The sequence below is a fragment of the Megascapheus bottae genome, chromosome 16 (genome assembly GCF_031878675.1).
Source record: "Megascapheus bottae isolate mThoBot1 chromosome 16, mThoBot2.hap1, whole genome shotgun sequence".
NCBI lineage: Eukaryota > Metazoa > Chordata > Mammalia > Rodentia > Geomyidae > Megascapheus > Megascapheus bottae.
This window is the reverse complement of record NC_143524.1, coordinates 42178875-42245073: the sequence shown is the minus strand read 5'-3', so window position 1 is coordinate 42245073 and position 66199 is coordinate 42178875. Positions and strand designations below refer to the sequence as shown.

The following is a 66199-nucleotide window of genomic DNA, read 5'->3' as shown; positions in this document are numbered from 1 at the left end:
TCCCTTGGGTATCTCATATTGTTACAGTATCTCACTTTGTTATCTGATATATTGAATTTATTTGTATTTGGTTATCTGAAACTTGATAGGGAAGGGGGGAAAACCAATACGGAGAGTGGGTGGTGGGTGGGGGGAGGGTAATGGGTACCAAGACATGTAAAAGGGTATCAATGTATGTGAATTAATGCACCTTCTATCTGGCAAATATCATGCAACCCTTTTATTAATTACAATAAAAATATATTAAAAAAAAGAAATTTAAGCTTCATTTAAGATATTCCTTCATTTTCAGGTAATCTTCAGCTTTCTCGCATAAATTTTGCTATGTTGCTTGCACTTTGATTCTCTTAAACCAATTATTTAACTTACTTTGTGTATACTTTCTTGACAAGTCATTTTAGGAGTGCAAGGTCTCATTTTCACATATTTGTGAATTTCCAAATTTCTGTTGTGAAGTTCACTTGAACCATACCTCTAGCCTTATTCTTGGCTGTAGATTAATATTTTTTAAAATTTTGTTATTTGGAGATAGAATCTTTAAGACTTCTCTGACCAGGCTAATGTTGAACCATAATCCTCTGTGTGATTTCAGCATCCAGAATAGCTAGAATTACTTGTGTAAGTTACCAGTATTGGGCTAAGGTTATAATTCTGATCTCTATTTCCCTCTGTATTTCCTATATTATCTTTAAAATGAACCAAGAAGGCTGGGAGTGTGGTCTAGTGGTAGAGTGCTTGCTAAGCATACACGAAGCCCTGAGTTTGATTCCTCAGTACCACATACACAGAAAAAGCTGGAAGTGGTGCTGTGGTTCAAGTGGTAGAGCTCTAGCCTTGAGTTCTTCAGTTGCTAGGTCCAGAGTTCAAGTTACCCCACTATGGATGAAATAAAAATTTAAAAACCCAGCAAAACAAAATAAAAAACAGGAAATGTTGCAATGTTTTATGAGAATGAGGAACTGAAGCAAAAGAAAAAGGTCAAGAAAAGAATTTTTTCATTAGAAAGGAGTCACAGAAGCAGCACAGAAGGCTTTGCTATGATTACAGAAAGAGCCACATGTGACATATTGAAGTATTGTTATCTACAGAGTATATTAGAAGCGGTCATAAAGAATCTAGTAGTATACAACTGGAAACAAGCCCAGTCTAGCTCTGGAGCAGAGTTCAAAGTATAGGAAAGAAGTTTGGTGAACATGAAATATAAAAACAGAGTTTAAAACTGGTAGTAATAAAGTGAGTTACTGAATGAAAGGAAACTAGGTAAACTGCTTACTCATTTAGAAAAATAAATAAATAAAGCATATCACCATAGTTTATACTGAAATTATTTCCTGATGACTAAATAAGTAAATATGAATAAAGTGGATACATTTTAGAATAAAATGTAGGTAAATATTTATATAACCTTGAGTGGAAAAGAATTATTTTAATGGAGAAACTAAAGATATAAATCATGCAAGTAGAGATTAATGGACTTGTCTTGATAAAATACAAGAACAGCACAGCAAAACAACTTCTACACATTTAAAAGGCCAATTTCAAACTAGAGACAATATTTGAAGCTATGCACACACACACACACACACACACACACACACACACACACACACTTGCACGTGCCTACGCACACACCATATTAAGTTGGAAGCGCTTCCTGTACAAGTATTAAAAAGAAAAGAGGATAGAAAAATGTCAAAAATCAATATAGAATTGTCCTAATAACTATTGGTTATCACAAGAGAACTTGGTATCAGCTTTTGCCAGAGGAATGCTCAGGTACTGAGTTAAATAAAGTATTGAAAGTTGTCATCAATCGATCCAATGAAGCTGACATGTGAATGCAGGCCTGACGAAGATGACGGTGAGTTTTCATGCCATGTTGCCTCTCTGATGTTCAGAAGTCCAGGAAAAAGAAATCTGATCTGTGTGCTTATGAAGTAGAATTGGACAAATGTGCTGCAGCAAGTGTAAATAAACTAGGTAAGCAAGATAAGCAGTCCTGAAGATGTGCCTGTGCCTGTATGCTGGGAGGGTTTGGTGTTATATGTGTCAGGAGAAACGTATGTATGTACACATATACATTACTAGGAAGCATAGTTCTGATAGGATTAGCTAAACAGGAAAACAAAACATCTGTGTGCAACTTGAGGCTTTTGACTAGGCCATAGATGTGCTCAAAGCAGTGAGGAGTTAAGTACAGTTAGGAGCTCAAAGGATCTGGTAGTCAAGGACCATAGTTAGGGTGGGCCTTATCCGTTACGACATGAAGACTTAGAAAGGCTATAGTGGAGAAGCTGAAGAATCAACATCAGAAGACTAGTAGTGTTAGTCTTTACCTTCACTTCCAAAGTGAAGGTAAGAAAGAAACAACATGAAAGAACAATTTCCTACCTGACTGTTTCTGTTTCACTTTGACCTTTAGACTACCTATTCCTATTTGTAGTTTGGTATATGAAGGTCCTTTATAAGGAATCTTTTAACATTTTTTCATTTTTATTCGTATGTAGTAGTTGTACAAGAGTTTTCACTTTGATAGTTCTGCACATGCATATGCTGATTAAATTCCTTTGTCTCTCCGTATGTCTCTCTCCCTCTCTCTTCTCTCCCAACAGGGAATCTTGATTGCAAAATCACTTATGCAAGTAGAGGAAAAGCAGGTCTGTTGTATTTCTATGCTACTCTGTTATTCTGTAGCTCTCTGACCCCTTGTTTAGTTAACAAGACAAGCGGAAAAGAACGGAGCAAAAGAAAAATAAACGTATTGGTGCAGGAAGCTTGTGTTTACGTACCTTAATTTAAAAATGAAATTGAATCATTAGGTTGTTGATAGGCAAAACATTTATGATAAGGACCTCACATTTCTTCTTAGTTTGCTTTGTGTTTCTTGTAAGCAGTCTTCTATGTGAATAGCTTGAGAATTCGTTTAAGTTACTTCTAGGAAAAAAAAAATGCCTGACTTTACAATTTAAGGATTGTATCAATTAATCCTGTGTATTAATTACTGTTTTCTAAGTAATTTCATGTACACTATCCTGTTTAATCTTAATTGTTCAGGCTGAAACAAATGTTTCTAGTCTCCTGTTACATACTAATCTGTGCAGTATTTGATACTCAAATAGCATTCAGTAATGTTTACTGAACTAAGCCTTTCAATTTAGCTCTAAAAATTGAAATTCCACATCATCCCTCCTGCATAAGTAAGTATATGGAATTCTTATCAGGATGTTTGAAAAATAAGAAAAAATGATTTGGTTAAGGTGGTGCTGCTAATTTGAAAATGATCTATGTGTGTCTAAATGGGTGTTGGTATCAGCGTGTGTGTGTGTGCGTGTGTGTGTGTGTGTGTGTGGTACTTACAAGCCTAATGCTTGCTAGGCAAGGACTTTGTCACTTGAGCCACACGCTCAGCTTTTCTTTCTTTAGTTATTTTTCCAGGATCGTCTCACTTTTTTTTTGTGCCCTGGACTGATATGCACCTGCCTTCTATGCAGTTGGAATGACAGGTGCCTTCCACTTCATATAGCACTTTTGTTTTGCTATTAACTTTTTTCTGGACTGACTGGCCTCTGATCATGATTCCCTTTGTTTTCTCTTTTCCAAGTAGCTGGGATTACACAGAAGTCACGGTGTCTGATAAATAGGCAATGTATTTTTTTTTTAAGGAAGAAACAGAGATTTCTGGTTAATCCAGCAAGTTTGTTCAGGAGAACTTTTATAGTCATCTTGGTAGTTATAATTTTACTAGATACCTTTTTTTAGAAAAGTGGAAATATAGGGATGCAAAAATCTTACGAGGGATGGCAGACTTATTACAGTTCCATGACCTTGGGTGTTGCACAATTAGAAAGCCAGAAAACTTTGTGGCTCAATGATAAAATACTACAGAAGCCCTGTTTCTTTATCAGCAAGGTGGAGTGAGGACACAGATGATCTCTGAAAACTTTAAGGAAAATCACATAGGTTTAGGATTTAGTGTCTTCCTAGCTGGAATGCTGCAAGCAATTTGGAGAGTAAGAAAAGCTATGGAAAGGTGTCCTAAGCAATGTATGATTCCATTATAAAAAACAAATCTGACATTTGCATGTAAGATAAATTAGAATGAGGAGAGATTAAGGTGAGGTCACCTACGGTGAGAGAGATTTTGAAGAAACAGAAGGGTGAAGCTGAAAGTAAGACAGTAAATACAGAGAAGTACCAAAAATCCAGAGTCTATATAATTTTTTTTTTTTACCAGTCCTAGGGTGTGAACTCAAGGCCTTAGCACTGTCTGTGGAATTTTGCAAGGCTAAAGCTTTACTCTTTGAGCCACAGCACCACTTTCGGCTTTTTCTATGTATGTGGTACAGAGGAATTGAACCGGGGTCTTCATGCATGTTAAGCAAGCACTCTACCACTAGGCCTAACTCTCAGCCCGGTTATATCAATTTTAATGGAGATATCAGAGGGAAAAGCTGAAGATGGTATTGGTAGATCAGGCATAACTAGTTAAAAATATAAGGAGTCATCACAAAAGAGGATCAGAATGTTTGTTTCTTATCAAATAGAAATTTAAACAGAAAGACATGACCAGAGGTCTGAGAGCATTTGAACAAGTTGCTTTCATGAAAGAAAATTTGTTTTAATCACTTCATATTCTTCATTATTAACTGAAGAGGTAGATCATTTGTGAAAGAAACTAAATTAATAAATATAGGTTTGGACTTGCTGAATTTGAGGTGCTGATAAAACATGTAAATTATTTGGATGGTATGATGTGTTTAGAGAAGCACCAGAAGAGTATGTTCTATTAGCTTTTACATACAAGATGAGTGGGAGGGGGTCAGAGGAAGGAAAGTGGGAGAAAAATATGGGAAGGGGTAATAATTTTTAAAAAGTAATGTACCCATTTCCTGATGAATGTAACTGTAACCCCTCTGTACATCACCCCAACTAGAAAATAAAATAAAATAAAAAGAAATAGTGGAAGTTGATAGTCACCAAATTGATAAGTAAATAATAAGACATGCATACATTTAAAAAATATTTTTATTATAAAAAGGGATACATTATATTCACCAGATAGAAGGTGCATTACTTCACATACATTGATACCCTTTCTCATATCTTGGTCCCCATTTCCCTCCCCTCCACCCCCACCCCTCACCTTGTTTTCCTCCCTTCCCTATCTGACTTCAAATAACCAAACATGAATATATACAATATATCAGATAACCAGGTAAAATACTGTAACAATATGAGATTACCAAGGGACAGCAAAAGAGATGAGAGATAACATAGTACATTAAGGACAACAATCAGTCATTATATGGCATTTATTTCTATATCCTGGAGATCCTTAAGACATGCTTAGTTTTATAAAAATTAGCTTGAATTAGGAAATTATTTTTGATTTCTAACAAAACATAAGGTGATGAGTGCAGAAACATTGATCTCAGCTACTAACTTCCTACAATTGTTTTTGTATATTTTAATTCTCCTAAGTTGTTGGAGATTAAGAATGATCAGTCTATTTAAAATTTAATAATGTTTATACTCATTTGTTATTGGTAGCCATGTATTTAATAATAAATGAGATTCCTAAAACAATTACCAGAGTAGGTAATTCTTAATGATGACAATGATGCTAAATTATATATAAGGAATGTTTTATTGTGCCTATTCTTAACAAAGCAAAATTTTAATCTTGATTAATTTTTAATTTTTGCTTTGAAATATCTGGTTCTCTCTCTGTTGGCCTGCAGGAAAGATATGCTATATTAAAACATGTGTTTTACTCTTAATTTTTCCTGATTGTTCTATTGTTTTGCTAGTCAGTGATTTTGTAATGCTTTTGCCTTGAGCAATTTTACTAAAAATTGGCAATGTTGTTCTGTTTAGTTAGTTCCAGCACAACAATCATCACCCCTGCTTTAAGACGTAGGTCATTCAACAAATATGCTTAGGGTACTTTGTTGGATAAAGAATAGGTTTAAGAATGGTACTAAGCACTAGCATTCTTGGGGTAACCTATCATACTTACTTTTAAGATTAGAAACAGGAAACAGCCATCATATTTTTGAAAATGAAAATATGAAAAAAAATCAAACATATAGTAACTTACATGTCGGAGACATTCTCCTCCTCCCTGAATTCTTAGCATAAGAATGTGCCTGCATAGTTCCTTGCCCTAAGGTCACTAAGCAACTCTTGCCTGCTTGTATTGATATGTAAACATCCTACCACCTGACCTCCTACCCTGAGCAGTACCCCAACCCCCTCTTGCCTCTCCTGAAGAGGCATATAAGCCCCTGTGTGAAAAATGAAATTCGCAGCTTGATCAGAACGCTTGTCTTGCTGCCTTCTTCGTGTCTCCTATCCCTTTCATTCCTCCCTCTAGGTTCTTGGCCCTAGTTGACGTCCCGCCGGATGGGACACTTACAGGCACGTGTACCAGCCCTTTCCCCAAGCTTAATAAACTGTTTATTTTGTAAGGAAAAGACTAAGTATAGCCCTGCGGATCTGTTTTGTTTTGACACTATAGATGATGGGGTTGAGCACGGGGGGGGGGGGGGGGGGGGGGAGGGAGGGGAGGAGGGCAAAAGTAGGTATACATTGGCCATTAATGAATGGACCATTTTGGGTGCTGACTGACCATAGCGATGCACCAAGGACAAGCTCATCATAGGGATATAGAAAATAGCAACAGCTCCAACGTGGGAGGCACAGGTGCTAAAGACCTTGGACCGTTCTTCAGGTGAAGCAATTTTGAAGACAGAGTGAATGAACAAGATGTAAGACAGGACAATGCATGGTGTATCGATGTTAAGGCCTCCCAGACCTTCTTGGGCCCGGGGATCTGAGATCTCCATACCTCTGCTTTTAAATCTAGACACTGTGAGCACTGGTTCAATCTTTAAGATCAATGATCATTTTTTATCTACATAAAAACAATTCTTGTCAAACACATTTGGTAAAGGCTATTTACAGCATACATGGCCAAGCATGCATTATTTACAGTTTCGAGCAGAAAATCTTCCTTATTTGACCACAATTGCAATAACTACCTGAAAATTTAAACAGTTCCCAAATCTTTGCCATTTAAACTTGTTAATCGTTCCCTCCTTGGGGAACTAAGGACATAATTCTCCTAGGTAATCGAAAAATGCCTTTGAATCTTTCTTTTTAACCCAAGTTCTTCGTGTCTTGAGAGCCTATGAACAATTCCTGTGACGATGATGCCTGTCCCATGGTCAGTCACTTACCTTTCGCCGTCTCCACTCAGCGTTGACCGAGATGTCTCGGGCGGGCCACTCCGAGCTGGTCACACAATCACTTGGATCCAAGTTTTCCTGGAAGACGGAGTTCCTCAGCCTCACAGTCACTCGAGCCCCACGTTGGGCGCCATTTGTCCTGTCCGGCGGGACGTCAACTAGGGCCAAGAACCTAGAGGGAGGAATGAAAGGGACAGGAGACACGAAGAAGGCAGCAAGACAAGCGTTCTGATCAAGCTGCGAATTTCATTTTTCACACAGGGGCTTATATGCCTCTTCAGGAGAGGCAAGAGGGGGTTGGGGTACTGCTCAGGGTAGGAGGTCAGGTGGTAGGATGTTTACATATCAATACAAGCAGGCAAGAGTTGCTTAGTGACCTTAGGGCAAGGAACTATGCAGGCACATTCTTATGCTAAGAATTCAGGGAGGAGGAGAATGTCTCCAACATTTATCAAGCTAGACGAATGCCAGTAAGTTTGCTCAAAACAATACTACTACCAAATATACAGTGAAATCCCAAAGCTTACCTTATCTGGGTCCCACTCTCCCTTTGCTCATAAGGTTTGGATTCATTTTCTCTACCAATTAAATAAATACTCATCAGGAGAGTATTTAAAGGAGACAGAGCAGATTTGTTTCTTGGGTGACTAGGAAGATAGAAAGACCAGAATATTAAATCTGAAATGGGTGATGTGGTTCTCATCATATGTCTATTTTCCCCTCACAATCTGTCAAAGCTAGTACCTTCACTATTTCCCTGCTCTTTTACCTTATACTGTGGGCTAAGCTTAGGAGGATTTAAAAATGCAAGTTATATTTAGGTGATGGAGTTAACAGATCTTTTAAATTTCTTTTTAGTGTGAGAAAATGAATCAATTTCCTTAGGGTCCAGAAATGGAACTGTGTGTTCCCTAAACAGTATCAAAGAAAAAAAAGTCCTTTCTCTCTTTTTCCCTCTATCCTACTATTAGATATACTCTTTTGAATGTGGCACAAACTGAAAGCTGAAATTGACTTCCAAATATTTGTGGTTTGATGACCAAAATTTTACCTTTTGATCCATTTCTTTGTTCTTACAAAACATCCAAACAGTGTGGATTTTGATTCAGGAAATTTGGTTAGAAGACCTAAATTCCCACATTGAATGGATCTCTACTTAATATCTGTGAAAATAGGTTCAAATTTGGCTCTTGGTACCCACGGTCCCTGTTGATACTGTCATGTGCACATAGAGGGTGCATTTATCAGTTGTGTTGAAGTTGTTGCAAGGCAACTCCATCATGAGAAGCCGAGCAGCCACATTTTGAGAAGTCGAGTGTGAGTCTTTATAGAAAAGCTGGTGAATGCAGTGGATTCCTGTCACAGAGGCCTGTAGCCCCTCGAATATATGTAACATGGTTAGAAAACTGAGCCATGAAAGCCAGAGAAGAAAGAAAGAGCAGAAAAACAATACCAACAAACCAGATTAACTTTAGTGGAGAGCTGAAGTGGGATGCCAGGTTGACTGGAGGAGATCCTGGAACCAGGAACCAGGACAGGAGCCTTGGTCTAAGCCCGTCTGCACCTGGACAGGGTCAGGTCAACGGTCAAGGTCACAGAGAGCTTGAGAATTCCTGACCCAAGATTGGTAGGTCCAGTAAATTATTGTCCAAGTCCCCACCCCTGCCTCTAGGAATTCAGACACTCCCATACCTGGGAGGTGAGTGAGACTTCCCCTTCCTCCACCATGAAGACAAGATGGTACCAGTTAAACCCAATTCCCTGTCAACGTGGCCAAATGGTCCTGGCTAGAACCAACCTCCCCCATCTCAAAGCCAAAAGGGGCCTGAGATGTCACTACAAATAGTTTCAGGGAAATTTAGACTGTATCTTCTCACTGAAGGATATGTGAGCTTAAGATGTACAGCAGGTGGCGTTCAGTTACAGTCTCCCTCATAGGGAACTTAGGGAAGGAGGCAATCTTCCTACTTTCCTAAGAGTTCACTCCCTTCTTAGAGTGAAGCTCAATGGACATGGATTCTGAATGTAGGGATCCTAGGGTGTCAGGCCTCTCTGTAAAGTACATTGTTTTGCCTTTCAGCATGTTGTCCAAAATAAATTACAGAGAAACATGACACAATTCTGGAGAATTTAATCAATATCAATTTCTGGTGACTGGATGCATTCTCTTTTTAGTTTAATGATATCAGATAATGGGCCATTGTGTATGACAACATGGGGTCTATATTTTGGGTCAAATAAAGCTTATTTATTTTTAAATTTGTTGCTACTTGCTTGTAAAGTATGAATACTCAACACAAAAATGAAACAATAGCTGTAAGTCTGTATGTGAATTTATATGCTTCATCCGGGGAGGTATTATGCAATAGGTAACTGAATTTAGAACAGGAAGGAGGGAAGATAGAGTATTTGTTTCCTGGACTCTACATAGCAGGACTGAAATCTAGAGATAAAGAGATAAAGAACATTTATGGTTATACTATCATGACTGCAATAAAAGGAAAACATAAACATATCATTTTGATGTGTTTCAGCTATTTTGAAGAGCCTCCTGGGAAATCACATCTAGCTGGAGACCCAGGGGGCTCTTGGTAGCAGGTTGCCTGCTGGGATTCTTATAGAGAACCAGGTTCCTTATAGAGAACAAGAGCCATTAGCTGGTGAGCAAGTGGGAAGAGCCTCTCTCCCTCTGTTGGTAAGACACAAAATCCAGACTCATAGAGGGAAGCTCTTGAAGTCTCACTAGAGATAAGGTGGAGAGAAGGGAAGCAAGGATGAGGGATGGAGTGGCAGATGCCTCGTGAAGGAGGACTACAAATCAGAGGTGAAGGAGTAAGAACACTGGGAAGAGAAGTTTAGAGGAATGGGAATGCCAAAGGAATGAAGGAATATCAGCAAGATGTTTGTCAACATATATTTCTTTCCAGGAGAAAACAGTGAATGAAGCCCCTGAAGTGGCATAGATTCTGTGAGTCTGAGTGGTATTAAATGCGACATTGTTGTACATTTTAAGTCTGTTGTTCCACTCAACTTTTAAATTAGAATGATGTCTATATTGTTATTCGTTAGGAAGTAAATTGGGTCCTTGCATTTGGTATCCATTTCCCTCTTCACCCCTCACCTCGCACTCAAGATACGGTATTTTGAATTATCTTCTGGTCTTCTTCAGAACAGATATTCATTTTTAGAAGATTTACTTCAAAGAAATCTTAATATTTTTGACTATAATAGAAACAATTAGAAATAGAAGACCAATACTGTTTTTAAAGTCTGGGGCTCACATGTAATGGGATCAAAGCTAGGAACGAGTTGCCAAATTCTTATCTCTAATGGAGAAACAAAAATTTCTAGCATTATTGTTATATTTTTTCTCTTAGATTAAGTGTAAGTTCCAGTATCTGCCATTTATTCCAACAAAATACAACAATATGTGTGTATGTGTATATGTATGTATGTATGTCTGTGTATTAGTGCTGAAACTTCTTGTGTCTAAATCTCTCATACTATGTCCAACCATAGACCACAAAAGCAACAAGACACTTTGTATAGTTTATCATCGTTACATGGGACAAACATGTGATCCAGCTATTACATTTGTTTGATCTGGGCTGAGATCTGATTTCAAAGTTTTAGCAATGTGTGAACATGATCCACAGGCATTATTTTGATCTACCACTTTTTTTGGTACTTAAAAAGTGAGATGCCATGCCTGGAGTGGTCATTGCTAAATATTAGCTTTAGAGCACATTTTATTATTATATCCAAGGACAATACCCTCTATTTGTTTTTCCCCATACGATACTAGATATACCTGTACATTTACAGCAGTTACTGTACTATAGGCTTTATTTGATGTTATGTATTAAAAGTAATAGGCATTTCAAATTTATGTGCTAGTTAAGGGCAGAATTAATATATACTTATAGAAAATTCATTTCTTTAGTAAATGCCTTAAGGAATAAAGGCAAGTCTTAAATTTTCTTAATATATTTGCCCATAAGTCCTGACACAAAATTATCACTTCGTTTATAAATTTTTCAGTGTGATTATTTTATAGTGTAAAATGGTTATTCTAAATAAGGCATCTCTTTTATAAAATTTTTCTCAGTATTGAATTTTGTAAACAGCACACTTCATTTTCATGGTGATTTACTGTCTTGTTACTTACAGCAACTGTAGTGATTCACAGTCTATTCATTTATTTTTACAGTAAAGTATCAAGTAAAACACATACTTTTGTGTTTCTCTTCTGGGACAACACATTTTTTGTATTACCGTTTGATATAATGTTAGAGAGATTTTAGATATTATACATAAATACCATGGCAATCATTTTAATTCCAACTTTTTGTTTTGGCCTAAGACCTATAAAAATATACACAAATACGCTCCAAATTAGTTTTTTTTTTTAGAGACCTTGTGGGTGATCTGTGCAAACCCCCACTATACTTTCTTTTTTTAAAATATTTTTTATTGTAATTAATAAAAGGGCTATTTAACGTCATGTTTGAAATCTGGAAGCCAGAACTGGCATTCAGATATTTATTTGAAATTTGTCATTATAGAGGTAGAATCCTTGAAAACAAGTGAGGCACTGTTGTAAGTGATTTGAGAGTGGGTGAGTAGAAGGTAATTTATCTAGAGTCCATCCAAGAATGAAAGTTTATCAAGGGAAAACTAAAAGTCAAGCCCCAGTCATCCAGACAGAGAATGGAGTATCAGGAGAGACATAGTGATAACAAATGCCACACAGCACATGAAAGAGAAATTCTCCTGAAAGAACCATCAGCAGATATTGAAGAGTCATGAGTCAACTAGAGTTTGGAAGATTTTTTTTTCTATTAAAAGTCCAGCTCTATCCAGAGAGACCACCAGCATTTAGGTGACTCCCCAGAGAATCTTAATGAGTTTCATCTCTGTACAATTCATATGGAATTACACTTACTGTCGAGACTCTACTCCAAGCACATCACACACACAAGGAAATACCTTGGTAAAAGCACATGACTGAAAACTGCTTGTCAGTAACATTTTACAGTCATGCTGAGAGCTTCCTTGTGTATGTACCTCACCTTTGATCAATGAAGGCAATATAGTCAGATACATAATCTATATCTATACACATTATGTACATGAGCTTCAGTTTTCCTCAGCGTATTAGGCATAAGAATTTTAGGACTAGCAATATTACAAATAAGAATTTTCTTTGCTTCTTTCGTAGTTGTGATGATTGTGGATCAGATTGTGGAGACTTGCATGCAATGAGTATACAATATATGGAGTACTGTACATTATGTTATATGTATTGTTTTAGCTGTTAGAAAAATCTCATTTTAATCTTTGTTGGGGGGGTGGGGTGGGTCATGGGTTCTTGAACTCTGGGCCTGGGCACTGTCCATGAGCACTTCAGCTCAAGGCTACCACCCTATCCTACATTATGATATTCTAAGTTTCGAAGTAGCCATAGATCCTATCATAACATAGGGCTTACTGCACTATGTTAAAAAATAAATGGTGATTTTTTTCCTCCCTCTCTTACAATCTTTGTGTGTCCCTCCCTCTGTCTTCCTTCTACTCTTCTCTTTTCTTTGTCTCTCTTTCTTTATTCTAGTCCTTACAGTTTTTTTTAACATTGACATTTTTTTCTTGATCATTAGGCAGGGTTTTTTTTTTGTGTGTGTGTGTTTTTTTTTTGTTTTGCCAGTCCTATGGCTTGAACTCAGGGACTGAGCACTGTCCTTGGACTTTCTCAAGGCTAGAGCCCTACTGCTTGAGCCATAATCCCATGTTCAGCCTTTTTTTTTTTTAATGTATGTGGTACTGAGGAATCAAACCTGGGTCTTTGTGTATGTTAGGAAAGCACTCTACTAGCAGGCCAAACTTCCAGTCCCAGGCAGGTTGTTTTAAAGCTATGTAACTTATATTTGAGTCTTATTGCCTCTTCTTTAAAGTGCATATGGTACTGACTTCTAAAGCCAGAGCATGGAGAAAATTACGCAATGCAGGTAAATGCACAGGGAGAATGCTCAAAAAAATGAGATCAGGAACTATTTTCCTCACTGGAATTCAAAGAATCGGTTTCTCATAATATGATGCTATGTCACAGGGAGTTGTACAGGTAGTGAGGGTGATCACAATGATTTTGTTGCAATGTTTTGCCACTAATGAGAAAGACTGACTGGATTTAATGGGGGACATTTCAGGTAATTTTGTTTTCTTAGTAAATATGTAACATGAAAGACTTGAAGGGACTCTCGTAGTTCAAAAAAAGAAAAACAAATACAAAAGATCATTGAGTGAATGGTGTGTTGCCTGAAAGATCTAAGTGATAAGCTTTGCATATCATGTATTAGGTTCAATTATTCAAGCATCCCTGTCTTTTCAGTCCTTCACCATGCTGGTCCTCAGAAATACCAGTGGTCAGCCTGTGATCTTCCTCCTGACTGGTATCCCAGGCCTGAGAGCAGACCAGGTCTGGTTCTCCATTCCCTTCTGTCTCCTGTATGTCATCGCCCTCTCTGGAAACAGCATGATCCTGTTGGTGGTCCTTCGTGAGCAGAGCCTCCACACGCCCATGTACTACTTCCTCTCCATGCTTTCAGCCACAGACCTGAGCCTGTCCTTGTGCACACTTTCTACTACTCTCGGTGTCCTTTGGTTGGATGCCCGGGAGATCAACTTAAATGCCTGCATTGCCCAGATGTTCTTTCTCCATGGATTTACCTTCATGGAGTCTGGGGTGCTGCTGGCTATGGCCTTTGATCGTTTTGTGGCCATCTGTGAGCCACTGAGATATAGCACCATCCTTACCAATGCCAGAATTGCCCAAATCGGGGTGATTGTGTTGATAAGGAATGTGGCTGTCATGCTTCCTGTGGTGTTGTTTGTCAAAAGGCTGTCCTTCTGCAGGTCTCTAGTCCTTTCACATTCTTACTGCTACCACGTTGATCTCATTCAGCTGTCATGCCCAGACAACAGAATCAACAGCATCCTTGGACTCTTTGCCCTGTTCTCCACAACAGGATTTGATTGTCCTTGCATCTTGCTCTCCTATATCCTGATCATCCGATCTGTGCTTAGCATTGCTTCCTTGGAGGAGAGGCAGAAAGCCTTCAATACCTGCATATCCCATATCAGTGCTGTGGCCATCTTCTACATTCCTCTCATCAGCCTGTCCCTGGTCCACCGCTATGGCCATTCTGCACCACCATTTGTCCACACCGTCATGGCCAATGTCTTCCTACTTATCCCTCCTGTTCTCAACCCAATCATCTACAGTGTCAAAACTAAGCAGATTCGGAAGGCTATTGTCAAGGTGTTAATGCAGAAGCAATGCCAGATCTGAGCAGCAGTTATATCAGACTAGGAAGAGCATGTAGGATTGCATACATTGGGAGAATGGACTACTTCTCCCACCTGAAGTACTACAGAGGCCTCCCAGAGTCCAACCTGTGCATTTGGTTGGGTACATGATATATTTTTTAAAACCTATACTGCCAGTACATTTCTAAGAATGCCATAAAAATTATGAATTTGTGATACTTGTAAACAGACTATTTGTGGTTTCAATCATCATTAGAGCCATACGAAGTAGTAGTTCAGGCTCTATAGACAGTTTCAAAAGTCTACGTTTAACACGGAGGTGTTCCTAAATAAGCCAGTTGTTCTTAATGACACACAAAAGATCACCTTAATGAGTTGAATTTTGTTTGGTCAAAACTCTTTATTCCGAATGTGCTTCTAAAATTGTCACATTGCTGAATAAATCCAAAGCTAAGAATCAATACGATTTGACTTTGATTCTTGACAGATGGACCTATGCAAGTATGAAATGGGCATGAAGTGGTCAGTATCTGTTTTCATTCCTATTGGATGAACATTTAAGGTTGTTAATCATATTTCTAGCATTCCAGGCATGTGGGAAACCCTCATTTACAAATGTTCTTATCAAGTTTAGACTTGGTTAAGGGAATCCTTATTTTTATCCCTATCTCTGCCACGATAACTCTAACCATAGGTTGAGTAGAAGAGTAACAGGAGACCCTTAGTGACTGCTATCCATACTGTGAGTACTACCTGGTAATTAATGTTAGATATTTTTGTCCTTTTTTATTTCAATGTTTCCATCATATATAAATTCTCAAGACTTGGTTAAATCCCTTCTTCCAACCTTGCTGATTTTTTTTATATTTTTTATTGTAATTAATAAAAGGGTTACATGATATTTGCCAGATAGAAGGTGCATTAATTCACATACATTGATACCCTTTCACATATATTGGTACCCATTACCTTCCCCCCCACCCCCCCAGCTTAGTTTTCCCCCCTTCCCTATCAAATTTCAAATAACCAAATACAAATAAATTCAAAATATCAGATAACAAAGTGAGATACTGTAACAATATGAGATACCCAAGGGACAGCAAAGGAGATGAGGGATAACATAGTACATTAAGGACAACAATCATTTGTTATATGGCTTTTGTTTCAATATCCTGGAGGTCCTTTCAATTCCTTGCTGATTTTTTTTGTGTGTTGAAAAGGAATATGACTTCTATTTCCTTGATATAACTTAATTTTTAGAGTTTTAAGTTCTGAGGTAATTCAAGCATATAGAAAAGCACAAAAATCCAATTGACTTCATTTGCCTTACTCTTTCATTTAACAAGCATGTACTATTTAGCCATATTTAATTCAGAGAACTCTTTTGTACATTTATCTTTATTTTTATGCTGGTACTTGGGTTTGAACTCATGGTTTGTGTACTATCCCTTAGCTTTTACTCTTAATCAAGGCTGGTACTCTACTATTTGAACCTCCACTTTTGGCTTTTTGCTGATAATTGAAGAAAAGCGTCTCATGGACTTCCCTGCCTGTGCTGGATTCTACCCAAGAACCTCAGCTCTAAAGCTCTTGAGCAGGTAGGATTTCAGACATGAGCCTCAACCTTGATGATTTTATACCTCAACACGTACCCAAGCCTCTGTACAACTACTTAACTAAGATAACCTCTTTTCCATGAAGTAAAGAAAGGATGCAACCCAAAACTCCAATTTTAAGTATTTTCCTTTATCACGCTGCTTCATAGATATCTATATGTGAAACTGCCACAATACAATATTTCAATCATGATTACCCTAACGTACCCATAAATTCATCAATAAACTAAACCTCAGTAGATTATCCTGAGTATTTTCAAAAAATAATAAGAAGTATCTGATAAAATAAGAATATTAAGCTATGGAAAGATATTCATGAAACATTTTTAATTGAAATACAGTTACCCTCATTTATGTGTTCTCACTTTTGTATGAAAATGACAGAGTAAGAAAATCTTGGGGCCAGGAGTTTGGCCTAGTGGTTAAAGTGCTTGCCTAGCATGCATGAAGACCTAGGTTCGATTCCTCGGTATCACATACATAGAAAAAAAAAGCCAGAAGTGGTGCTGAGGCTCAAGTGGTAGAGCTCTAGCCTTGAGAAAGTCCAAGGACAGTGCTCAGGCCCTGAGCTCAAGCCCAGGACTGGCAAAAAAAAAAAAAAAGAAAAAAAAGAAAATCTGTAACAAACTCATTTGACCCATCAAATAAAATATTTCCTACCTTGAGCTTTATTTTTTCTCTTTTTTATTGTAATTAATGAAAGGGTTACATGATATTTTCCAGATAGAAGGTGCATTAATTCACATATATTGATACCCTTTCACATGTCTTGGTCCCCATTACCCTCCCCTCCACCCCCCATCTTGGTTTCCCCCCCTTCCCTATCCTATTTCAAATAACAAGCTTTATTTTTTTTAATTTAAATTTTACTGTAAAGGGGATATACACAGGGGTTATAGTTACATAGTCAGGTAATAAGTATATTTCTTTTTGAACAGTATCACTCCCTCCCTCATTTTCTCCCAGTTTTTTTCCTCTTCCGATCCCTTCCCCACAAGTTGTATAGTTCATTTCCCACATAGTGTATAGTGATTTTCACTGCTGAATTAGTTTACCCTTTGTTCCACATTTCTGTGCTTCCCCTTCTCATTCCCAAATCAGGTAAACTTATATACAAGACAAAAGGTGCTGAAAAAACCCCCACAGTGACAAAGGTGAATAAACTGAAGGGGGGAGGACTGCAAACATTACAATAAAAAATCCCCCCCCTCCAAAAACATCATTGGAGGACCTAAAAGTGAAGCTCACAAATATGTCTTCTGCAATTACATCTTACAACACACAAAGCGTGAACTTACTATCAAATATATGAGATATTTTACAAAGGCAAGCAAATCATTTTCTAAGTAAAATCATGTTTTCTGTACATCTAATATTTTAATTTAAATATTAAGAGACAAACACTGAATGATATTTTCTGGGTGCTATAAGAGATTTTTCATTATCAAACTAAACTTCCTGCTACCCACAAGACAAGTCAGGTCACTAAGACTACAATTGAGGTGAGTCACGTGATATTTAGTATATGGTTATAGAGGAAGTTTGATGGTATTGTAATTGAGAGATCATAGTAGTCACATATGGACAGCAGACAGGGAAAATATTAGCTCTTCATTCATTAATAATACCTGACCTTGGTACTTACCAGCACAGCATGGAAGAACGTGGGTCAGTCATGGTCTTTGGAAGAAGAAAAATATTTGTAAAATTAGAGTGGCTAATACATAGACAATGTGATAACATTTAGGTAGGAGGGGCATAGGATATAGATCAGAGAATAGAATCTCCTTCATTTGTGCAGAAAATCTTTACCATCTCTACTGATGGAGACATGTTCAATGCTGAGCAGCTGAAGAAAGATGGCACATTCCATGGCTACAGCATATAACAAAAGAAGATATCCCACCAGATCCATCATGAAATAGAGACACAAGAAAGCCTATGCCTATGGGGACCATAAGCAACAACAAAAGTGAAGACAGCCTATTATCTGAGCTTCAATTCTAAGAACATATTGGGGTGAAAAGAGAAGGCAAATCATAGGTCTTAAATGAGGACAATAACTCCTCATATACCACTCTTCAATTTTTGTGGGTGTTTGGGAGACACTGCAACAGTCACTTCTGCATCCCTGTACTTAGGGATGTTTTAAGTTGTGTCTTCTCTGGGTTCTCTATGGGATGTAAATGTGGATGGCAGGGCCTGAGAATGAGCACTCCCAGAAATTACCGCTGGGGCAAAGCGATCAGAAAACCAGCCTATACTGAGAGATGGAAGACATCACCAAAATCTCATAATTCATAATGTTTTGCTCTGACTAAGTATAAAACAGCATTGCTCAATAGTGTTAATCATCAATATCAGTTTCAGTGCCTTTCTAGTTGTAAAGTATGATATTCACTTTTAGAGTCTTGTATCTGTAGTGGCCTTAAACTTGTCATCAGTCCTAAATTCCACCTGGTGACTTTTCATGGCACTTGGCCTTTCTAGCTGAATGAAGGTCTGCCTGCTCCTCCCAGTTTCCAAATGAGGAGCTAGTTCAACCTTCCTGGCAATCATGTTACCTCTGTCCACCGGTGTTCTGGTAAATTGTGCCCCTTAGGTTAGGTAGAAAAGAGTAAGGGAGTGATCACTGATCCATTTCAAGGACTCAAAAGGAAATACTAAAAATCTCTCATAATATTAATTCCAAAAGAAATTAATATTATTTTACATGATAGTAATAGTTGCTAAGGATTATCCTACTACCTTAAATGGTATATTATAATATATTCCTCATTCTTTTCTGAATTATCCCTTTCCTTCTGAAATCAAGTTTCCTCTGAAACTGAGCAACTGAGACCAACTCTTCAGCTAACTTTATACTCATTGCTAATAGTCTCAGAAAAGTTATAACTGGATGTGTAAGACTTTGTGTCTCCTAATCAATTCTGTAGTCTTGTTCCCTCCTTTCTCCTAGGCTTTGGCAATGAATTAAACTCCTCTATAGGTTTTTGTTTAACAACTTTTTTTCACTTCCATATAAATTATACAGAGATTAAAATTGCAAAGGTATGTGGAGCTATTACATGAACGTCTATTAGTAAATTACAATAAACACATACTAAGCACAATATAAAAATTGCATTTTTAAAGTGAAAAAGGAAAATGTATATTTCACAAGCGTCAGTAATCCAAGTGTCTGTTATTAGCATTAATATCACTTTCTCATATTATTCTTCAAAATGAGTACGCCTTCTTAAAATAGTAGGTAGATAAATGTTTTGTAATTTAATTTTTACTTATTTTTTATGTTATTCAATTTCATATCTTGACATATTACAAGAATAGTAGTTAAGTGGTACATACCATTCAGTTGCACACTGCTTTATTTTTTCAAAGAATAGGATAAATAAGGATTTCATTCATGTTTTACACAGGATTTTGGTTCACCAATTCTTTTTCCATAAAGAGATTCAGACATAAGGAAAATGTATGTATCTTTAACTGCTTGTTGTCAATTTCTATATTCTTTTTTTGCCAGTCCTGGGGCCTAAATTTAGGACCTGGGCACTATCCTTGAGCTGTCTTAAGGCTAGAGCTCTACCACTTGAGATACAATACTACTGGCTTTCTCTGTGTATGTGGCACAGAGAAATCGAACCCAGGGCTATGGTGTGCATGTTAGGAAAACATACCACCACTAGGACACACTCTCAGCCATTTTCTATATTCTTTTAGGCAATATGTAAGTATATCTCAATGGATAGTTATGAATAACATTTCTTCAATTACCTCTGGAAGATGTCATTCTTTTAAAATATTCATAGATTCAGTATTAGAAAACAATGACTGACTTCTTGTGCTGAGTAACAGAAGTCAACTTAAGTTTTATTATGTATTATATTCAGATTTCTCACTCTTTGCATCCTGAAAATTGTTCCTCATCCTTTCAGAGTACAAGTGGGTAGTTATTCACAGAAATGAATTTATGGTAATAAGTAATAGCTAGTCTGCATTATCATGTTAAAAGAACTGGGGACATCAAGAGGGGTGTTGTGCTGTGATCCTTAGCTCAGGAGACTTTCCACAACACCCTTGAATAACCCTGTCTCTGATCTGTTTGGTTCTAACTCCATAGATGATGGGGTTGAGCATGGGAGGGACCAGGAGATACACATTAGCAAACATGACACGTACCACTCTGGGCACGTGATGGCCAAAGCGATGAGTGAGGAACGTGAAAAGCGCTGGGATATAGAAAGCCAGGATAACACAAACATGTGAAGCACAAGTACCAAAGGCTTTGAGGCGGGCTTCCCCCGAGGGCAGCTGCAGCACAGCTCTCAGAATCATCGCATATGACACACTAATTTGAGAGAAAGCCACGAAGAGCCCATAGGCTCTGTTGATCCTGGTGTCAGCACACAGCAACTTGAGCACGGCCATGTGTTCACAGTAGGACTGGGGAATGACCTTGTTGGGGCAGAAGGGCATCCTGGAGATCATGAAGCAGAAGGGACTCACCCACAGCAGCCCTCTCACCATCACTGCTGCCCCCAGCCTCGTCACCACAGAGGTGGTCAGGATGCTTGAGTGCCGGAGGGGAAAGCAGATGGCCACGTAGCGGTCCACAGCCATTGCCATGAGCACCCCAGACTCCACAGAAGAGAAGGCGTGGATGAAGAACAGCTGCGCGAGGCAGGCGTGATAGCCAATCTCATGAGCGTGGAACCAGAGTATGGCCAGCATTTTGGGCTGTGTGGACGAGGTCAGTACCAGGTCGGTGACAGCCAGCATGGCCAGAAAGAGGTACATGGGCTCATGCAGAGTGTGGTCGATTCGGATGATATGCAAGATGGTGATGTTTCCCACCACAGCCACAATGTACATGACACAGAAGGGAAAGGCAACCCCAAACTGGGAATCCTCCAGACCTGGGAATCCAAGCAAGATGAAGAACTCCGGATGTGCAGAGATGTTCCTTGAAGTGAACATCAGGGAGGTTGTCTGTTCTTATGTTATTTATGCTCTGCAGATGTTAATATCAAAATAGCCATTGTTAGGTTGTGGCTTGTACTGTTGTGCCGTTAGACCACTGGATTCAAAGCTATATGATAATAATTTAACTGATACCAAATATTAATGTTTTCTAACAAAAAGGATTCTGGTAGTTTTTAAAACAGATTTTGGGTAGTAAAACCAGATGAGAACATACTAGTGGCAAGTATAATTGCTTTTTAAGGAATGGGTTAGAATCTTTTTTTTTCCCTCTGGACATTTTAACAAGGAGTTCTTGTCATTTAGTACAGGATAAGGTAGAGAGAAGCGTGAAAAAAAAAGATTAGCTTTTTCCTATGAGCTTTAATGAGGACTTACCTATTCTTTCTCACTTTTTATGGATGATGGCTTCCTTCCCAGCCCCTTCCAAAACCCATTTCCTCTCTTCTTCATCGGCGCATGGGTTCTCCTAGTAATTTTTCAAGGGTCATTGCTAGCTCTGGTTGGAAACTGCTCTGCCATCCTCATTCATTTTTCTGGCTTCTTCTCTCCTCTCCGGCTTCCTTTCTTTAGTGGACAGTGAAGGAGCATAGAGGGTCTGGGATCTCAGTCTGCAGCAGGAGTTAGATTGGCATCATTACCAGAGCCTCGGTTTTCCTCTCCAAACAATTCCCTGAGCATCCTGGAAATCTACTCCCTTCATTGTTGTTTCACTCAGCAACTTTTGGACTTAACAGAAATAGATTTGGAGCTTCATGTCATGTGTCATAGGTAGGGATCTGACCAGCCATTGGTGATTTTTGTCAAGTGTTGGGGCTTTTCAATTTGGAAACATTGTTTGTCTCGTTTTCATTGGCTTTAAGGGTAAAGAGAGGCATGCCAAAGGAGAAAAAGAAAAACAGAATTTTCCTTTTTGCCTAATATACTTTCTGCTAAACCTATTAAATACACATTTTATCTTTTCTCATAGACCAGAACTCACACTGGCATTGTACACACTGAACACTAAATAAAGTCATAGTCATTTCATATATTGGAATGAGAGTGACTGAATTTTGTATCCTTGTCTAAGCTTTCTGATTCAAGGTTTGAACTTAATGCCTCATGGCTGTACTCAGCTTGGTCTTCCACAGCCACTGTTCTACCACTTGAGCCACACCTCCAGCTTAGCCTTTTGCCAGTTACTTTGGATACAATGTCTCAAGGACTTTTCTATCCAGGATGGCTGCAAATCACCAAATCTCTAAACTCAGCTTCCCAATCAGCTAGAATTCAGATGTGAGCCACCAGCATCTGGGTTTGACTAAAGTATTTGTGTTTCATAAAATAAAATCTATCTCATACAGACACTATTCTTTATTCACTTCAGGAAATACAGTTATAAAAACATTGCTATCAAATTGAGAAATACCCTGATTTCTTCTGTAGCAGTTGTTAGAATGCAGTGATGGCTGCCCTGGCTGTGTCGAAAATCTTTTTCTCTGTGTACCTTGTGAAAATAATTGCTTTTCAGTCCACTGTGTTGCTGAAGGCATTCAAGTGATTGTAGCTTAAAATAAAACTGATACTTTGCTAAATAGTATAGTCTTCAAAATTTAGAGTATATATTTTCTTTCTGGGGTATCTAAAATTAAAATGTAGAGAAGATGGGGTTTAGGCACAATCTCTTTCACAGAAGTTTCATGCACATATACAGCCGACCAAACTTGCTAGTTTTCTATGTAAGACATACTGGGTGTTTGATTCTTTGTCTTTCTTTTGAGGTTGAAATTCAGTGTCGATAGACCTCTGGAGCTGGAGCTCTGAGAGAATCGCGCCTGTCTACCTGGAACATCTTCTTGCTTTTTGGAGATTCTGTGAGTTCCACTGCTCTGTGGAGAAGGCAGGGATGCCTGAGATGAGGAGTCTTTCACCTTGGGAGTGTCTTTTTTTATTGACCCAGCTGAGCATCACCATCAGCAACTCTAATAAGCCCCTGGGGGTCAGCCTTCTGCAGAAGGCTCAGATCAGGGCCTGTTTGAAGGACTGTGCATATCCTGCTCATTCCCAATGCACTAGCTTTCTCCACTCTCCCAATTCCCATCATCTAACATATACAGGTTTCCTCAGAGAGTAGGTATTGAAACACAAAATGTTAACTCTTTTCTTCTGTCCTGAATATACACAAATGCAAAATGGATGTGTGTAGATTTTTTTGAGATTAAAAGTATGATATACATTTATACCTTTTGTGAGAGTATATATAATAGAAGACATATTTGTGCAACCAGAAAGTGGATAATTATTTTGTGTGTGTAAATATATATGGGTAAATATCAGGACATAGATTCATAGGAGACTTGACTGATGTGCAAGTATGTATATAAACTAATGTATATACAAAAGAATATATGGGTATTTACCTATGACTATAAACATGTTTTATTACATAGATTAATATGTATCTATGACATATAAACCCTCAGCCTAATTTTAATTATGTTCTAAAATCTAAGTGCCAGTGATTGTACATAGAGAGTCCCTTCTTGAATACTTGTTTGTTAAACTTGTCATTTGAAATATGATGTAAGAATCAATGTTAATAAATTCTTTAATAAAAAAGTAATATAACAAAAGAATATATGGTTATTTGTGGTATGCTGAAGGACATGGAAATCATTCTGGAAATGTGTGGTCACTGGATGTATTGACTTTCTGAATGACACAACTGACTGCCCATGATAGCACGGGATGGCATACCAATGTGTCTGCCCGTGAGCATGCATATATTAGCTTGTGGCTTGACTAGAATATTGACAAACCATCGAAGACTACCCATGTGGGAAGATTTCCACACAATCTATTGGAGACTATCAAGGTAGTAAGATTTCCACATAGATACAGAAGAACTTCAGACTTTTATGTCAATAACATCATTACCATCTCTGCTTCTTTCCTAAACTTACAACGGCAGACTAAGCATGGCTAAAAGCCTGTGGTAATCACCCTTACCTGGTTCATCAACATATCCCAGAAATCCTTGTAAGTCTTCTGGAGATTGAATTTCAAGACATGGGAGACTGGCTTACCTTACTTAATATGACTTTTTCTAAGCTGTTCCATTTCCTTACGAATGAGGCAATGTCATTCTTTCTGATAGCAGCATAGAATTCCATTGTGTATAAGTGCCACATCTCTTGATCCATTCATCTACTGAGGGGCATCTGGGTTGGTTCCATATCTTGGCTATGGTAAAAAATGCTGCAATGAATATGGTTGTGCTGGTGGGTTTAGTATGGCCTTATTTATGAAATGTAGGCACCATGGTTTCCCTTATGTGTAACAATTAGTATGCATTTGGGATTTTCCTAGTCAAGGGTCACAGCTCAAAAGCTATATGCAGATGGTCATGAAGGATGATGCCAAAGCAAAATGAACTCCAGGATGTGAAAACGAGGTTTATCTTTGTGGTTGTTGTCTTTAATGTACTATGTGAAGTTATTTCTTTAGTCCTTAAATTTTTTTTCTTTATGGCTTATACCCTAGTGTTGCTATATCTGACTATGGTAACTTGTGTATTGTATATACATTTATTTATTTATTTGAATTAGAGAAGGGAAGAGGACAAAGAAGAGGATGCGAGAAAGGACAAAAGGTGAACCAATGTAGCAACGTTATTCACAAGACAATATGTTGGAAATAAACTTTACAACTTGGGAGGGTGTGGGGTGAGGGAAAGTGGGAGAAAAACATAGGAAGGGGTAACAATGTTCAAGAAGTAATGTATTCACTACCTTACAAATGTAACAGTAACCCCTGTATACATCACCCTGACAATAAAATAAAAATTTAAAAACCACGGGAGACTCATTTGTTAGTTCTTATTGCATCCTGTATAGTCATCAGCTTTGAAACTCATAAATCACAAGGAACCTATAATAGGGTTGATTATGGAAAGGATTGACTTTTCTACTAGCCATTCCTAACACCAAGTTCTTCATGCCTTTTTGAGAAGCAATATCTTTTTAGTGAGATATGTATGTACGTTCACATGAAAAGGCATGTAGAAACTAAAGTACATTTCCTTATGTGTATGGATTTTTTGCACATAAACTAACAAGTGTAAGTCCTAAATGATAGTGCTTTTAAAGGATGTTGTGTCACTACATACAATCATAGCATGCGAAATTCAAAGATAAATTCATTGTACCACAAGCACATATGTGTAGACAATTTGTTCTTCTCATCCCTTTTATATACACACATATTCATGACAGATTCACAAACATTTCCTTGCTGTGCACTATAAATACTATACTTACATAAGAAATGTAAGAGATTATTAATTTAGAAATACATGTATCAGTATATTAATATAGCATAAAAAGTTCATTTATTACAAATATATTCATATGTGTTGAATTACTCTTTCCTTCAAATATGTGATAAATTGCCACTATGATAAATAAATACCTCTCCCAATCAAGTAATGATTTCAAGAAATTTAACTCTAAGGATTTAAAAAATGAGACATTGGAGCTAAAGGCGATTTTTTTTAAGTTGGTCATGGGGCTTGAACTCTGGGCCTGGGTGCTGTCTCTTAGCTCTTCACCTCAAGGCTACCCCCCCTTACCCCTGGAGCCATAGCCCCCCACTTCCTGTTTTCTAATGATTAATTGGAGGTAAAAGTCTCAGGGTCTTTATTGCTGGAGCTGGCTTTGAACCACAATCCTTAGATCTCAGCCTCCTGAGTAGCTAGGATTACAGGCTTGAGCCACCATGCCCAGCAGCTAAAGGCCATTTTTTTAAAAAAGTTTAGTCATTACTAGATTAGTTTTCTGCTAAGTGAAAAAAACTGAATGAGGCTACTAAAGCAATATTAAGTAAAAACAAATGCATCAGAAACCTCCTGAATAATTGAACCTGTAATATAAAGAGGTATGGCATGTTCAACTAGATCTACCTTGGATAGATCTGACATCCATACAGAGATGGTAGGTATAGTGTAAAAAGGCTCACTACAGTCTAGGTTTAGTTCTAGTTGGCTCTTCGTTAAAATGTATCTCACCCTGGTGTTTATCAGAGCATAGTCTATGACTGTGGGATAGGTAGGATATTTGTTTGCAAAATATATATATAGTTGTATTAATAGAATATCTTCAATTGTGCACCACATGACGTGATACAATTTACAATTTCTGCCAGTAGTTGGGCCATCATAGAGTATAGGCCAGAATAAGAAGCAGTAACTATGAGAGCGGGCAGTGATTTTCTTGTACCCTTAGACAGCCCTGACAGTCCCCACATTAACTCAGAATGCACTGAGAAACAGCATATGTAGCAGCCAGAGACAGGGAGTTCAACCTGTGAATCAATTGCCTAAAACAGGATGATGTTTACTCAGACACATTATTTAAAACAAAGGTATGATAAAAATGCCTATCTGTTGTGAAATAAATGATCTAGGGAATAAATATGGCTAGGCAAAGTATGGGTCCTCTGTGTAGATTAAAAGCTGTCTAGAGTGTGATCCAGTATCTCTGAGGGTGGGTAGAATACATGGCAATAATAAATCCTACATTCCTCCATATTCACATTATGTACAGCTCTATCTCTACTGGGGATGTTCAGGGGATTCAGCTTTGACTTGAGGAATGTGGGAACAGAGGTCCCCATGTGTCGGGGTTTTTAGCACTCCTTGCCTTCTGACCTGCAGGAAGGGCAAGGAGAACGCGCCCCGACTAAGACCTAGAAAGGTTAGGGCTGGCTGGCTGCCTTCACCCAGCCCTCCCTCTCCAGAGGGAAGACATAGACGCGCCAGGGAGACTGTCACAACAGAAACTCGTCTATTGGGAAAGCACAAGGGGCTAAAGTAAGATGCAGGAGTCTATCAGCATAAAGGTGGGCAGGATAGGGGGAGGTAGGTGCGGTCAGAGAGGGCTGCCAGGGCCAATCCATGGGTTCCAGGTAGCCTTATTTTACATCACAAACCACAGCCAAACCTCCCAAGGAGGCAACAGGCAGGTTGGCCCAGTTTCCTAATGTGACGTTCCCCACACCCAGGAGTTATTACTGGGGCAAGAAAAGCCACCGAAGCAGTCCACATTTTGGGCGGAGGATATTACCTGTCAATTTCCAAGGCTCTTCAGATTCCCCCATCCACAATGTTGGCCCTGTGCTCTGTGACTTTTAGATCTACCATTCTCAGAGATAGGGTTCATTTTCAGTATCTTCCAGTGACTCTAGGAAGTTGTAGAGTACGACTCCCCCTCTTAAAATAGTTTTGTTTAGTTGTCTAAATCAGCTCCTAATTCCAAATACTAATTTGCTTCTTAGCGGGCCCTTGCCTTTGCACCTACTGCTCTGTCTGCCTCCCCCTCATTTTCTATTTCAGGACCCATTCTAATTTTCCTGGAGCACATAGTAAAGCAGTTCCTAAGGGTTCTTCTGCTACCTTGCTCAGCTCAGTTTGGGTGGGAAAAAGTAGCAAAGAGTTCACCAATTCCTGTGTGATGACTCAGAAGAAATAGGCTTTGGAAAATGGGTTAAAATGTCAAGTCAGAAGGAAAGTAGTATACAAATGTTTACAAATAAATTAACTGAAATGAGATAGAGTCAAGGAAGAACTTAATATAATTCCTTAATATAACAAAATCAAAGTTCAACTAAAGAAAATACCACTGTGTTTGTGTGTACTTGAAAGGGGAAGGATGGGGCCAGAGGTAAAGGGGTAAAAATGAGGGAATGGGTGAGAATATTGAAAGAGGTGGCATTAATCAAGATGCATTGTATTCATTCATTGTAAAGCGGCAACTATTTGGTACAACTATGTAAAGACAATACAGGCTTAAAAATTAAAAAAAAAACAAACATTTAAATGTCATTCAAATTTCTAAAGACCTTTCTACCACCTTAAAACATCCCATGTAAAGCCCAGTGTGGTGGCTCATGCCTGTAATTCTAGCTACTCAGGAGGCTGAGATCTGAGAACCACAGTTCAAAGCCAGCTGAGGCACTAAAATCTGTGATATTCTTATCTCCAACTAACCACCAGAAACCCAGAAGTGGCTCAAGGGGTAGGGTGATAGTCTTGAACTGAAAAGCTCAGGGACAATACCCAGGCCCAGAGTTCAAGTCTCACAAATGATAAAAACATACAAGGTAGTATCTCTACAAGAGTACATTTTTGTTTCAAAAAAAATCTCCTTTATTCTGACATTCATTTTCCAATGGAACTCACCAAATTGAAAGAGATTCCACAATTCTTCTAATACTCAAAAAAGTGTGAGCTGGTTTAGATTTACGAGATTTAAACTCTCAAATATATCCCATAATCCTTATTCTAACCCAGGCCATGAGTAAATTAACATATTCTGTATGATAATTTTGTTATTTGTAATACTTCTGTTCTTCATACTAACACTGGCCCTATCAATTAAGGGCAATTACAAAAATCACGCAGGATCATACTGAACCCAATATTGTATACAAGTAAAGCAGATAAAATTGAATAAAAAATGAAATAAAGCGTTTTTTAAAAGAAAATAAATAAAAATGCTACAAGCTCACTGTTCTAAGTAGTTACCATTAACTTTTATGTGTAGTCAAACAATCCTAAAACTTTTCCACACATATATAATCTTGTTTTAGCAAAGATACCTCGACTTAAGGCCAAATGATTTTTATTTCTAATTAATGCTGTAACATCATTTATTTTTACATCTTCCATAGTTGTATGGATAGATAAGTGGCAAAAGATTCAATGGCACAGTGTATAAAGAGATTCCAGAATCTGAAGTTTTCCTTTTGCTGTTCTATAAATAATGAATTAGCACAAGTCTTTCAACAAATTTTTACATCAAAACTCCATTTCTATTACGCGATTCCCAGATCTGGTTGTAGGGGCACACTGTGATCCCAGCAATTTTGGAAGCTGGATGTGCTGAATCTCAGCTCCCGGGGAGAACTGGCAGGAGAATAGTGACTGGAGAATTGCTCAAGGCAAAGCTGTGAAACCCAGTCTGAAAAATAACAAGAACAAAATGGTGCAGGAAGCTCAGAGAATGTGAAAGACACTTTTCTAGTAAGCATGAAACATAAAGTGCAAACTCAAGCAATTTCCAAAACGAACTAAAGAAAGAAAAAAAAGAAATATTTAAGTTTCTAAATTCCTTTTAACCATATATGAACATATTTTTGCACAATAGTGCAAAATACCCAAAGTTTTCACCTTAATATTCTGTAAAAAAACATTCTTTTAACATATTCAGTGATATATTACAAACAAAAAGAAGCATTGTTTCCTTATTGTGACAAGCACAAGAGAACTAGGTTTGTACAATCCATTGGAGGACTGAGATTTCTTGTGATCCAGGAAATTCTCTCTGTGATAGAAAGTACTAGCCTCTGTGACAGTGCTTTATGAAGATGCTTTTGTTATGATACACAGTTGCATAGCAAAGTTTCTTCATTACATTCTCAGATCAATGCAGCTTGAGGATTCGGTGATACTTGCTTGACTCAGGAGTCTGTCCTACAACACCTTTGGGTAACCCTGTCTCTGATCTGTTTGGTTCTAACTCCATAGATGATGGGGTTGAGCATGGGAGGGACCAGGAGATACACATTAGCAAACATGACACGTACCACTCTGGGCACGTGATGGCCAAAGCGATGAGTGAGGAACGTGAAAAGTGCTGGGATATAGAAAGCCAGGATAATACAAACATGTGAAGCACAAGTACCAAAGGCTTTGAGGCGGGCTTCCCCGGAGGGCAGCTGCAGCACAGCTCTCAGAATCATCGCATATGACACACTAATGACCATTAGGTCAAAGCCAACCACTGAGAAGGCCACAAAGAGCCCATAGGCTCTGTTGATCCTGGTGTCAACACACAGCAACTTGAGCACGGCCATGTGTTCACAGTAGGACTGGGGAATGACCTTGTTGAGGCAGAAGGGCATCCTGGAGATCATGAAGCAGAAGGGACTCACCCACAGCAGCCCTCTCACCATCACCGCTGCCCCCAGCCTCGTCACTACAGAGGTGGTCAGGATGCTCGAGTGCCGGAGGGGAAAGCAGATGGCCACGTAGCGGTCCACAGCCATTGCCATGAGCACCCCAGACTCCACAGAAGAGAAGGCGTGGATGAAGAACAGCTGTGCGAGGCAGGCATGATAGCCAATCTCATGAGCGTGGAACCAGAGTATGGCCAGCATTTTGGGCTGTGTGGACGAGGTCAGGACCAGGTCGGTGACAGCCAGCATGGCCAGAAAGAAGTACATGGGCTCATGCAGGGCATGGTCGATTCGGATGATATGCAAGATGGTGATGTTTCCCACCACAGCCACAATGTACATGACACAGAAGGGAAAGGCAACCCCAAACTGGGAATCCTCCAGTCCTGGCAATCCAAGGAGAATAAATGATGTTGGAGAAGAACTGTTTTCTGAAGGCAACATTAGAAGATGAATTGTATAATTCTATCTTGTGAAGGCAGCCTATTTCCTGCAGATGACAACAATAAAGCCCTTATTACAATTCTTTACTAACTTCGTGAAAGACTCCAGGGAGTATTGACAACATTCACAGTTGGTGTTATAAATAAAAATTTGTAGCACATGTGAGGCAACTCATTTTTATTCACATATATGTCCTTGAGATAACAGTAAATTGTAAATTATACTGTACTTAAAATATTTTTTTCTAAATTAACAAAAGGAAAGTAGCCAAGTGCCATTATACTAGCCTCATCTCAAATGTCTTGGGTTCTTAAGTATACATAAGACATTAACTTCATGGCTCTGCTTATATATCCTTTTTTCACTGAATATTTTCAAAGGGCATAAAATTCCAATAACTGTTTTTAATTGTGAGAATGTATGTATCGATGACAGTCATTTAATGTGTAAGTGGGATTTTAAGTCATTAGCTTCAGTGTGATATTTCTTTATACATTATGATTAGCAATCTGTTTGCTTTGTCATCTTTCATCCATTTCACAAATGCTTCCCACACTTCTTTTTAAGAATTGTGAAATGTACAGATGTGCACATGTTAAATGCATAAGTGCACACTTAATAAATGCTGATCTTTATTTTATTTAAAATTTGTAGTAATATTGTTTCTAACTTACATGAAATTTGTGCATCTTCATTTAAACCTTGATAAAAATAGAGTTTGAATCATTATAGGATCAGTCTGGTATCCCATAACCAAACCTATGTCAGAACAAACCATTTCATAGCCAGAACTCCTGATAGCACATATTCCAGTTATTATCTTCACTGCATAGGGAGTGGGGGAAAACTAAGCCTGACTGGGTCAAGCAGAGATGGATTCATCATGACAAGGGTAAATATAAGTTTCACAAGTCTGTACTGAGTTAGAGACATACTTGCATTTTCACAAAGGATGCTGGTATTGATTGTACTTTACTGGAGCCTCTGGCCACTGAAATCTCTGAGGATTTGCTGCTTTCTCAAGTATAACATCTGAATTACTTCGGTCTATGAGACTTAACGGAACACTTAATCTTCTACACTCTTTGAGAATTCTCTTCCCTTTCACTTTTTGGTTTCCAAAATTAAGCAGCCTCTTTCTAAATCATTTTTAATTCCCCTCTATTCATATGCCACCATCATTGATAAGGCTATCAGAGGTCTAGGCTCTCTCATTATTTGTACATTAAATTTTATCCTGATTCAACATTGCTGGCTGAGAAACAGATTTTTCCCCCTGTTGGCAAAATGAAGAGCAGAGAGTCAAACTGGAACCTATGTGTAGAATAGGTTTTGGGTCATTGTCGGGTACCTCTGTTTTTTCTCTGTGATTTCCCAGTGATTGCATGGAATCCAGTGTGCTCACTGTAGAAAATTCTGGCTTTTCTGCTTACATGCTTATGGATTGAACACAGGTATACTGAAGGCTAAAAGTCCCTGCGAGTAGACAGCCATTTGACCAATCCCTCATTGTTTTGGTCTGAGATAGGAAGTTTTCTATATCAAAGATATTTATTAGGTTGTCATTGACTTCAATATAAAAAAATCTACCTTCTCTAAGCAGTTAAAAGAATCTCACTTATCTTTCATTTACCTAACCTAACTCCTTCATCTATGTTGACATGCTTTCTTTTTCCTAGGCCAGAGCTCTCATGCATGTAATGTATGAACACTGAAATTAGGTCATGGACTTACGATGAAATTAACTCATATATGTACAATGTGAACACTGTAACCAGGATGATCACATGGAAGTTTTGACTCAATTTTTGGTGCCCTCAAAATAAGATCTAACTTGTAAAACCTCTGGGTAGCTTTAACATTACAAAAATTATCTTTAAGTCGTTGCACAAAGGAGTTGCCATTCAACAAAGCAGTTTATGAATACAGCACATCTTGATCAATATCATCCCTTTCAACATTCTCACCCACCCATCGCAACCCACTCCTTTCCTCACTTTTCTTAATTTTAAGATTAAATATTGAAAACTTTCCATTTAGCAAAGTAATATATGTATGTATGCATTTTGATCTGTATTATCCTGTCCGCATCTTCACCACCTCCTTTGACCCAATGCATCCCTTCTGAGCAGCTTTGGCTTGAAGAAATGTAGTGTTTTCACATTGAGAAGAGTTTGGTTTCCATCTATGAATGTGGGATCGAATCTGTTCAAGGTATTCACTGAGCTCTGTTGGCTCTCTGTTACTCCTATCACATCCTGAAATAGTGTGATATTTGTGTTACTGGAGCCAGTGCAGATATATAATAAAATGAGCTGAGATCTTGATGAAGAATAGCTTCAGGGAAATTCTGACTGTTTTCCACTTTAAGACAGCTAAAGCTAAATTGTAGAGCAATAATAATGGAGTATATGGGAATCCCATGTAAGTTCCGTTCTGTAGGCACTGTCTGTGCAGGGCTCTCTTTACCTTTCTAAGTTTCCCTGGAGGTCATATTCTTCCCCCCATTCCAGAGTGACACCCACTGTTCTTAGATTTCTGGATCTGGAGTTCCCAGGGAGTCAGGCTTGTCTGTCAAGTGCATTCCTGCTTCTCAGACTATGAGTTACATCCCCGTCTAGAAGTGCAGACATACCTGACGTGCAGGGAATCACTCTGCCTGAGTTCTGCTGGATATTTGACCAAGCCAGGCACGCCAATCAGCAGTTCTAACCAACTCCTGATTTCCACCTTGATAGGAACCTTGAAAGACTGAAGGGCCAGGTCTGGTGTCTACTCTCCCAGAGTAGTAGTTCTCCCTGCCCCCTTCTAAGTCTGTCTCCAATTTGTACTGGTTTCCCCTGAGAGTAGGGACTGAAGCTGGAAGCATTAACCCTGAACTTCCCTCTCTCTTCTGAATGGAAAGGCTGTAGATTGGATGCACCTGCACCATGTGTTGTTGCAACTAACTGAGCATGAGCAACATGGAGATAACATTTTTTTGTTAACATGAGAATACATATTTGCAATTGAAGGTCTTTTCTGTGAAGGTTCGAAGTCTACTGATATTTCACACATGCATGTCTAAGGGTTTTAATAAAGACATGTATAAGGGACTGATTTGTATGAGTACAATGGTCACATGTAAATGTTTTACTAATTATTTGCTTTAACGATGCCTAATTAGTAGGATGCTTTCAGTCTATGAAGTCATGGTTGCTGAATGCACATACTTTGTGAAGATACAAGTTACATACCTGACAGTGTGAAACGTCATAGCAGTGTGTGTTCACTGAGCAACTATACACAAGTAGTGTGGGATTCGTGAGGTTGTAAGCAAACTTTTGGTGTTGAAGTTCTCCTTTAGTGGTTTGGAGGCCCTGACTTCTAAGGGGATGATTATAATCAGAAAGGGAAAAGGAATTCTGATGAAAACCTGGTCATTACGGATCCTTTCTGAGACTAGAAGGCCTTTCTTACTTAAGATGAAGAATTGTAGCCTACAGCAAAACCATTCCCCCAAACCCTGCAGAGGGTCGTTCTAGTTATTCCTTACTTATTGCTTTCAGCACATATTGAATTTTTAACTTTTATGTTGTTGAGATGTAAAAGCAACATGAGAAAGAAGTACTTAAAAGTAAAAAGAAAAGATGAATTCTCAGGTTTGCCAGAGATCAACATACATTTTAAAAAGTGACAAAAATGCCAAGGTTATCAAGTTTACATTAATGTCTATGGGAGATTGTGATTATATTCATGAAGGATCTGTCATATTTTAATATCAGAATAGTAAATGAGATATATTATGATTTTGTGGAGATTCCAGTTTTTCAGAAAGGATTTAAGGTGTTATAACTTTATATAATAGGCAGTTGTTGTACATTAAAATTTTATTTTTAGCTTAAGTTGGAACTAATTTTTCTGTACCAGATAGAGTGGCACTTGCCTATAAATTTCAGCTATTCTAAGAGCACAGACAGGAAGGAGCATAGCTCAAGGCTAGGAAGAACAAAACATGAATGAGACTGCATTTCAAGCAACAAGCCAAGCATTTAATTTATTACCCTGGACACATGGAGGTATAAATAGGGGGATGATAGTGCAAGCTGATCAGAGCAGAAATGTGAGGCCCTGTTTGAAAAATTAGTAAATATAGCAAAAAGGACTGGAAAATATGGCTCAAGTGGTCAAAAGCTTGGTATGTAGAAGGTCAAATTTAAACCCCAATACTGCCAAAATAAAATGTTTCTCTGTCCTTTTACCTTAGTACAATGAAAGCAGAAGAAAGTCCAGGTCCTTTTGATTTCTTTTGTGCCTAATGCTTTTTTTTGTTTGTTTGATTGTTTAAGAGTAAGTGTAGATACTCAGAATTCAAGCCCATTTCAGATCTAAAAGTTAGATTTTTTTTCATTTGAATAAGTATTAGCTTCAGGGAAAATGCAATTCAAAACCAAGTTGATATAATTTTTCACTATCATGGGCTCTCCTAGCAGAGATTTGCAATAGAGCAAAACCTTGATATATAAGGCCATATAGTATGGCGCTAATTGAAAGGACCTCCAGGATATTGAAACAAAAGCCATATAATGAATGATTGTTGTCCTTAAGGTACTATGTTATCTCGCAGCTCTTTTGCTGTCCCTTGATTATCTCATATTGTTACAGTATCTCACTTTGTTATCTGATATATTGGATATATTTGTATTCGGTTATTTGAAATTGGATAGGGAAGGGGGGAAAACAAGATGGGGGGTGGAGGGGAGAGTAATGGGGACCAAGACATGAGAAAGGGTATCAATGTATGTGAATTAATGCACCTTCTATCTGGCAAATATCATGTAACCCTTTTATTAATTACAATAAAAAGAATCAAAAATAAAAAAAGAAAAAAGAAAGTTTCAAAAAAAAGAAATAATGAATGCTGGTAACAATGTGGAAAAGAAGAAATTTTTATACATTGTTGGTGGGGGTGTAAATTAGTCCAGCCATTATGGAGAACAATATATAGGATCTTTGATGGAGTATAAAAAGTTGGCTGGATTTATATCCAGAAGGAACAAAATCAGCACACCAAAGACACTAGTGCATCATGCTTATTTGGGCACCATTCATAATAATCAAGATAGGGAACCAGCCTAGGTATCTATCAACAGGCGATTAGGTAAATAAAAGGGAACATAAGTACACAATGGAATATCAATTAGTTATAGTGGAGAATGAAGTCTTGTCATTTGCAGCAAAATGTATGGATTGGAGGACGCTGTTATAGGGAATCAGGCAGACTTTGCAAAGCAAATATAGTTCTCATCAGGGAAAGACAAAAGCACATCGAAGGGTGAAGCCCCCGGGGAATCCTGGGCTGGAAGAGTTCAATAGGGGACAAAATCACAGAGAAAAGGGTGAACTTTGGGTACTCCACAGCACACAGGAGGCTCTTCAAAGCTCCTGGTAAAAATTATTGGGAATGAAAATTGCTTATGATCATGTTTGCTCAGTGTAAACTGTGGACATATGAAAAGGATCAAAGACCCATGAAGAGACAAAATCACTACATCTGAAAAGTAAAATAATGAAAAGTGTGACTTTGTAATGTGTCATTTGTCCTGCTTCAGCCTAGTGTGAGCAGCCACCTGGGAAATCCTGATGGTCACACCTATGGTGACCAAAGGGATCTGGAAGCAAGTTAGAGCATTAGGCTGGGCTCTTATTAGAAGGCCAGCTCCGGGAGGTACCTAGGCATGTCCGTGGCACGTCTGTGCTGGGAATCAAGTGGAAGGAGACGTCTCCTTTGAGAGCCAGGCCCTCTCCTTACCTCTGTTAGGAGGTAAGAGTCTTTAAGTCCTTTTTACAGTCTCTTTGCAGTATTCCCATTCCCTTTTGGTTCTCTTCACAGCACATTTAGAAAGACATATTGACTTTTTTTTTAAACCACTAAGGCAATGATTGAAAATAAAAGATAAAGAATATTTTCAAAGTCAAAGGTTTTTGTTCAGTATGATCTTAGGTGAAAATCAGTCACTATCATCTAGTCATGAAGGAGCAAGAATTATTATATTTACTACTTGTTATTTTGCCTGGCCAGAACAATTGTACATCTGAGTGTCTACCATTTCACTCGTGATACATTTCCTGAACAAAGACATCTATTTTTAGTACAATTGTGTACTAATTCCTTCACAATCAAGCAAACCACAGAACAACACTAAAACAGCAGCAGACATATCTTAATCTGAATTAAGATATAGCTTCATATGTAAAATCATCTCAAGGGATTCAAATATACAGGCCTAACTCACAAGCGGTAGACTATTAATTGAATTATATCGAATTATTCTGAATTGTTAAAAAATGTCTTGAAGTAAATAAGATAAAGCTTATGTCTTCTGATGCTAGTTTCCTCATCAAAACGGCAAGGTTGATTAGTTCTTTAGAACATTTATTTTTATCTTCTTACCTGAGAAAATTGTAAGTGCATTTTATTCTAATATCATTACAAAATTTGCTTAGCTCCTTTAAAATATTATTCCAAATGCAATGATGTATAAAATAGGGATGTTTTAACAAAAAAGGGATAGCTCAGCTGAAGCTGTAGCTCAGTAGTTAACCATGTGCAGAGCACAAGTAAAGCTCTGGGTTCCATTCTTAGCCCCCAAATATGAAAATGAATATGTGAATGAATTCAATGTTAGCTAATTGTTTCATCTACATTTGTGATGTACATTGTTTTCATGAGAAATAAAAAATATGATGAAATATGACATTATCATATTTTTATCTCATTCTGAGTATTTAAAATGCTGTTCACATGTTATATATTTTTAGCTTCATAAATTACATTTTACTGATTTCAATAGCTCTGTGTTAAATTTTGATATATCAAAGGCAAGTTCTCCCTTTTGTTGTTCTCCATATCAGACTGCATGTATTTGCATGAATGTAGTTTTAAAATCTGCCGGTCACCTGTCCATTAAAAGTTATTGAGTACTGCTGATTTATAATGATTTGATTGTGTATGTCCCTAAATGAGAGAATTCACATCTGTTTCCAGTGGAGGAAGAATCTTATCTCCAGGAAAAGAGTTTCAGTCTTTTATTTTATATGCTAGGGTGAAAAAAATCAACTCAAACTATGTAAACATTTTATTTCCTTTGGAAAATGACACAAGTTTCTTCGACATGTCTTTTTTCAATTCCTAGTATTATTGAGTAGTAATAATAATAGTATATGTGGTAGCATGGCACTGAAAATGAAAATGCTCTTAAAAGATCTCCAGCAAACATGCTTCCTCTGATTTGATGTAGGTACTCTTCATCATAGAACTTTTGTTTGCATTTTCAATATTAAATATTTTAAACTGAATTATTAAATTATTATTAACATTTTTCATCTTTTAAGGAAATTGTATTTCTCCATGTTTTCTGTGTACTTATACTATTTTTTCATATTTTTATTATAACTAATAGAGGGGTTACAGTTATATTCGCCAGATAGAAGGTTCATTACTTCACATACTTCTATGTTTTTGTACCCATTTCCCTTCCTCCACCCCTCCCCCATCTTGTTTTCCCCCTTCCCTTTCCTATTTCAAATAAACAAATAAATATATACACAATATATCAGATAACAAGGTAAGATATTATAATATGAGAATAACCAAAGAGGTGAGAAATAACATAGTACGTTAAGAACAACAATCACATATTTTATATATATATATATATATATATATGTGTGTGTGTGTGTGTGTGTGTGTGTGTACTTATACTATTAATGTATTTCTTTTGGGGGCAGGGCTTGAACTCACAGCCTGGGTGTTATCCTTGTGCCTCTTTGTGCTCAAGGCTAGGGCTCTACTACTTGAGGCACAGAACAACATCTTGTTTTTGAGTGGTGAATTAAAGATAAGGTACTCACAGGACTTTCTGCCTGTGCAAGCTTTGAAACGTGATCTTCAGATTTCAGACTTCTGAAAAGCTAGGAATATAGGCGTGAGCCACTGGTACCTGGTTTGTATAATTTTTTTGTATGTATATATTCATTTATTTGTAATTCTGGGAATCAGACTCAGAGCCTTGCACATGTTAGGTAGGCACTTGACAATTGAGCTATATCCCAGAAACATAACACATTCTTGTAAAAGTTTTGTGTCTGAGTTAGTAACTTGTCACTTTGAATATTTGCATATGGCTTCACTTATAGTTTGATGATAGTCACACTCTTATCTTTTTAAAAGTATTTTCTAGACTATTGTTTTCATTTTTACATTATGGATATTTGGGCCTCTACTTTGCTGTAGAGGCCTGGTATGCATTTTAAGATATTAGCAACATCTCTAACTTCTGTTTCCTATATCCAGGACTCTCTTCCCAGCTATGACAACCAAAAATGACTTCAACAAGTATTTTAAAATAACTTCTGGGGAGGAGGAATGATTTTGTAATAGATAAAAATGAATTATTTTTCTTTTATTAACTTTCCAGTAATGAGGATAACACTGCTTTCCAAATCTTTGACCAGAATAACCCTTGATGAAAGAGAGCTCATATCACTGATGCATGTATGATTCCATTTATTGATTCACTGGAATAGCGATGGGTGGGTATGGGCAAAACTAGACGATATCTGTGCACAAACACATTCTATTTGATTCTTGAGTTCCTTTTCTGAAGACAGGGTTGTCTGATGATATTTTAAAATCTCCTGTCTCCATTTCTGTTGGACAGCCTTTATTGACCTAATTTGAGGAAGTGAGTAAATCCATTGTTCCCAGGGGATTAGGTGTCTGTGATTCTTGGGAAGATGTACGGATACGAAAATAGAGTATGAGAATATAAATACAATGTGAATTCCCATCAGGGTGCTGGATCAGACTAGCTGTAGAAGCTTCAAAACTTGAAACCTTTCTAAACATTTGCTTTGGAATAAAGTAGCTGACAAGAGGGAAATGTTTTGGAGACTTGCATTAACTATCTCTAGAGAAAGATTACCTTTTCTTAGACAAATACTGAACTTTAGAGAGACCGAGCCTATGCCTTCCAGAATGCTGTAGGTAAAATTGTTTCCAATGTATGGGAGGAAGCTAGCTTTAGGATGAAGAGTTTATGGCAGAACACGATGATCTATAGGTAGGTAAGGGCGTTCCTTGTATTTTCATGATGATCAAAGTTGAAGGAACAATATTGTTAATAGCAATTCATGTCTACAGTTTACCTGACTTAAATTGGGACCTTGTGAAGAGTGGCTTCAGGCACAAAATTGTGGAATAGTCCCTTGTGAAGAAATCTATAAAATGGCACATCACCCTTAGTCATCTCTGTAAATCCCACTCCCCAGAGAAACTCATTCTGGAGCTGGGCGCTGTGGCTCATGCCTGTAATCCTAGCTACTCAGGAGGCTAACATCTGAGGATTGTAGTTCAAAGCCAGCCCGGGGGACAAAAGGACCTGAGACTCTTATCTCCAAATAACTACCAGAAAACAGGAGGTGGTGCTGTGGTTCAAGGGATAGGGCAGTCGCCTTGAGCTCAAGAGCTCAGGGACAGAACTCAGGCCCAGAGTTCAAGTCCCACGACTGAAAAAAATAAAAAGAAAAAAAAAGAATAAAAGAAACTTGTTCTGGTAGGCACACTACTGGGCTGCTTGGTGTAGTGCTTCTTGAACTCTGAATCTTCCTGCAATATCCTCTCAAGTGCTGGAATTGCAGGTATGCGTTTACCCCTCTTAGGCTGGTGTCAAGTTTTAAAAGGTACTCAATTTGTCAGTGATCCTGGCACTAAGACTATGAGCACTATTCGATTCAAACATCGGATGAACCTGAACTGGTGTCATCCATTCGATGGCTAGACGGAGAGAAGCCAAGAGCACTGAGAAAGGAACAAGAATAGGTAGTGAAGGGGAGTAAGTGTTGTGACTCTTCTAAGTAGGAAAGCATTCATTGCAAGGAAATATTGTGCCTTCTTTTAGTATATTCAAATGAGAACTCAGGTACATGGTGCATGTCAGGAGAGAATTAAACACATCTGAAAGACTGATACAAAATGGGCACTCAACGCTGCCTAGAAAATGTGGGCTCGTCTAGCCTTTCCTCTCTCTTACTATGACATGTTCATGACATGTCCACTAAGTCTTCAGAGCCCTTAACTAAGTCAGCTTTGAATGCTCTTTTCAGCAGAAATGGAAGCTAGAGGTTGCTTTCTTGGTACTCCTTGACTGAGTCTATTTCAACCACCATTAGTAATTTTTTCTATCCGGATAAAGACAGCCTCATGGGAAATGCTCAGGGTAACCTTGAAGGGCTAAAAACGCATGCATGTCAAATTCTGACACTACTTATTGTGATATTTCGTACAGCTTGATGCCTATATAGTAATAGCTCGTGACAGGAAAGTCCTTGTTTCTTTGCTACCTGAGGGGCTCTGCTTACCTGTGGACGGCTTATCAAGTTCTGAAAAATGGTGCTTGGTACTCAAGATGTGGATGAGATCTTGTGTGTGCTTCTGGGAGTGTGCTCAGTAAGACAATTGAAAGGAGTAAGAATTTTAAGAATATGGAAGAATATAGAGCAAAACATTGATGTCTTCACGATGGGCTGTCTTAAACATTTGTAGATTTCATTTGTAGATTGTTTCCCCCTTGGAACCAATAATGTGAAACCATAGCCTGAAATTTCTTTGGACTCATTTGTCATTCTCACCATGTTCATCCACACTTCCATACCTGTGTATGTGTGCATGTGTACATAGTTGTGCTTTCATGTACAACTTTATAGTCTGAGGGTCAATGTTTTTAAATACATGTCCAGAATATCAACATTTTATAATTTTAGGTGTCTATGATCTCTGTTGCTTTTGGACTTGCTTTTTGGCAAATATGATTTAAAACTATTCTGGCAAATATTTTAAAAAATCATAAAAAGTTTACAGCTTTTATACCAATATGTCATCAGCCAAATTTAACCCTGCACTTTAGTTTGAAATATAAGTACCATGAACTGTAAGTTAATATTTGGGCCTCTATTTAGCCTTATTCCTATAGCACTGTATTGTGTGGGTGCTACCGGACCTCTCTACAATCTTGATATTTGAACTCATTTATGTTACAAATGACTACTTATTTTAGTTAATGCATAAATATCAAAAGGTATGGTTGAAGAAAGCATATTAAAACTTTGGTTTTCTTATAGTCAGAAACATATAGAGAAGTCTTCCTCTAAAAATAGATTTGAAGCATTGTATAAAGTCTCTTTAAATGAATACTATGAAGAGCCTGCTTTAATGTAGGGTGCATTTTTCTTTGTGTAGAAAATAGGGTAGCACATTATTTCTTGCCTCTTGTTTGTTATTGTTAATTTTGAGGCAGTATGCTATTTTATAGCTCAGGCTGTATTTTTTATAACTTTTTTTTATTAAAGAACTTATTAACATTGATTTTTACATCACATTTCAAATGACGTGTTTAACAAAGTATTCAAGAAGGGAATCTCTATATACAATCACTGACACTAAGTTTTTAGAACATAATCAAAATTAGGCTAAGGGCTTGTATATCATAGAAACATGTTAATCTATGTAATAAAACATTATGTCTATAGAGTCATAGGTTTTATGTCTATATAATTATGTTTATATTCCCAATACCATGCCCATAGCATTGGGTATGCAAATATTGAGTCCTCTCTCTTATACTGTTTGGATCTAATAGCCACCTATTAAGGATACCATGCACCTTCTGTTCCTTTGGTCTTGACTTGTCTCACTCAACATGATTCGCTCTAGATTCATTCACTTCCCTGCAAATGCCAGGCTGGATTTTAACCCACTGTGTAGCCCAGACAGATATCAAAATTGTGATCCCTCTGACTTAGAATCCCTAGTGCTGAGATTACAGGTATGCACCACCATGGTTGGCTCTTCTGTCCCATGAGTTGGAGCTGTATTTAATTCAATCCTGAAATAATCTTAGTCCTGTTTGGTAACCGCAATTCAAAAGCACTTTTGTCTATTGTTGGTGTCATTTTAGATCTGGAAGCAGCTAAACAAGAGACCTATTTGTGATGTTTGATCTCAATATCTCGAAGGTTGAAGTCTTCTGTTGGTGAGGATCCCAGGCCTGGAGTCCATGTACGTTTGGATCTCCATCCCTCTCTGCTTCATCTATGTAATAGCCATTCTGGGTAACTGTACCATCCTCTGCGTCATCCGCAGAGAGCCTTCCCTGCATGAGCCCATGTACTATTTCCTCTCTATGCTAACTGTCTCTGACCTGGGTCTGTCTTTCTCTTCCATTCCCACTGTGCCAAGAATCTTCTTATTCAATTCCATGGATATTTCTGCAGCTGCATGCATTGCCCAGGAATTCTTCCGCCGTGGATTCACAGACATGGAGTCTTCTGTTCTTCTGATCATGTCCTTTGATCACTTTGTGGCCATTCATCACCCCCTGAGAGACAGCTCCATTCTCACCAGCTCTAGAGTTGGGCATATTAGACTGGTATTTGCTGTTAAAAGCATTCTCCTAGTACTTCCCCTTCCTTTTACTTTAAAGAGACTCAGATATTGTCAGAAGCGACTGTTATCTTACACCTACTGCCTCCACCAGGATGTCATGAAGCTGGCCTGCTCTGACAACAGAGTTAACTTTTACTCTGAGCTGTTTGTCTCACTCTATATGATGTCAGACAGCATGTTTGTTGCTGTCTCCTATGTGTTCATCCTAAAGACTGTCTTGGTTATTGCAGCCTGTGGGGAGCAGCTCAAAGCTCTTAACTCCTGTTTCTCCCACATCAGTGCTGGGCTCATTTTCTATGTTTCCACCATCATCCTGGCTGTCATGCCTCACTTTGCTAAGCATAAGTCCCCATTGGCTATGAGTCTTATAGCAGATGCTTTCTTGTTGGTACCACCCTTGATGAATCCGATTGCCTATTGTGTAAAAACTGAGAAGATTAGAGAGAAAGTGTTGGAAAAACTGGGCCAGAAGAGACCAAGATAAAAATTCTATGTTCCCTATAATTATCTATCTTAGTAGCAGGACAATGTTGCTTCCAAAGGAGACTGTTCCAATTATTTCAGTCTTTAACATTTCTCAGTTATCCAGGCAGAGGGTGAGTGACCTAACCAGAAAACAACAGTAACCCTGCACATAGAATGTTGTGACAAGACCTAGAGTCTTTCAACGCAGGGACATAGAGTATGATTGCGGTTAGCTTGCATCCATTCTCTTCACCTTTCTTAAACACACCACATGCAAAATTCTAGGGAGAGGCAGTTGCACTTATACATAGACAGTGGTCTACCTGATTGGTCTTTTCATGCATGGCAAACAGTGTTGAGTGGTGGAAGCTTTGGCCGGGAGAGCCTTCTCCAAGCAAACATAGAAGGATATTGCACTCACTAAGCACAGCCAACCTTCCTGGGCTGCATCCTCTTGAGAATCCTCTCCCTAATCTCCTTCATCTTCACACTGTACAGGATCGGATTTAACAGTGGAGGAAGCAGGAAGTGGATGTAAGAGAGAAGAGTATGAGCAGGCTGAGGGAGGGGCAACTTGAGCCGGTTAATGAGTGCCAGGAGAATCATAGGCACATAGAAGAGGAGCACCGCGGAGAGATGGGCAGCGCAGGTCTGACCAGCCTTCCAGCGATCCTCCCTGGACCCCACACTCTGCAACACTCTCACAATGAGGCCATAGGAGAAGAAAATAAGCAGGGGGTCTAACGCCATGGCGGATAGGACTACAACTAAGCTGTAGATTGTACCCCAAGCTCCTGGGCAGGCTAGGCGGGCTATGTCCGGGTGTAAGCAGTAAGAATGGGTCAGGATCTGGGAGTGGCAGTAGGGCATGTGGGCCAGGAGGAATGGCAGGGGCAGATGGAGACCCAGGCATCGAAACATAATGGCGAGGCCGATCTTGCCTGTGATGGCATTGGTGAGGATTGCCGGGTAGTGGAGAGGGCGGCAGATAGCCAGCGCTCGATCCAAGGCCATGGCAAGTAAGACTGAAGATTCCATGACAGAAAAGACGTGGACAAAGAACATCTGTAAGAGGCAGGCAGAGGCAGGGATGGCATGAGCATCAGCCAAAGCCAGCCCCAGCAAGGTGGGCATCAGGGCTGAGGCCAAGCCCACATCAGACACACTAAGCAGGAAGAGGAAGAAGTACATTGGATGGTGCAACGTGGGCTCCAGGACAATGACGCAGAGGACAGTGCCATTGCCCACAGCAGAGAGAAGGTAGACAGCGACCAGTGGTATAGTCCACCAGGATGGTGCAGCTGACAAGCCCGGCAAACCCACCAGCAGGAAGGAAGGGGCCATTGAAGTGCTGCTGTTGGAGGCTGTCTGGGTGGAGAGTGTTGACATGGCTCAGGGTCACACTTTGAACTCTGAAACCTAAAAACTGATGGACAAGATTTACTTAGTTTCATAACATACTTGCTCGATGCTTTCTACAATAGCACGAGTGTCCTCTTTCCGGCCCCACGCAGATACCCACGCCAGGCACGGGAGCACATGCTGAACTATGGACTCCCAGTTTTTGGGATTTGGAGGCAGGAGGAAGGCTCCTCCCGTAGCCCAGGCTACAGAGGGAGACTCAAAGCAAACAGGACAACTGTCCAACCAAAGTCTGCATGTCCAGCATGGTTTTCCAAACTGGAGTGGAACTTTCTCAGTGTGACATGGAGAATAGCCTACAGGGAACAAGAATGTTTAGCTGTAAAAATCTGGTTCCTCCCGAGAGATGAAATTTCCTATTGTTGATTCTGAAGTATTCTAAAGGTTCTATGCAATGCTTTATAGAAAGAAAAGTAAGCTTCTACTCTGGGAAGAAGAAATAATCTCTACAAATACAGGACATAAAACTTTACGGAGAAAACAAACTATAAAAAGAGTCAATGCATTAGTAAGGCCACAGGATAAAAAAAAAAACCTTGTATTTGGATATTTGAAATTTGATAGGGAAGGGGGGAAAACCACGACGGGTGGGGGGCGTGGGGGGGGAGGGTAATGGGTACCAAGACATGTGAAAGGGTATCAATGTATGTGAATTAATGCACCTTCTATCTGGCAAATATCATGTAACCCTTTTATTAATTACAATAAAAAATTAAAAAAAACCCTACCGATAAACATAAATTATATATCCATAATACAATAGTTAAGCAAAATGAGAAAACAAAATTGAGAAAATAATGTATTCATGATATCAGTAAAAATAAAAAGAATGGGAAAATTTATACAATACCGCAAAAATCATACCCTGAAAATTTTAAGGCAATGACAAGGACTTAGAAGCTCTAAAAATCACAGACATTCTTCACTTATAGATCGGGAAATTTGATATAGATAAGGCATCAGGTATCTACAAATGAATCTTCAATGTTAAAAAGCTCCATAACAAAAGGCCAGCATGCCTTTTCATAGGAATCCAGAATATTAACCTAAAATTTGGATTAAAAGGGTTGAGGAACTTCATAATACCAGACCCAAAAATGGCTGTGTGAAACTAAACTAAGTAAATCGAAGCCATAAGTTAAAAGTATCAATTAATGTGACAATATTAATTTCAAACAGCTATGATAGAAAATAGATAGTTTAAGTGCAGTTGAAAAAATAGATAGATGCTTGTAGAGAAATGTAGGAGAATGTGGTCATAAAATTGAATGCATAGCTTATAAAATTTTTTAAAAAATGAAGGGAGGGGAGGGATTGGGAGAGATGGTGAAGAATATTGAAAGGGATGGCATCAATTAAGATGTATTCATAAACTGCTTTATTGAATAGAACTTCATTGTATAATTACTTAAAGGGAATAAAATATATTTAAAATAAAGGTAATGATAGGGTAGATATTTCCATAAGTGGAAACTATTTGAAGCTTGACTAGTGACAAAAGTATAGAATTTGGAACAGATAAAAAGCTACAAATAATTGGAAGACAGAAACTTAAAGCAAAAATCTTCCCATATGTGAGCAGCTATGCACAAAAAATAAATACAAACAGTAAGTAAGTAAAATAAAATCAGTCTCAGTGATTACAAACAAAATACCTGTTTTCAAATAATGTGTAAAGTCTTTTACACATTAAAGTGGAATTAAATAAAAACTTTGATAAAACAATCTGCTGGAAAAGATATTAAGTGACTCTTGAATCCAAGCTGTCAAGATTATGAAGGGGTGAATCAGTGTAACAGCGATAATCACAAGACAATATGTTGGAAATGAGCTTTACAACTTGGGGGGTGGTGTGAGAGAGGGAAAGGGGGGGAAAACATGGGATGGGTTAACAATGGGAAGAAATGTTCTCGCTACCTTACATATGTAACTGTAATCTCTCCATACATCATCCTGACAATAAAATTAAATAATAAAAAAAGAAATTGTGGAGCCCCTCAGGGAGCAATTTGGCAGAATCTAATGAAGTAAATTGATTTGTTTTGACAATTCTAGTTTCTGAATCATCTATCAGCAAGACAGTCATAGAAAAACACTGTAATTTTCAAGGGCAAAATTAGTGTTCTTTGTAGGATGATAATTCATTAATTAAAATAATAGCCATGGCAATTACAATGGCTTAAAAAATGAAGACATTTCACCGAGGTTTTTTTCCCTAAGTTTTCAGAATGACTTATACATGATAGTATCATGTATGTTTTTAAATCTCCAAAATTATCCTGTATCTCTCATGCAGCTGAATTTCCATCTAATTTTATTGAAACAGTTCTGAATAAACATGAATCTATCTGATCAAATTAGTGAGGTATCCTGGCTTAGCCTAAATGTAAATACAAACCTCCCATGTGATTAGCCTTTGATCTTTGTGGCTGTTCGAACATTAGCAGTCAGCTGTCTTCACTTTTTATGCTGTCTTCACCCAGAATGCCCATGAAATTCACACGTGTCCTCAAGGATGTGGAGAGTAAGGTCCTAGTTGACTGTCAACCAGGATACCAGCTTAGATTTAGGGATAAAAGATGTCACTGTTGACTTTTTTAAGGGTCTCCAAATTCTACCATCCAGGACTTTTGGCCATGTGTTAAGAGGGACATCGTATAATGTTGAATTGCCCCTTAGGCACATGTTTGGCTGGCAAACTGCCCTGCCTGGTCATTTATTTCTAAAGTGTAACATTCAGTTGTTGCATCAGCTATCTCTAGAATTCTGACTTTTTATACAGTTGCAAATACAGTCTACTTTATAGCCCTTGCCTTTGGTCCTGTGGCAGTTATCTATTTCCTGCATATTTCCCACTTCAGGAAGTGGTTTAACTTTACTGGAATGTGTAGGCCATCAGCTTCATTAGACCTTATGATACACTACTTACTACCCTTTAAAGGAATCGTCACCCCAACCCCACATCTCTCTGAATGGTCTCAACACACCCATAGTAGAAATGCATGTCTATCTATATATTCCTATTACACAGCCAGCTATTCCAACACAAAGCTTATCTTTTCCTCTTTTCACTTCGATAATAACAATATCTCCTATTTACCTGAGGTGAGTCTGCTGAATTCCATGAATCATTTGGAAGTACCTGCCTAGATCAACATTTCTGGACCTGGCATCTCTGTAAGCTTCACTTTTCCTATTTCTCCATCTGCTCCACCTTCAGTTTTCAGCCCCACTCTGTTATTTTAACTCTTCAAAAATCAAAGTAACTGCTGAGAAAAAAAATATTTCCCCTGTCTCCTTCCTGTCAATCAAGACTTTGGAAAAGGGAAATTTTCTACCCATCTCTTCCACTTTCTTCCTCCCTTACTTCCTCTCCCCACTTCTTCCCATCTCCCCATTTCTTTGTTTTTGCTATTTTTTTATTGTAATTAATAGAAAGGTTACATTATAGAAGGTGCCTTACTTCACAAACATTGATACCCCTTCTCATGTTTTTGTCCCCATTTCCTTCCCCCTCATCTTGTTTTCCCCTTCCCTATCTTATTTCAAATCAACAAATAAACATATATACAACATACCAGATAACAAGGTAAGATACTGTAACAATATGAGATAACCAAGGGACAGTAAAAGAGATGAGAAATAATATACTACATTAAGGACAACAATCACACATTATATAGCTCTTGTTTCCATATCCTGGAGGTCCTTTCATTTAGCCTCATCCTATATGGCTTTATGTACCTAGGTTTTGCCCTATTGTAAACCTCTGCTAGGAGAGCCCAAGGTTTCTACTGATTATGACAAATGAGGGAAACCATTGAGCCTAAGTTCCTTTGAGTCTGGCTTACTTCACTTGATATGATTTTTTCTAAGTCTTTCCATTTCCTTACAAATGGGGTGATGCTGTTCTTTCTGATCCCTCCCCCATTTCTTTAGGCACTTCCTCTCCCACCCCCGCCTAATCATGTTGGCCGTTCATCCCAGGCCTGTGTCTCCCTTTGGCAGTTCACTCACCCAGGCCTCGCTTCTCCCAGCGACCCTCACACATATTTTGGTGTCCTGCTGGACTGCCTCAGCTGCATTCTTTATGCTACTCTGGCTGCATCAAGTCTGGGGGAGTGGGTCAGATACGGGGTAAAGGACAAGTTAGCAACAGACGTCCAGTCTCTCTTAGCCAGAGCCCCTTGGGGAAGCGTCCATGGCAAGACTATGGTTAAGTTAGAAGCCTGTTGTTCCCATGATGACCTTCGATCTGCAGCAACAATGGATGCATTCCTCCATTATTAGCATCCAGTCTTGGTCTCAAAACCCTTGAAACAAACTCTTCTTTACTCCAGCTTCGGCTGGTTCTCATAGATCCTCTGAATCCTGACTGTCTTCCTCTGACCTGTCTGCCCTTTGACCATTATCATCCTCCTCAGCCTCCTACCCTGTTCCCCAGACTGTTGATAATGAGCACAGAGAGTAACCAGGGCTGAGTCCTCAGAGACACCTTATAGTTCTGTTGTTCCTTGTTTTTATTAATTGTCATTAGTTCAGTGTGGTACCCCACGGTGCTGATGGCATTAAGGTCATGGGGTTTCTGCTCTGCAGGGATCATTTATTCACTTGGCTTTGTATCATCACATTTAAGCCAGAATCAAATTAATCAGTACCTGAGCTGTAAAATGACCTCTTTCATTTGTGCATTAAAAGAAATATGACCATAGTGTATAATGTTTTTTGATGAGTTGTTGTAGACGGTTGGCCAGTATTTTGTTGAGAATTTTTGCATCGATGTTCATCAAAGAAATAGGTCTGTAGTTCTCTTTCTTTGATGAATCTCTGTCTGGTTTGGGGATGAGGGTTATACTGGCTTCATAGAAATGAGTTTGGTAATGAACCTTCATTTTCAATTTCGTTGAAGAGCTTGAGGAGTATTGGTGTGAGCTCTGCTTTGAAGACCTTATAGAATCCAGCTGTGCATCCATCTGGCCCTGGGCTTTTCTTGGGTGGAAGTTCTCTAATTGCCATTCCTATTTCAGAGCTTGAAATAGGCCTGTTGAGTTGGGTTAGTTCTTCTTGGTTCAGTGTGGGTATGTTAATATTGGCTAGGAATTCATCCATTTCTTCTAGATTCTCAAATTTGTTGGCATAAAGGTTTGAGAAGCATTTCCTCATGATATTCTGGATCTTGGTAATTTCTGTCGTGATTTTACCATTTTTGTCTGCGGTTTTGTTTATTTCGATATGATCTCTTCTTTTTTTGGTAAGATTTGCTAAGGGTTTGCCAATTTTGTTAATTCTTTCAAAGAACAAACTCCTCGTTTTGTTGATTCTTTAAAGTTGGATCCTTCTTTGTCACCCTGCACTAGAATTAACTCCAAATGGATCAAAGACCTGGAGGTAAAAGCTGACACACTGAAAACTTTACAAGAAGGAATAGGAGATACGCTAGGCCTCCTTGGCACAGGTAGAACCTTTCTTAATAAAGACCAAGAATCACAACAAATCAGAGAAAAGCTGGATAAGTGGGACTGCATTAAACTGCAGAGCTTTTGTATGGCAAAGGACATAGCTAGTAAATTAATTAGGAAGCCTACAGAGTGGGAGAAGATCTTCACCAACCAAACAACGGACAAAGGCCTCATATCTAAAATATATCAACAACTCAAAAAATTGAATCACTCCAAAACTAATCTCCAAAGTAACAACCATCCCATTAAAAGATGGGCCAAAGACTTAAAGAGAGTCTTCTCTGAAGAAGAAACAAAAATGGCCTATAGACACATGAAGAAATGCTCAACATCTCTGCTCATAAAAGAAATGCAAATCAAAACAACTCTAAGATTCCACCTCACTCCAGTTAGAATGGCCAGGATCAAGAAAACTAATAACAACAGATGCTGGAGGGGATGTGGCCAGGAGGGATCACTACTACACTGTTGGTGGGAGTGCAAACTTGTTCAACCACTATGGAAAGCAGTATGGCAATGCCTCAAAAGGCTAAACATAGAACTCCCCTATGACCCAGCAATTCCACTACTTGGAATTTACCCAACCATCCAGAATCTAGGGCATACTAAATCCACTACCACAACAATGTTCATTGCAGCACTATTCACCATAGCAAAGATATGGAACCAACCTAGATGTCCCTCAGTTGATGAGTGGATCAACAAGTTGTGGTATTTGTACACAATGGAATTCTATGCTGCTGTCAGAAAAAACGACATCGACCCATTTGTTAGGAAATGGAAAGACTTAGAAAAAATCATATTAAGTGAAGTAAGCCAGACTCAAAGGAACTTAGGCTCAATGGTTTCCCTCATTTGTCATAATCAGTAGAAACCTTGGGCTCTACTAGCAGAGATCTGCAATAGAGCAAAACCTTGATACATAAGGCCATATAGTATGAAGCTAATTGAGAGGACCTCCAGGATATTGAAACAAAAGCCATATAACGAATGATTGTTGTCCTTAATGTACTATGTTATCTCTCATCTCCTTTGCTGTCCCTTGGGTATCTCATACTGTTACAGTACCTCACTTTGTTATCTGATATATTGAATTTATTTGTATTTGATTATTTGAAATTTGATAGGGAAGGAGGGAAAACCAAGACGGGGGCGGGGGCGGTGGGTGGGAGGGTAAAGGGTACCAAGACATGTTAGAGGGTATCAATGTATGTGAATTAATGCACCTTCTATCTGGCAAATATCATGTAACCCTTTTATTAATTACAATAAAAATAAAAAAAAATAAAATAAAAGAAATATGACTTATTTCCTAGGAATGTGAAGTATAAAGGGAAATTTTAGAGTAGGAGTGGAGAGATATTTGCTCTGTTTACTTGGCTGAAATCATGGCAATCTTACCATAGCTCCCCAAACCCTCTTGAGGATCATCCCATGATCTCCTGACCCTTGCCAGGATTCTGCTTCCACCTCGGGCCACATGTGTTTGCACAGTCAGATCTCTCTGAAAGACATCAGCAAAGTAGACTGAGCCTTCTCATTCCTTTGGCCCCGTCCCTTGACTTTTTTTTTCATGGATGTGTAGTTTTCTGATAGATTATGTATCACCAAGCTCCTTCTCAGATTGGATCACACCCTGGACATAATCAGCCAGAATCCTTGTAAATAGCTTGTCTACGCATTATGGTGTGCCCTCTACAGCTCCTCCCCGCCCTCCAGCCTCTCAGTGGTGCTTTTGTTCCCATCATCTTGCTGCATTTCCATTCCCTATATATTCTTCCTTGTCCCTTATACTGCAGTTCAGGTGATGGTACACTAAGATTTCTATCCAGACATCTCCTAGGCTCAGGCTGCTGTGTCCATTGATCTATTTTCTTCTGGACCATTCTATCTATATGATCTATTGGTCCTAGAGGCTGCCTTTAAACTTATCCAGCATGGCTTAACTCCACAGTAAATAGAAGTAGAAGATAATATTACATTGTTCGTAGCTCTTCACAACTCCAGATTTAGGTCCTGTCTTAGGCTTCTGGCTTCAGTTCAACCCTTCCTCTTCTCTATCTTCACTCTTTCTTGGTCTGGCATATGATCTGTGGGAAGCACTACATATCTCTTTTTAATCTGATATCCTTAACAGTTATTAATGTAGCGAGTGAAACTGTAGTAATGGATACAGGAAGATCCAAAATAAACAATTCCCCTGTATCCTCTTTTCTCAAATTGACATATCTATCCTTTCTATTATGTTTCACTAGCCTGGTGAGGCTTGAACTCTATCCTCCTGCCTTAGCCTCTCAACTGCTGGGTTTATAGATGTGTGCTACCATACCCAGCTTAAGCATCAGTTTCTAATCAGATCATATGAGTTTTTTTGAAGTGACCAGAGCAATACCAGCCTCTTATTCTTTACAGTATTTAGACATCAACCTCAGGTCCTTAATGCAATCCCCTTTGCTATTTGAAAAGGGCTAATACTGAACAGGTTTTTAGGCATTAGTATATGCCAGATAGAGTTCTAGGACACAGAAGAAAGTGAAGGAGATGAGTATTGATGAGTAGTGAGTATACATTCCTGAAATGAGTAATAGGAAATGAATGAGCAATTATGCCAATTCCTGATGACAACATAAAAGGCACATGAAACATTCAGAAAAAGATCATGAGATAAATGAAGAATGTCTAAACGTGCAACACTTCTGAAAAGGTGATATTAAACTGACACCTAAATGACTTTAGCAAACAATAAACAGAAAAAAAACAAAAAAATATTCAAACAAAATCAGTCCTGAGGCTTAACCTCACGGCATGGGTGCTGTTCCTGACATTTTTGCTCATGGATAGCACTCTATCACTTGAGCCATGGTTTTACTTATGGCTTTTTTGGTAGTTGATTGGAGATAAGAGTTTTATGGATTTTTCTGCCTGGGCTGGCTTCAAACTATAGTCTTCAGATTTCAGATCCTTGAGTAGCTGAGAGTCACAGGCATGAGTCGCTGTAGCTTGGCTTATCTTAAATATCTTAAAAGGCTTACCATTTTTGGAGGACAGATCTGCTGGGTGAGTTATTCTTGGTTAATGGGGCTTCTGTTGTTGCCTTCTTGTCACTGACCTGTTTCTGTTTATAATCTTTTTGCTAGGATGTGAGCATTTGCAAAGTCAACCTCTTCTGGTGTGTGTGTGTGTGTGTGTGTGTGTGTGTGTTTAAATTTCTTCAATGTGGCTTCCTGCAGGACAGCTTTTTACCAGTCACAGATTCTATGTCACAATCCTTTCTGATCTCTTGTTCCCTCTGGTGTCTAGCCATGGGATAGCAGTTACAATGTGCTGTGTGCATTGTGAAAACTTTTCTCCTTTTCAGCAACTTCAAATTTTGTAGGTCATTCTATATATCAACCAAGTCAGGTTGGGGGAACCCTGTTCCCTGACCAGCTGGTAGAATAGCTGGATAATGAACCTGTGTCCCACTCTCAGTTCTATCACAAAGAAGCCCAGTAGTGGGGAATTTCCTCTTATTTCATGCACTATCTCAGGTCCCGGGTAGGGGAATGAGCACAGAGGAGGGCACAATGGTATAATATTTTTTCTTTGCTTTTTAGAATTCCTTTATGGTTTACATCAGCTCGGGTTAGGTAGCTTCTCTGTTGGCCTCTAGAGTTCTCATAGTGAAATTTACTCCTGTTTATTTAAATAGTATCCGTGTGGCAAATGGAAGTTTGAACTCTCTATTTTGCTTTCTTATTGACATAACTATCTTTCTCTCTCTCTCATAGCTTTTTAATTCTTAAATTTATTTATATTTTTCCAAAATATCTGTATCTACAAATATTCCTAGCACAGTGCCGCTAGCAGAGTTCTTACTTGGCTGCTTTTTATAGGCTCTGTGGGTGACTGATGACCGAATGATCCCAGGAACCTGAATAAATAGTGATGACTGAATTGGGTCAACAGTCACCACATAGCAACAGAGTCCAATGCCCTTGTGAAAATAGAAGTTCAGGCCTACTTTGAGCCTGCTGCCTTGAAGACGGGCAGGAGCAGGTAGATAGTAAGGGAGCTTTAAACGGGGATGATAGCAGGTCATGGTACAGGTTGATCATTTTAAAATAGTTACATGGTATAAATGTCAAAGAGTTTTCTTCTCTTGCTTCCAGATTCAATAAAGGGTGCAGGAACGTGACACCATGCATTATCCATGCATTATCTAGATATTTTTGTGGATCAATTAGATTTTATTTGAAAAATTGCAAAAACCTATGGAGTAATGTGGTAGTGGAATGCTTCCATAAGTTAAAACAAAACAAAAGCAACCAAAAAACCAAGCCCTTCAGAGATCAGGCATTTTATAGCCTGATTTTTCAAAATTCTTGTGTGTGTGTGTGTGTGTGTGTGTGTGTGTGTGTGTGTGTGTGTGTGTGTCTTAAGAAGCAGTACCAAGAATTGACAAATGAAACTCATTACTTCAACTTAAAGGTTTCTACACTGCAAACAAGTAACAGACTGAAGAGATGGCCTAAGAATTTGGAAATATCTTTGCCAGCTATTTATCTGATGTGGGTTAGGTAGAGCTAAAACCTTAAACACAAAAGTGCAAATAACCCAATCAAAAAATTGAAAAATGAATGGAAGAAACATTTTCAAATGAACAAGTAGAAACTGCCAATAAATATATGAAGAAAAACATTCAACCAAAACCCAACAAATCCTCCAGACCTCAGCAACTTATGCAATTAATATTATGGGCATAAATCTTGTATGCCCAGCTGTCAGTTGGTTTTTGGAGAAGATTAAAAAAAGGAATATGTGGGGTTGGGGAGTGGATCAAGTGTTAGAGTGACTGCTTTATAATCCTCAGGTCTGGAGTTTAAGCCCCAGTATCACTAAATTAAAACAAAAACCAATGGCAAAAAACCCCCAAACAACCCCCCAAAATATAAGAAAAGGAAAGTGTGGAGAAATAACATAATTTTCAAAAATTCTTCTGTGACAATTATATATAAAAAATTAACCTATATTTTACTTTGGAAGAAAGTTGACTAAAAAATGATCATAGATCTAAATGTAAAGCCAAACATTATAAAATATCTAGAAGAAACATTTTGTTACAAAAATACCCTTAATCATCAAAAGCAGAATAATAAAATGTAAAGGTGAGATGAATTGGCTTTCATTTAAAAATGTTTGGACTGTTGGCTTTTGCCTACAATTTTAGCACTTTGGCTGGTTGAAAAGAGGAGGGATATGGGCCACAAGATCTCTTCTCAGTCCACAGTGGGGTGCATCATACTAGACTATGAGGAAGGCTGTGATGGGGAAGGTCATAGATATAAGTCAACAGGTAGAGGTCTGGAAGATTCTATCACCACAGAAGGCTAGACAGTTGAGGTGCAGTGCTTATATGATTCCAGCAACAACAGGAAGCTAAAAGTAGGTGGATCAAGGCTCAGGATCATGGCCAGGTGGGAAATGAGATCCTTTCTTGAGATTAACAAAAAACAGGGATGGAGGCCTGACTCAAGTGGGAAGAGTGTTAGCCTAGCAAATACAAGATTTGGGTCCCAGCCTCAGTACTGAGAAAAGCAACAGCAAACAATTGAATCAAAGGATATTTATATATGTCAAACACATGAAAAATAGGCTCAATGTTCTTAAACATTAAAATCATGATGAGATATCACTACTTAAATATTGAAATGACAAAAAATGCTACTTGTTGCAGCATCAGGGGCTCACATTTGTAATCCCAGCTACTCACAATGCAAGATTTCAGGATTCGGTGCAGAGCCAGCCTGGGCAGGTTGAGACTCTTATGTCCAATTAATCACCCAAAGGCTGGAAGTGAAGCTATGGCTCAAGTGTTAGAATGTTAGCCTTGAGCACAAAAATCCCAGGGACCGTGCCCAGGACTTGAGTTTAAGCTTCCGGACCAGCGTACAAGCCCAAAACAAACAAAAATGCTGCTGATATGAGTTCAAAATGACTAAAACACTCTTAAATCAGGCTCAGAGAGACAAAGAGTTCATGTTTTCTATCACATGGAAAATCTAAGCTATAAACATATGAAAACATACACGGGGTCATACGCATATTTACACAAAGTGACTGAAGTGTGATATATGCAGAATATCCAATGGTATAAACTCCTTTGAAAAATGAACTCACCATTACATGAAATACCAGGAAGCTGAAACACATTTCATCTGAGGTTGGTGTGACTTAACAAGAGTGGGGCAGACGAATTGAAAGAGGAAGGCCAGGCAAATAGTCAGTCATAATATTTAGTACCTATGTGAAAACAGAACCAGAAATGGGCAGGGTTGGCAGAGATGGGGAAGAATAATAGGATACTGGAAGAGGTGACGTTGATTAAGATGAAATATACTCATGAATTGACTGAACACTCCTTTATAGAACAACACAAAGTTTGAAAATATTTAGTAGTTTTCACCTTAAAATTCATCTTGCTTCGCCTTACAATTTATCTTCCAAGGATTATCCATCTCTTATCCTGTCCCTCTTTCTTCTTTCCATTTTGCTCTCCTTCTTCCTTGATTTCTTACTTTCCTTTCTCCCTCTTTCTATCCTGTCATTGCTATGTATACTAAATAGAATTAATGATTTCATCTTAAAAGGCTTCTGAAGCACAAACAACTCTCAAAGTGAAAAGATGGTCTAAATAATTCTTGACTATGATCACGGAATATGTGTTGTCCTGCATTATGAATTAAAGTATTTTGTATTTGGTAATTATAATAAAAAGGAAAAAGTAAAAATTAAGAATGTGTGAATAAGAAAAAATGTGTGAATAAGGAAAAAAGTGCTCTTGGAAGAAAAATATACACTTTCTCCTAAAACTTACAAAGCTTTTATGAAAACTGCTTGAGGAGTGACAAGATATATTCTATGTGCCTCCAAATTATTTGCAAATGTATTTTTAATTTGTCATTACTATAATTTTTCATAAGGACTTCATAAAAAATTGATTTGTGTGACAACATTGTTCTAGGACCTGCAGTAAGAAACGTACATAAGTCAAATTTGGTTAGTGCCAAATGTTATTGGAACAATATTTTCTCCAGAAATTTATGAGAATAATAAGAGAATCACTCACTTCTCTCAGGGGACTTTCTTAAAAGAAAAACTACAAATAAGAAAAACAATTTGTTTTTAACGTGAAAAAATTCTGCTATCAAATGAATTGTTTAGTTAAGGAAATAATGAGCAAGGTAGATAGGTGCAGGAAGAATGTAGCTGATATTCTTTTTCTTTTTCTGGGCCTGTGAGGACTGTGAGCTTCCACTTTTGTGACATCCCACAGCCTTTGGGCACTTGAGCTAGTTTTTGAATATGTCTTGCATTTTTGCAGAACTGGCCTGTCTCAGACTACAACCATCCTACCTGTTCCTTCAGTGTAGCTGGGATCAAAAGCACATATCACAATGCCAAGCTTTTATGTTGATAGGGAGATTCAGTAATGTTTTGTTTGACCTTACCTTGAACTATGATCCTTCAGACCTCTACTTCCTGAGTAGATGGGATTGCAGATGTTGGTCATTGTGCCTGGCTCATGTAGTTGCCTTTTGTCCACCCCCCCCACCCTACTCCAGTTTCAGAGCTTGAACTCAGGGCCTGGGTATGGTCTTTGAGCTTGTGCTCTATCACTTGAGCCACAGCACCATTTCCAGCTTTATCTGTGTATATGGTACCAAGGAATTGAACCCAGGATTTCCTGCATGTTGGGCAAGCACCCTATCCCTAGGCCATGCTCCTGGCCCTGTAGTTGCATTTTAAGGTGATAAACATGTGGATTTGGGGAGATCCCTGCTATGTAGTAATAAGACGGTAACCTGGAAGAAAATGATCAGTGTTTGAACTTCAAGATAAAGATCTGGAAACTGTGTGAGTGTGTGTGTGTGTGTGTGTGTGTGTGTGTACTAAGAGAGAGGGAACTTGAGCAAAGCAAGCACTCAAATAGGAAATTAATTAAAAGTACTGAGTAGAGTGACTAAGAAGTAACTATTTACACTCTGGACAGGAAAGAGTGAATATCACTGAGCAGGTTGAGATGACGGGATTGAGAGTGATCAGATCAAATCATCACAAAATCCTTTGAATGAGAAGGAAATGATTGTTTTTCTATAGCAAATGTTAGAAGGATTTCATTAAGGGGTTCAGAAGTGTGGTGAACTTCTGTTCTTGCTTTAAATAAGAAGCAGTACCCCACGTATGTTCTTCCTGCTTCCTGTGTGAGGAGCCAAAAGCATTTCTTCTCTTTTTCATCTAACTTTATCTTGTGATACTAAAATAAACTTTTGCTTAAACTTTAGAAAACAAGAATACACAATGAAAAGTAACTTAAATAATTAATTAAACATAAATTCCCTAAATTTACAGAGACATATAGAAATCTGGCCTGGTGTGGCCGGACCCTGGTGACTCACATCTGTCATCCTAGTACTTGAAATGCTGAGATCTGAGGACTTTGGTTTGAAGCCAGCCCATGTGGGAAAGTCCAGGAGACTCTTATTTCCAGTTAACCACCAAAAAAGGCTGGAAGTGAAACTGTGGCTCAAGTGGTAGAGCCCTGAGTTCAAGCTCTAGAACCAGTGCACATGCAGAAGTGAGCACACGCCCATGTGCTCATGTGTACCCACTTATACATGCATCTGAACTACGCTATAGTTTTTTCCAGCTAGTATTTTTAATCTATAAAGATATATGCTAATATTTGTTTGATTTTGCACTTGTGCTGGAATTGTAGACAGAAACGTAAAGGAAATATTTACACGAGATATAAATAAATACATAAGATGTAAATAAAGGCAATATCTAAGTGAGCTGTAAATGATTAACTGGGTATTAATAAAACAATGCTAGTTGAGCATTAAAATAAATTATTAAAAGAATAAATTTATTGTGATTTAGTTATACAGATACTTTATGTGTCACATTAGAAGAAAAACACAAATAAGAATAATACTGAGCTGCAAGATGGTATGCACATTACGAGCACTACGTTGTAGAGGCTAAGATACTATGAAAAGATAGTTCAGCATTTGAGTGAACAGATTTTAAGCTAAGAAATCTAATAGTTGGAGGCACTACATTATTGGCAGCAGGATCTGAATCATGTTGAATAACCCCAGAGCTGTCAAGGTGAAGAGGTGAACTTAGCACATCATCCTTATTCTGTATAAGCATTTCTTCTTTACCTAGTCCTAGCACCCTTCAAGGTCCAGAAGTCTAGAATGCACGAGGGGAGTGAGGATTCCCTGGTCTGTCATTTAAAACTTTATATGATTCTATCATCTAATTCTTACAAAGACATAACACCAACAATCTATGCCTGTTCAAAATGTGATACTCTTCTGTTTTCTGATCAACAATAATTTCTTTTTTTTTTGATCAACAATAATTTCAAGGCGCACTGTATCTGCTTCACAGGAGAATGTCATTCATGGTGTATCAGCATTATAAGGACTAATTTGCTTATCAAATACAATAAATGATATTACTGATAAAAGTAAGAATTCATGTCAGATATTACTATTTATTATTCTTGCTGGTGCTCATAAAGCAGGCAGAGAGAGTAGCATTAGAGTTGGATATTCTGGAATAGTCACTGCGCCTTGATTGATTGAGGCATTAATTGCCTTGCCAAAGGGCTTCTTGCCTTTTTTTTTTTTTGCCAGTCGTGGGCTTGAGCTCAGGGCCTGAGCACTGTCCTTGGATTTTCTCAAGGTTAGAGCTCTACCATTTGAGCCTCAGCACCATTTCCGGCTTTTTTCTATGTATGTGGTACCAAGGAATCGAACCCGGGTCTTCGTGCATGCTAGGCAAGCACTCTACTACTAGGCCTAACTCCCGGCCTCCTCTTGCTTTCTTTTTAACCAAGGCTTAATACCAGATTTGGGTTGAAATTGAAGACTGAAAAATAAAAATGCTCACTAGAAAGTAAAAAATTGCTCACTAGAAAGTTATTTGAGATGTCTTTTGAATGGGAAAATTCAGATACATTTTTACTTGGTCTTTTCCCTCCTATCAGTTGTGCTGTAATTTGCACAAAATAAAGATAACTATCATTTGTTTGGATCATTAAAATGCTAAAATGGCTAAGATGGCCATCCAAGACAGTGGATGAGTTGTGACTGGTCTATGGACTATCCTACCACCTCCTCAAACTTGTTTTCTCTCCTTTCTCTCTCTCTCTCTCTCTCTCTCTCTCTCTCTCTCTCTCTCTCTCTCTCTCTCTCTCTCTCCCTCCCTCCCTCCCTCCCTCCCTCCCCCTCCCTCCCTCCCTCCCTCCCCCTCCCTCCCTCCCTCCCTCCCTCCCTCCCTCCCTCCCTCCCTCCCTCTCTCTCTCTCTCTCTCTCTCTCTCTCTCTCTCTCTCTCTCTCTCTCTCTCTCTCTCTCTCTCTCTCTCTCTCTCTCTCTCTCTCTCTCTCTCCCCCTCACTACTAGTGTTAGGTTAATTTCACAACCCAGGAGAGATCTCTCCTGTCCTGGAATCCCCAGGGAATAAGTGCGATTGATCTGAGTGCTTCAGTACAGGGAAGACTATTGGAAGGGGTTCAGTATATAAAAACCATCTTAGTATAGTGGCAATGGTTTTGCTAAGTGAACCCCAGATGGCTTCAGAATCATCTTCTAGCTAGTATTCTTTCAGAAGCCAGGTATGTGTTACAGCAAAATAAGAAGATAAAGTTTACCAGAGACAGAATATTTTAAGAGAATTTAAGAACCATCTCTTTCTCTGTCACCATTTATCTTTCTGTACCTTTCATTTCCCAGCCCAAGTACTCCATATCCAAAGTCTTTTCTTTTTTCTCACTCACCTATGCTTTGTCACTTAACTTCACTAATTTATTTATGCAAAGGTTTACAAGTGGAAAATATATATGATCTATGTTGAATGTATTGGCTTTTGAAGTAGGGAATTCCCAGGCTCTGAAATTTATACAGGTATATGGTAAGTGTCAAATGATTAGAGTCTGGGAATTCTTCCCATGGAGAGAGAGATTTATAACTTTGCCATCGAGTGAAGGGTGGTTTTGTCTAATCTCTTTTGGGAAGAGGGCTTTATTTTCATTTTGTCAGGTCTTTCCTCACCATCATTTGTTCTGAAATAGTGGAGGATAAATTTCTCATTTTAGTACCTGTCCCTATTTTATTCCATTTCTACAAATGTCTGAGACTGCCTAGAAGTTTCCTATGGCTTATATCAAGTAAAAGCTGATTTTTCATTTTTCTGTTTGCTGTTGCTGACAAAAGAGATTTTATAATGAAAAAAATTACATCTGCCTTTTTCAATCTAGACTCTATAATGAGACTGCGGATTTGTAAGAACCTATGGGTCAGATGCAGAGCACATTCATGATTTTGTCTTGTGAAGAATTCTTTTCATTGCACAGGCTTCAGGTGTTTGTTAGTACAGTGTGAAACATACATTCTTATCTCTGCTTTGGTTTGAATTTCTGTCTTCATTTTTAAAAATTCTTTTCTTATTTTTCCTTCCCTCCTTTCATTGTTTCATTCATTCTCACCTTAGCCCATCTCTTAAATATTTTCCACCATTTCCATAATATACTGTAATTATCTGAAAATTAAATAAGCATTTCATTCCTTAAAATTCACCGAAGAATAGAAAACTAAAGAATTTATTAGAAAGAAATACGGTCAACTGACATTCAAAGAGCAATGGGATAAAAAGTGATTGTTATAGAATTAGGTAAATTATCTTGATTGGAGAATCCTAATAATTGTTTTTTTTAGAAACAGTCTTCTAGTAGATTTAAAAAGCAGGGGGCTGAGAGCATGGCCTAATGGTAGAGTGCTTGCCTAGCATGTAAGAAGCCCTGGGTTTGATTCCTCAGTTCCACAGACACAGAAAAAGCTGGAAGTGGTGCTGTGGCTTAAATGGTACAGTGCTGGCCTTGAGAAAAAATAAAAAGAAAGAAAAGAAAAAGCAGAACACATAAAAAGTTGTTTTTTTAGGGGATTTAAGAAACGTGCATGGGTCAGAGGTGGGATGTTCAAAAACTACAGAGCAAGGTATAAAATACTTTTCTTTTTGAAAATTACAAAGGAGACAAGTTAAATGTGATGCTTCATGATAGTAGGAAATATATCAGTTTCCACTTCCAATGATTGAAAAGTACTATGGCACAAAATTTCAAACTCACAAATCAAGACATAAATATACAAAACAAAGCAAAACAAAAATGATCAGTTGTCATTATTGAAAATCTATGAAGAACAAAACTTCATATTCCAAATAATTGTAATACATTCACACATTCTTGCCTGGGCTTTTATGCTTGTACCCTTACAGTGATTTTAGGGGTAGCTGCTGAGATTGTCTGTGCATTAATCATGCAGAGACTACACATGGGAATTGAGACATGAGCATAAGATAGAACACTACACACATAAATGGACATGTTAAGTTGAAACTACTTTCTACAACTATTTGAAGATTAAAAAAGGAGATATCTTATTAAGTGAAGTAAGCCAGATCCAAAGGAACATAGGCTCAATGGTTTCCCCTCATTAGAAATAATTAGTACACATCTAGGACTCTCTTAGCAGAGGATTATAATAGTTCAAAACCTATGTATAAAAGGTAATATAGGATGAGACTAAATGAAATGAACTCTAGGGTATGGAAACAAGAGGTTTATCTTATGTGATTGTTGTTCTTAATGTAGTGTGTTATTTTTCTTCTCTTTTTTTGCTCTTATGGTTAATATCATGTTGTTACTGTATCTGACTTTGTTACCTGGTATATTGTATATATGTTTATTTGTATATTTAAAATAGGGAAGGGGAAAAATAAGATGAATGGGAGGGGGTGGGGGGAAATGGAGACAAAATCGTGAAAAGGGGTATCAATGTGTGGGAAGTAATGCACCTACCACCTGACTGTAACCCCTCTGTACATTATTCTGACAATAAAAAAAGAGAGCCTATGTGCTTAGCATTTCATTGGTTCTTAGTCAGCTTGATTCTTATTAATTGATAAATGGATACTGGTAACTCAAATGTCTTAAGGCTGAGAGATTTTAAAATCAAATATGACCTATCTCTGGCTGGCAGTCTTGCCAGGACAGTGTTAAGGGACCTTTGGAGAGAACAGAGTTAATGTTTCTGGCAATAGGAACATGTCTTTCAGATATATATATTTTTTCTTTTGCCAGCCTGGGACTTGAACTGAGGGCATGAGCACAATGCTTGGACTTTCCTCAAGGCTAGCACTCTATCATTTGAGTTGCAGTACCACTCCTGGCTTTTTCTGTGTATGTAGTACTGAGGAGCCAAACCCAGGGCTTCATGTATGCTAGGAAAGCACTCTACCACTAGGCCACACTTCCAGCCCCTCTTTCAGATCTTTATTAAAGCCTGGAGATCTGTTCCTCAACCAGGGTGCGATATAATCAATGCTAATAGGAGATTGCAAGATGATCTTGAAAACACCTTTAGGTAAGCCCTGGTTTCTTACTTCCATTTTCATAGAATGAGTAACAGTAGTGAACTTTTGCAGTGCTTTTCCACATGAGATTAATTCCTCAAGGATATATATATTTCCCAAGGTCAATATACTAATATTTTACTAATTTAGAAATGACAAATTCATTTTTAAATATTTGTATTTGTATTCTCTTTAGTTGTTCAAAAGAGTATCCATTCACTCTTGAGCATTTATCCAAAAGATTACAAGCTAAGATATAGTAGAGCCACAAATACAACCATGTTCATTGCAGAACTATTCACATAGCCAAAGTATATGCAGTTAGGTAGGATGCTCCTCAATGGCTAAATGGATCAAGAGAATGTGGGCATGCATTGTGAGGAGTGAAATATTTCACATTTGCCTATTTGAATTTTATTGACTTGCCTGTCTGTCCTCAGCCTCTGATTCAGTAGGATATTAACTAGGAAATGGGAAAAAAAGAAAGGGGAGAATGAACACTTTACCTTAGGGGTTGACACTGCAATGTGGGCTTTAGCCAGAATGCAACTGGTTTGTACCTGAATAGGTCACTTTCCCCTCCGCACCCCCAGGCTATTAGAAACTTCCTTAGCAGAGTACACCATAGACTGCTAATTTCAGGGACTCAACCTTCTCTTACATTCTCCTATATCACCCTGCCCCACTATATATATATATATATATATATATATATATATATATATATATATATATATATATATACATGCACATGCACACATACACACCTGTCTATACACACACATATGGGGGGAAATCAAATGGGTGTATTCCCAGGAAAGTCTGATTGTAATACACAGTTCAACTCTGTCATTGTGATTTTAGGACGTCAGTCCTCTGCATCCCACGGTCTGTCTTCATGCCTGTATCACAGTCAGCTCCATGGCAAGCAACCACTCCCATTTCCAGCACCTCTACTTTGTCTTAACTGGAATCCCGGGGCTTGAGGAAAAGTACTATTACATGGCATTTCCCCTGGGTGCTGTTTATGCCATCGCTCTCTTCGGCAACGGCATCATTATCTCCACCATCAAGTCTGAATCGTCCTTGCACGTCCCCATGTACTACTTTCTGTGCATGCTGGCGTTGGCAGACACGGGACTGGCCCTTTGCACCCTGCCCTCCGTGTTAGGCATCTTCTGGTTTAACTACAAGCTGCTGGCCTTCGATGCCTGCCTGGCGCAGATGTACTTCATCCACACCTTCTCAGCCATCGAGTCAGGCGTGCTGGTGGCTATGGCCATTGACCGGGGAGTGGCCATCTGGAATCCCCTGAGATACAGCACCATCCTCACCCACGAGGTGGTCTGCAAAGCGGGGATCGCTATCCTGACCAGGGCAGTGTGCGTGGTCTTCCCTGTGCCTTTCCTGATCAAGCGGCTCCCCTTCTACCACTCCAACCTCCTCTCCCACTCCTTCTGCCTCCACCAGGACGTCATGCGCCTCGCCTGCGCCAGCACCCGCGTCAACAGCCTCTACGGCCTGGTGGCCGTGGTCTTCACCAAGGGTTCGGACTCCCTCTCCATCCTCTTGTCCTACGTGTTCATTCTGAGGACCGTGCTGGCCCTGGCCTCCGGGGAGGGCCGGCTGAAGGCGCTCAACACCTGCGTCTGCCACCTCTGCGCTGTGCTCATCTTCTACGTGCCACTGATCGGAGTGTCTGTCATCCACCGCTTCGGAAAGCACCTGTCACCCCTGACTCACGCCCTCATGGCGAATGCCTACCTTCTTGTCCCCCCCGTGCTAAACCCCATAGTTTATACTGTGAAGACCAAGGAGATACGAAGGAAGATTCTCCACCTGTTCCATCACACCAGAATTTCTGCAGAAGGGTAGAGTCTTCCAGTTCTCTTCGATAATGACAAAGCAGAATGAGAAATAAAGGTTTATTTATTTTTAAAAAGTGTGGTGGGTAATTTAACAGAGGAAAAGACAAATTTCTCCACCCACTAAAAAGATACTTCCCTTGGTGCCAAATTGTCTTTTGCTAGGTATAGAAATAATGGATTCTATAACAAGTATTTTGCCATGTCTGCCTATATTTAAGATTGCATAGGACACTTAAGCAAAGATATATTATTAATTTCATTTTTAAAAAAAGCCCCTTTGGAGCTGGGAGTTTGGCCTAGTGGTAGAGTGCTTGTCTAGTATGCATGAAGACCCAGGTTGGCTTCTTCTGTACTGCATACATAGAAAAAAATGCCTGAAGTTGTGCTGTGGCTCAAGTGATAGTGCTCTAGGCCTTGAGAAAGCCC

The 66199-nt window shown here is 38.5% G+C and overlaps 5 protein-coding genes and 1 pseudogene across 5 annotated transcripts; 3 read left to right on the top strand and 3 right to left on the bottom strand.

Annotated features, from left to right (window-relative positions):
- The first annotated feature begins 13644 nt into the window (after nt 1–13644).
- Nucleotides 13645–14595, top strand: LOC150053405 (olfactory receptor 51F2). Its single transcript, XM_090349079.1, has one exon. It carries the CDS (start codon nt 13645–13647, stop codon nt 14593–14595), a length of 951 nt encoding a protein of 316 aa, XP_090205205.1.
- Nucleotides 14596–20297: 5702 nt separating this feature from the next.
- Nucleotides 20298–21166, bottom strand: LOC150053404 (olfactory receptor 52R1-like; annotated as a pseudogene).
- Nucleotides 21167–29668: 8502 nt separating this feature from the next.
- On the bottom strand, nt 29669–30610 carry Or52r1 (olfactory receptor family 52 subfamily R member 1). The gene has a single exon (XM_090349078.1). The coding sequence runs from the start codon at nt 30608–30610 to the stop codon at nt 29669–29671; it is 942 nt and encodes a 313-aa protein (XP_090205204.1).
- Nucleotides 30611–40423: 9813 nt separating this feature from the next.
- On the top strand, nt 40424–43578 carry LOC150053402 (olfactory receptor 51A7-like). Its single transcript, XM_090349292.1, has 2 exons — nt 40424–40485; nt 42672–43578. Exons 1-2 carry the CDS (start codon nt 40424–40426, stop codon nt 43576–43578), a joined length of 969 nt encoding a protein of 322 aa, XP_090205418.1.
- Nucleotides 43579–43979: 401 nt separating this feature from the next.
- Nucleotides 43980–44948, bottom strand: Or51s1 (olfactory receptor family 51 subfamily S member 1). The gene has a single exon (XM_090349077.1). It carries the CDS (start codon nt 44946–44948, stop codon nt 43980–43982), a length of 969 nt encoding a protein of 322 aa, XP_090205203.1.
- A 19852-nt stretch (nt 44949–64800) lies between these two features.
- LOC150053400 (olfactory receptor 51H1-like) lies at nt 64801–65780 on the top strand. The gene has a single exon (XM_090349075.1). The coding sequence runs from the start codon at nt 64827–64829 to the stop codon at nt 65778–65780; it is 954 nt and encodes a 317-aa protein (XP_090205201.1). The 5' UTR covers nt 64801–64826.
- The last annotated feature ends 419 nt before the right edge of the window (nt 65781–66199 follow it).

Bases quoted from the DNA above. Each gene is read 5' to 3' on its own strand.
- LOC150053402 (XM_090349292.1), top strand. From the start codon at position 40,424: ATGGCTAGACGGAGAGAAGCCAAGAGCACTGAGAAAGGAACAAGAATA. The intron at 40,486-42,671 runs GTAAGTGTTGTG...CGAAGGTTGAAG, and splicing joins AGAATAGGTAGTGAAGGGGA to TCTTCTGTTGGTGAGGATCC.
- Or52r1 (XM_090349078.1), bottom strand. From the start codon at position 30,610: ATGTTGCCTTCAGAAAACAGTTCTTCTCCAACATCATTTATTCTCCTT.
- LOC150053400 (XM_090349075.1), top strand. From the start codon at position 64,827: ATGGCAAGCAACCACTCCCATTTCCAGCACCTCTACTTTGTCTTAACT.
- Or51s1 (XM_090349077.1), bottom strand. From the start codon at position 44,948: ATGTCAACACTCTCCACCCAGACAGCCTCCAACAGCAGCACTTCAATG.
- LOC150053405 (XM_090349079.1), top strand. From the start codon at position 13,645: ATGCTGGTCCTCAGAAATACCAGTGGTCAGCCTGTGATCTTCCTCCTG.